Here is a 72,089-nt window from a genome sequence, read left to right on the forward strand (position 1 = left end):
ATCGCTAGCGATGTCGCTAGTGAAAGCACCCGCCCCCGTCGGTTGTGAGTCAAGGGCAAATCGTTGCCCGTGGCGCACATTGCTAGGACCCATCACACATACTTACCTGCCTAACGACGTTGAATTCCGTGACCCCCAACGACATCTCGTTAGCGATGTCGTTGCGTGTAAAGCCCCCTTTTGCCATCGATCCTCCACTCTGGCTGTTACAGAGGAGGTAGGTTTGATGGACACTACTACAAAAGTGACAAAGAATGATACAAGGATAGGCTAGATCCACCAGAATGGGAGATAGTCTTGAGGTGGCTTTACACGCAATGGCATTGCTAACGAGATGTTGTTGGGGGTCACGGAATTTGTGACACACATCCGGCCTCGTTAGCGACGCCGTTGCGTGTGACACATATGAGCGACCGCTAACGATCAAAATTACTCACCTAATCGTTGATCGTTGATACGTCGTTCTATTCTCAAATATCGTTGATGTTGCTGGACGCAGGTTGTTCGTCGTTCCTGAGGCAGCACACATCACTATGTGTGACACCGCAGGAACGAGGAACAACATCGTACCTGCGGCCGCCGGCAATGATGAAGGAGGGAGGTTTGCAAGATATTCCGGCCGCTCATCTCCGTCCTTCTGCTTCTATTGGGCGGCCGCTTAGTGACGCCTCTGTGACGCCGAACGATCCTCCCCCTTAGAAAGAAGGCTGTTCTCCGGCCACAGCGATGTTGCTAGGCAGGTAAATATGTGTGACGGGTCCTAGCGATGCTGTGCGCCACGGGCAGCCATTTGCCCGTGACGCACAACTGACGGGGGCGGGTGCTTTCACCAGCGATATCGCTAGCGATGTCACAGCGTGTAAAGTGGCCATTAGTCATTGATCCTCTGGTTCAGAGAGAAGAGGCCAAATGGCTGGACCCCCCTCTATGACAGGCAAGGGATGCATAATGACTTTGACCGTGAAAAAGGTTGCAATGTCAAATATGTGTAATGCAGTGAATTAGGGCCAAACTATGATCCCTAAAGCACCGGTAGCGTAACAAACAATTTACAAGAAATCTGACTGGGTAGCCCGCTGTAGCCCCAGCCTATGAGGCACAATTGTATATATATACTGGGGTTGTCTTATTAGGATTGTCTGCTCCAGTTGATATTTTGCAATATATTTTTTCCCAATACGATAATTTTATTACTGATTATTATCCATTATCTAATTTTATTTCCAGTGAACACAGTTTTCGAGAGAGATGTGGGGCCAACGTTGAACATTTGCGATCTCATGGAAATTGTTAAAAGCGCTTCGAGTGTGGAGTTCCAGAGTCCGCGCTATGAAACAGACGACATGGAAAGCTTGAAGCATTCTCTGGAGGAATTACTGGCCAATTACCTAAATGGTCGGCAGTCACGACAAGCCCAAGTGGGTTACAACATTAACTCTTTTGGGTTACGATTTGGTAAACGCGGATCAGACTTAAATCTAAACTAAGTTTAGAATATGTTTGATGGAGACCGGCAACTTTAATATCCTGATAAAGTGCTGCATTAAGACTTTTGCTAGAGGCTGGAGACAGGCACAGCAGCGCCCAATGAAACCAATCTGAACGTTTACTAGTAATTTGCATTGAATGCCATTTCCAATTCTGTACAATCAGCATATTTCATAGTCCAATGCATGTTATTTGTTAATGTTTGTTACCTACTAGAATTAATATTACCTTAAGGTGAAAGTTGACTTTATCAAGCCTAATAGTGGTAGCCTTCCTTAGTAATAAACTGTTATTTATATAAAATGCAAATATCACTCTTTCCATTTTTTGAATGCGTGCATAGATGACGGTTCAATTCCAGCATTAGAGTTTATTTAGAGTTGAGCAGAAAGATTTGCAGCAACCAAGTGTCACAGTTGACAGACAGTCCTGTGGTGTCGGGCTGTAGAAGGTCGCAGTGTTTGGCTACACAATCTGCTCCCTGACATTCTATTTTTCCTATGTATCTTCTCTGCTTGGGGTTAGGCTTTGTGCGCACGTGTGCGTTTTACATGCAGTTACGCTGCGTTCTGCACCACAGCGTAACTGCATGTGTCCTGCGTCCCCTGCACAATCTATGGAGATTGTGCAGGGGCCGTGCGCACGTGGCATGTTAGAACGCAGCGTTTCAGCTGCTTGCCGAATCGCTGCGTTCTAAGAAGTGACATGTCACTTCTTACATGCGTTCTGCATGCTGTCTATAGGGAGAGGCAGCATGCAGAGTGCACGAATCTGCCGGTACCATGCGCTTCAGAACGCAGCTTTTCAGCTGCGCTCTGAAGCGCACATTTTCGGTGCGGTGCTGAGCGCACACGTGCGCACATAGCCTCGATCCATTTCCTTTTAGGACCCTGCAGATATCCTTATCTTTCAGCTGTTAATCATCATCACTTCCTCTTGTGTCCTTAAATACCCATAATTCCCCTTGGTGTTTGCTGATGATAGAGTTATATTCCTATATAAGCCATGGATGCAAGCAGTCAGCTTGCAGTCATCTAGAGAATTAGTGTTGTTTGTTGCTGTTCCTCTCCCTGAGTCTTCTTGGAGATAAGTTATTAATTTACGTCCCCTTGTTTATCCACCTTATGTTTTCTTTATAGCTTAATGGGGTTGATTAACCCCTTAACGATCGCGGGCCGTAAAATTACGTCCTTGCGGTCATAATGTTACTGCCCGTGGTCTGCCGGCAGCATCATGCTGCGATCGGCACACATCTCAGCTGATTTTCACAGCTGAGATGTGTGCCTGCTAGGCACGAGCAGAATCGTTATCTGCTCGTGCCGTTTAACCCCTTATATGGCGCTGTCAATATGTGACAGCGCCATTATAAGCGCAATCGCGGTAAACATTTCCTTACCGCCCGATACCGGAAGTCACGTGATGCGATCACGTGACTCCCGATAGTTGTCATGGTAGCACAGGGTCATGTGATGACTCCTGTACTACACCTGACTTGCTTTCACTTTCGCTGTGCCAGCGGCACAGCAAAAGAGAAAGAGAGCGTATCTGCTGTTTACAGCCTTGTAGCTGTGATCAGCAGATACTGCAGAGCGATCGGAATGCTGATCGCAATCGCCCCCTAGGGGGACTAGTAAAATTAAAAAAAAAAGTTAAATATAAGTTTTAAAAAATTTTAAAAAAACAAAAAAACCTAAAAGTTCAAATCACCCCCCATTCGCCCCATTGAAAATTAAAGGGTTAAAAAAATAAAAAATATACACACATTTGGTATCGCCGCGTTCAGAAACGCCCGATCTATCAAAATATAAAATCAATTAATCTGATCAGTATACGGCGTAGCGGCAAAAAAATTCCAAACGCCAAAACGATGTTTTTTTGTCGCCACAACTTTTGCGCAAAATGCATTAAGAGGCGATCACGGAATATGGCGTAAAACGTGTGCCACTTTTTTCGGACAAACTTCCGATTTTTTTTTAACCCCTTATATAAAAGTAAACCTATACATGTTTGGTGTCTACGAACTCGCACTGACCTGAGGCATCACATAGATACATCAGCATCTCACCCACACATCAGTTTTACCATATAGTGAACACAGTGAATAAAATATCTCAAAAACCATAGTGCTATCGCACTTTTTTTTGCAATTTTTCAGCATTTGGAATTTTTTTGCCGTTTTCTAGTACACTATATGGTAAAACGATGGTTTCATTTAAAAGTACAGCTCGTTCCGCAAAAAATGAGCCCTCACATGACCATATTGACTGAAAAATAAAAAAAGTTACGTCTCAGAAAAAGAATGGCGAAAAAAAAAACGGAAAGCGAAAAATCGGCCGATCGTGAAGGGGTTAAGTGCTCATCCCATCCGTTCCTTACACAGGGCTCAATTCAGGGTCAGCCAGGGCCAGGTACCTTGCATAGGTGCAGAACCTATCTAGGGTGGTCAGGGGAGCCAGAGGCCAGCAAAAGGTTTGGTCAGTCACTATCTCCCTATTCCCTAGACACAAGGTTTCTAATCCCTTTCCTTAATTCTGAACATGTATTACTTCCCATACCTAGCATGGCACCAAGTTGATAGTCCATGACCATTGGAACAGAGAGCTGCAGCATCCCCGAAGTCTCTTCTGATTAGTCTGCCCCTATGATGTCATCCATGCTTTGTGGAAGGTAATGGCATCCCTGGGAATATTAATCATATTAATCAGAAGATGGGTCCATGTGGGCAATAGGAGTGACTACAGACTACCAACATGGCCACCGGACAAGGATCCAGAGAATCTTTTTGCATAAGTCTATGCAGGGCCGGCTCCAGGTTTTTGTGGGCCCCGGGCGGAAGAGTCCCAGTGGGCCCCATCCACACACAGACACCGATACGAACATGTACATATACATATTTAAAGACAAACTCACAAAAATACATATAAACAGACAAATCTATACAGTCATATACACTTACAGACAGACACACACACACACACACAAGTCTGCTGCATACAGACAGACACACACACACACAAGTCTGCTACATACAGACACACACACAACTCTGCTACATACAAACACACACACACAAGTCTGCTGCATACAGACAGACACACACACACACACACACAAGTCTGCTACATACAGACACACACACAACTCTGCTACATACAGACAAACACACACACACAACTCTGCTACATACAGACAAACACACACACACACACAACTCTGCTACATACAGACACACACAACTCTGCTACATACAGACAAACGCATACAACTCTGCTACATTCAGACAAATGCACACAACTCTGCTACATTCAGACAAATGCACACAACTCTGCTACATTCAGACAAACGCACACAACTCTGCTACATTCAGACAAACGCACACAACTCTGCTACATTCAGACAAACGCACACAACTCTGCTACATTCAGACAAACGCACACAACTCTGCTACATTCAGACAAACGCACACAACTCTGCTACATTCAGACAAACGCACACAACTCTGCTACATACAGACAAACGCACACAACTCTGCTACATACAGACAAACGCACACAACTCTGCTACATACAGACAAACACACACAACTCTGCTACATACAGACAAACACACACAACTCTGCTACATACAGACGAACACATACAACTCTGCTACATACAGACAAACACATACAACTCTGCTACATACAGACAAACACATACAACTCTGCTACATTCAGACAAACACATACAACTCTGCTACATTCAGACAAACACATACAACTCTGCTACATACAGACAAACACACACAACTCTGCTACATACAGACAAACACATACAACTCTGCTACATTCAGACAAACACATACAACTCTGCTACATACAGACAAACACATACAACTCTGCTACATACAGACAAACACATACAACTCTGCTACATACAAACACATACAACTCTGCTACATACAGACAAACACATACAACTCTGCTACATTCAGACAAACACATACAACTCTGCTACATACAGATATGAAATGTCAGGTTTATTTAAAAAAAAAAAAAAGCTGGCAAACACACATAGGTACAATATAAATCAAAATAAAAGGAAAAAAAAACAATGGCAATGCACTTCTGGCCTCCAAGAGTAGCTCTTCTAACCTGGGCTTCTTGTACTCCAATGAACCGGTCCCGGACGGTTTGGACCTGCTTCCGTACTGTACTGCGTCTGCCGTGACTGAGTCGGCCGGTCGTCAGTGACAACAAGGTCCTGAACGAGGCGCTGCCGGTGTGCGTTCCACTGTGGTAGCAGGAAGTGCATCTGTGTGTGTGCTGCTGCTGCTGCTGATGACGACAATCATTCTTTGAAGGCCCGCCCACTGTGCTGTCGTAAGAGGAAACGACGTACGGGGGCGTTCTGACAGCAGCAGGAATGAGACGCACGGCTCCAATACATTCCACTCGTATCAAAGAGGTGAGAGGAGGTGGTCCCATCCCAGCATGCGTTACGCACTAGTAATCAAGTAGGGGAGGAGGGAGGAGAGATGTGCCCCCCCCCCACCCGTCTTGCGTTCCACAGTGGAACGCAAATAGCAGGCAGTACGAAGGCCGACAGGGAAAATGAACGGCGCGACGTACTGCAGGTGTCCTAGATAGCGTGAGTGGGCCCCCCTGTCAGTCCAGGGCCCCGGCACTTGCCCGGGTATGCCGCGTGGTGACGCCGGCCCTGAGTCTATGCACAAAGATCTGCACTGAGTAATAGTGCCCAACCTAAAATGTTTCTGGTGTTTCTGGTGTCTTCTCCACCATCTGGGACTGGAGAGACAATCTGCACCTGCACCTATGATGTATTATTTTATATGAAGAGTAGACGTGCTCCAAGTTCCTCCAATTCTGTACTACATAAGTATTCTTGCCTAGAGGCATTGGATAAAATTCAGGACTTCATGGAGGCCACTATAAAGTTGGAGATGAAAGTGTCGCGGGCGGAGGAGGGGACGCTGCGCTCTCCCACTGCTCGGGTCCGGCTGCTGCTGCCGCTGCTGCTTGGTGGTGGCTCGAGCGGTGTCCCGGATCCCGGGGACTCGAGCGGCGTTCCTCGCCCGTGAGTGAAAAGGGAGATTGATTGGATTGTGGGAATTTGGATATTGTCCGTGACGCCACCAACGGTTGTGGTGATATTGGTGACACCACCGCTGATCTGGACGGGGATCCCGGGAGCGGTGACAGGGAGCAGCTTTGTTGTTAGTTCTCCCCTCCGTGGGTAGGGGGTTGGTTGTCCTGGGGCCCGGTGATGGGGTAGGGATGGATGACAGGCGGGTTACAGGGCCTGGTGAGGTGCAGGGTTGCGGGGGCAGCGCTGTGCCGCACGGCACGGTGGTACTCACTCAGCCAATGATGAGGACACAGTTCTCGGTAAAACACACGGCTGGATGGACGGGTCCCACAGACGGCTGTGGTGTTGTTTCTCCCGGCAGGTTGATGGTGACTGCCTTTCCCTGCACCTATGTACTGTAAACGGTTGCAATGGGTTCCCACCGGTAACCCGCTCCCCAGCTTGGATATGGGCTGGAGGAGCCCCTTTTGCCCGCAGGCTCTGGCCCTGGGAAATTTAGCCTTGGCGGTGACTGTGTTTCCCTCTCTCGGTTGGACTGTTGCCTTCTGTCGGGACTTGGCTGCTGGGAAACCCAGGAGGTTCCCTTCGCTAACGAATTTGGCAAAATCACGGCGACTCCTAGCCTTGCCGGGGTCCGTAAGCCCCTGCCAAATGGTGCTGGCTTATCTTTGCGTACCGGTCCGGTACCGCCGGGCCACCGCCCGTCCACGGTCTTTACGGTAAGCTTCAATAGGCCACTCCTGCAGACGGTCACCACCGTCTGCCAACCTTGCTGATCCGTCCGGGCCACACACCCGGACCAACTTCAGGCTTCTTTACCACACTTTCTTTCCTCTCACTTTCACTTCCCAACTTAATCTGCCTGCCTTTCCGGCCTCCAGGACTGTGAACTCCTCGGTGGGTGGGGCCAACCGCCTGGCCCACCCCCTGGTGTGGACATCAGCCCCTGGAGGAGGCAACAAGGGTTTTGTGTCTGACTTTGGTGTGCCTAACTGGGAGTGTGGGGTGTGTGGGTGTTGTTCTCTGTGGCCCCTGGCTTGTGCAGGGCGCCACAAAAGGTTTACAGGTGGGTAATGTTGATCTTTAAGGACTCCAAGTACCAATGAACTAAGTTCTTACAGATGTCCTAGTTGGGTCTATGAATCCTTAGCATGAAATTACTGCTGAAATATACATTTATTGAGTAAAGCCTGCAATATCTGGAGAAGCTTTTGAAGAAAAGCTATGATTAATGAGGGGTGGTCAAAGCACATAAAGGGCCCCAACCAGGCAGCATTCAGCTTCAACTCATATCCCTGCGCTCACCCAATGACACTGTGAGACCACAGCACCCAAGCAACCGCAAGTAACAACACCCCACCAACGTTGATGTATACCAAAAGAGAAAATATGGGATGGCTGAGCTGCTGGTGAAGAATTCACAATAATACGATGAATAGAAATGGTTCGAACAGACCTCTTCCTCAGGAAAATCAGAATATAGATTTAGACATAAGTCTCTATCCGCATCTACATTGGGGTTTCACTGAGGAAGAGGTCCATTCGACCTAGAAACACTTGGTAATAAATAGGGATGATCGAATATCACAAATATTCGTCAATATTCGGCTTCGCGAATAACCGACGAATAGTTTGCCGCTATGCGCAATGTAAGTCTTTGAGAAGTACGAATAGTTGCTAATCGGCAACTATTTTGGTTTCCCATAGACTTATATTGCGCATCGAATATTGGCAAATCGTTGAATAGCGGCGACCTATTCAGCGAATATGGGCATTGCCGAATATTTGCGGTATTCGATCATCCCTAGTAATAAACTGAAGCGTACTTCCTTCCTGTGAATTCATGTGATTCCTGTAAATTCTTCACCAGCCGTTAAGCACACCCGCATTTCCCGTTTTGGTGTACGAAAAGCTTGCGATTCTAACTTATAGGTCAGAAGTGGTTATTAATGAGGTACTAAACTTTCATTTTTCAATACTAATCACTAATAAAGTGATTTTGCAAAGTTCAAAACTTTCCATAATTGACTATTTTGTGTATAAAATAAAAAAAAAATAAATGTATTTACTTTTTAAGCTGCTGATCCAAATCAAATTGTGATGGTTAGCAGTCCCTTCCAACAAAGGGGACCTATAGTGAGATGAGTGGGGATTCTTTGGTTATATAGGGGACCTAAGACTTCAATGGTGAAGCAAAATCCCAGTTTGTATGTATGTAATATTGTCACGATGTGACTGTAGGAAAGCAAGAAACAGAGGCTCCTATGCTATCACTCACACTAGGGGTCTATAGACTATCCCTAAGCTCTGGGTGACCCCTAATAGTGAAGATGCCTGAGTCCCATGCCTGGCTAAGCTCCTGACCAGAAGTAATCTGATTCCCTTCACCCCCAAAGGAAGGGGCTGAAGTAAGATGGACAGACAGAAGAAAGCTAAAACTCTGTCACACTTCAAACTCACAGGAACAAACAATGAGAGACTCTGGAAAAAAGCAAGAGCAAGAAGGTAGCAACAAAACGACAACAGGAGTTCACTTCACAACCGCACACAACAATTATGTAGGCAGCCATTTTTCGACTATGATCACTACATTGATCTGTGACAGTGCTGCAGTATATCCAACTTGTGTGAAAAATTTAGCACAATTCAATGCTTTAGACCCATTGTAGCCATGTATGTGTTGGATTTTATGTTCCAAATATAAAATTTTACATAGTCTAAAGTCAATTTAAATTTCTCTTTATTTTCATTTTTTTCTGATCTTCAATTTGGACTGAAATCGAAATATTGTAACAATATCTATGTGAACATTAAGAGTTCGGGAATGTTGTTGGTCGTTAGGTCTGTGTGGACTCCTCTGAGACGAGCAAAGGCAAATGGTCTAGGGCTCCGATTTCTGCAAACAAAAGAAAGCATGTAGAAATAACATATTGTTGAGTAATAGAGCAGGAACGATGAAAAACAACTAGTGTGTCGAAACCAGGTGATTCTTTGATGACATTTTTCTTATTACCTTTGAGATGTAGATATGTAAGAAACTCAAGGACAGTCTGAACGGTGCTATCATCCAATGAATGCTGCGGTGTGCCTGTACAAAAATAGGACACATACACAATATCATACAAAGACTGTGCACATTCCAGATATAGTCACCTACACAACATAAAGTAACTGGCACAAGAAGCAGAACTATACTAAGATAGATAGATAGAGGATAGATAGATAGAGGGATAGATATGTCGCTGGCGGAGGAGGGGACGCTGCGCTCACCCACTGCTCGGGTCCGGCTGCTGCTGCTCGGTGGCTCGAGCGGTGGGCCGGATCCCGGGGACTTGAGTGGCGCTCCACGCCCGTGAGTGAAAGGGGGTGGTTTGGGTTTGGGGATATTGTCCGTGACGCCACCCACGGTTGTGGTGAGGTTGTGACACCACCGCTGCTCTGGACGGGGATCCCGGGAGCGATGACAGGGAGCAGCTTGGATGTTGGTTCTCCCCTCCGTGGGTAGGGGGGTTGGTTGTCCCGGGGCCCCGGTGAGGGGTAGGGATGGATGGCAGGCGGGTTACGGGGCCTTATGAGGTGCAGGGTCGCGGGGGCAGCGCTGTGCCGCACGGCACGGTGGTACTCACTCAGCCAATGATGAATGCAAAGTCTCCGGTAAAACAAACGGCTGGATGGACGGGTCCCACAGACGGCTGCGGTAGCTCTCCCGGTAGGTTGATGGTGACTGCCTTTCCCTGCACCTGTGTTGTGTTTACGGTTCCAATGGCTTCCCACCGGTAACCCGCTCCCCAGCTTGGATGGATGCTGAGAAAGCCCCTTTTGCCCGCAGGCTCTGGCCCTGGGAACTGTAGCCTTGGCGGTGACTGTGTTTCCCTCTACGGTGTGAGCTGTTGCCTTCAATCGGGTCTTGACTGCTGGGAAACCCTGGAGGTTCCCTTCGCTAACGGATTTGACCAGTTTTACGGCGACTCCTAGCCTGGTCGGGGTCCGTAAGCCCTGCCGAATGGTGCTGGTTTCTCTTTGCTCCCCGATCCGGTACCGTCGGGCCACCGCCCGTCCCCGGTCCTTACGGTTCACTCCAATCAGCCTCTCCTGCAGACGGTCACCACCGTCTGCCAACCTTGCTGTTCCGTCCGGGCCACACACCCGGACACCTTCAGTCTCTTCTCCTACCACTCCACTCTCTCCAACTCCAAACTAATCTCCTTTCCTTTTCCCGCCTCCAGGACTGTGAACTCCTCGGTGGGCGGGGCCAACCGCCTGGCCCACCCCCTGGTGTGGACATCAGCCCCTGGAGGGAGGCAACAAAGATTTGTGTTTGACTTCGGTGTGCCTAGCCGGGGTGTGGGGTGTGTTGTTGTAGTACCTGTGACGTCCTGGCTTGTCCAAGGGGCCACAGATAGATAGAGGGATAGATAGATGGATGGATAGATAGATAGATAGATAGATAGATAGATAGATAGATAGATAGATAGAGGGATAGATAGATAGAGGGATAGATAGAGGGATAGATAGATAGAGGGATAAATAGATAGATAGATAGATAGAGGGATAGATAGAGGATAGATATATAGATAGATAGAGGGATAGATAGATAGATAGGGGGATAGATGGATAGATGGATAGATAGATAGATAGATAGAGGGATAGACAGATAGATAGAGGAATAGATAGATAGAGGGATAGATAGATAGAGGGATAGATAGATAGATCGATAGATAGATAGAGGGATAGATAGATAGATAGATAGATAGATAGATAGATAGATAGATAGATAGAGTAAATTGATAGATTAGATAGATAGAGGGATAGATAGATAGATAGAGGGATAGATAGATAGATAGATAGAGGGATAGATAGATAGATAGAGGGATAGATAGATAGAGTAAATTGATAGATTAAATAGATAGATAGATAGATGGATAGATAGATAGATAGATAGATAGATAGATAGAGGGATAGATAGATAGATAGATAGATGGATAGATAGATAGATAGATAGATAGAGGGATAGATAGATAGATAGATAGATGGACAGATAGATAGATAGATAGAGTAACTGGATAGATTAGATAGATGATGGATAGACAAGTATGAATTAAATGATAGGTGCTAGTTCTTAACCAAAAATCCAATTATAGGTATGTGTATATATATATATATATATATATATATATACACATATACATAGCAAAGCACAGGCAGCACTCCAAAAATCAGAAAAGGAATGGACCTTTATTCAGTCCATGTGTGGCAACGTTTTGTTTGTAACCCATGCTGTGCCTTGAGGAAGTTAGTTAACAAGCGACGAAACTTTGCCACTTCATATGGACTGAATAAAGATCCATTCTTTTTCCAATTTCTGGAGTGCTGCCTATTCTTTGCTATCGATGTATTGATAGATATGAGATGGTAGATTTGGATAGGCAAGTATGAAATGATAGATTCTGGTTTATCGGCAATTCTTTTACCTTCCAGGATTCCGGTGGTGGCTTTTGATTAACTGGACCGGTGTGATGTAATTATTGCACCGTGATGGAAAGTAAATTAAGAGATTTGTGGACCTACTGTCCAGTGGCCGGATACCATCGACCTGGCCGCTGGATCCGAGTCCCGTAAATTGATCCAAATTAAAGGGAACCTGTCACCAGATTTGTCCCCTATAGGCTGAGGCCACCACCAGTAAGCTCTTATATACAGCATTCTAGAATACTGTAAATAAGAGCCCAGGCCTCTCTGTAGAACGTAAAAAACACTAATATTATACTCACCTAGGGGGTGGTCTGGTCTGATCTGATGGGTGTCGCTGCTCTCCACTCCTCTCTGTGCCAATCACCGTCCTCCTTCTACCCAGCTCAGTATCCATGACATGTCCTAAGTCATCCATACAGAGGCCTCCTGCACAGGGGCACTTCGATCTGCCCTGCTCAGGGCAGATCAAAGTATTGTAGTGAGCATGCGTTGGCGGTGTTTAATCTTTCATTGCACCTGCATACTATAGTACTTTGATCTGCCCTGAGCAGCGCAAATCAAAGTACGCCAGAGCAGGACCACAATGCCGGCCTGTGTGCATGACATAGGACACGTCATTCATACGGAGTTGGGTATTAGGAGGATTGTGAACCCGCAAAGACAAGGCACCGGACTGAAGAGCAGCGACACCCATCGGACCGGACTGCACCTTATGTGAGTATAATAAAAGTGATTTTTATGTTATACAGAGCGGCCTGGGCTCTTATATACAGTATTCTGGAATGCTGTATATAAGGGCTCACTGGTGGTGGCCGCAGCTTATAGGGAGTAAATCTGGTGACAGGTTCCCTTTAAATTGCATGCTATTGAGCTATTGAGGTTTTCGGTTGCATATTTAGCACTCAACTATCTTTACATAAGGCCAAAAACACTAAAATCTAAGTGTTCCTGTCCGTTAATCCAGAGCCTAATGGCTAACACTCTATTGCTAGCTATAACACAGCTGTATATATCACTGTCGCTGCTCATCTGCACCACATGGCTCTTACCAAATATATCTCTTCCAGACTTGAACAGCTCGTCCGCTATTTCCCTTTTTCCGGTCATTCCACCTTTGTCATTCAGCGTTCGATGAGCATCTGAACACCCAAAACACAATCGGTAATTGATTAAGCAGGGGTTGTCTAGTAGAGGACAACCCCTTAAATTTAGTGGGTTCTTTCAGTTATTGAATCTCAAGTGTTTCATTTGTTTTCTGCTTATATTTTTCAGAGTGTAATTTCTGTGTTCTCATACAGTAAAGCTAAAAAGATCATTACAAATAGTAAAATACTTACGAGGCCCAAGCAGGTAACCAGCACTGTTCAGAGTCCATCCTCTCTTATCTTTTGGCTATAAATATGAAAAAAAGCTATTAAACATAGGAAAAACAAGAGAAAATTCTTTAAAATACTTAAGGAACTTCTCAGTTCTTCTGACTTGTCTGATTCCGTAAATTCTCATGAAATAACAATGTCGGAACATAAAAACTCGACATTGTGATATTTCTCTATTATTCCCCATGGAAATGTTTATGCAAACTGACAACTGGGCGTTACCATTTTCTTCGACATTAGAGGTGTGTCACAGATTAAAAATATCAGCACTGATTGGACAGGGTCAAACTGTGTAGAGAAACGCCCAATCCAGTTGTTGACATATCCATACATTTCGGGTGTTACAACAGGAGACTTGTAAGAAACAAAGCTTCAGAATTGTCAAGAGAGGATGATACGTCTTATTCAACTTAGAAGAAATGACCATTGACGTGAGATACTTTAGCTAGATATTTCTCAGGGAGTTCTCAAAAAATCTTAAAGAGGTTGTCCACTACTTTTCTATTGATGAACTATCCTTACGATAGTCATCAATGTCTGATCGACCAGGATCTAAAACCCGGCACCTCGCCCATTAGCTGCTCTTGATGCCGGAAGCCGGAAATGCTTAGTTTTGGAGCTGCCCCATCTTCAGATAGCGGCTGTGGCCGGGTACTGCACATCCGGTAAATTGAATGAGAGGTGGATGTGCAGTACCCGGCCACGGCCGCTATCAGTTGACGAGGCAACTGAGCATTTCCGACTGCCTGCTGCCACCGCCAGCACCATGGACAGCTGAACGGTAGGGATCGGGGGGTCAGACCCCGGCCAATCAGACATTGATGGCCTATCCTAAGGATAGGCCATCAATGTAAAAGTAGTGCATAACCTCTTTAAGTACACTGAGACTCTAGGATCCTCATCGACAATATATCATACGGAGAAAGTTTCAGTAGACTGAATTTCACTCTGTCAAATCCTGCTGTTCACCCCCAAATTAGTAGTACCAGGGTGTTTTGTTGTCTCTTATCTATCCTACCTTTAATGGGAAGGTGCCAACACGAGTGGTGGCTATAATGCTGCCAAAAATTCCAGCATACAGTACTGACCGATACGAGTAATCACTGGGTCTTTGGTATCCTAATTTAGCCACCAGTTGAAAAATTGACATACTTAAAGGGGTCGTCCACTATTAGACAACCTCTTATTTGAGGGCTCAAGGAGGTGAAAAAAATTGCTACTCACAGAAGAGGTGATAAATGAGACAGAAAAAATGAAGAAAAAAAGATGCAAATTATTGTGTGCCTATGCTCAAAAAAATGTGTAAAAGTTGAAAATAAGGTGGAAGCGTTGGTGTGGTCTTCACGGTTAAGGTTGATTGATTAAGTTGATAGCTTGAAAATTGTGCTCACAACTTGATGCATTAGTCTTAGTAAATACAAACCATGGTGGACTTTATTGGACAACGTTCCATGGCACGTACCATGGACGCAGAGGCTTTATTCCACCACCGGGATAGGACTAGTGGCTCCTTTGTGGGTTGAAGTGTCCCACCTTTTTGGGTTGAAGGGTTTTGTTACATAACTCATCATCGGTGAGGGAACTTCAGTTTGAGTCTTTCTATGGGGTCCCCTTTGCCTATAATAGGTCTTATAGCAATGGTCTTGTCTTTTCTAACAAAGATCACATTGAGTAGTTTCTGTTTTCTTACCATTATACTGTAGCCAAAGCATTGAGCTGCGAAGCCACAGAGAAGAAAAGAAACACACAGCAGTGCCTGAGAAGTACGCATCTAAAAGGTGGAAAAATAAAAAGTTTCTGAAGGTTTACCAATACAAACATAGGCAAATATTCTTAGAATTATGACCAACGTTTGGTGTCTTAGAAAGAATTCCAAAATCCATACATGTGATACAGAAACAGCCCCATTCATATAAGTGGAAGTAATTGTGAGTTGAAACAATGTGCATCAAATGATGGTAAATACTGTATATCAAGACTGTAAGCCAATTGTTTGTATCTACAAGCTTGAAAGATAAATCCATTAGATGGATTGGAAAAGATATAGGTTAAACAGAGAGCAAAAAAGATAATTATGAACATGAACTTTTCCCAAAACTAGAGACCATCCGGTATGGCCATTAGGTGGCCATACGCACTAGATGCAGCACAGCATTTAGGTGACCATACACACTAGATGGAATTAGGTGGATTGTTGATCAACCGCTGAATGAACAATCGATCTCTTAGATACAGTCCTAAAAAATTTTGGCCATTACAATTGTTCCAACTAGTCATAAATTGCGCAATGACACCAACCAAAAGTTGATCAATCACTCAAAAAAACCCACCCTAGAGATTGTCCAGTACAACCTTAAGGTGGCCATCCAAACTAAGAAGAAGTAGGTTGACCGTTGAATGAATGATGGACTGGAAAATATTGGTATACATTTTTGGCAAAATTGGCCTTTACAGTAATGCAAACTGATCATAAATGGTCAATAACTCCGATAAAATGTTGAGTGCTTACTCTGGGAACAATGTAGTACTAGTCACTAAATGATTAACATTTTAGCCTTTACAGTTGTTCAAACTGGTCATAAATGGTCAATAACTCTGCTGAAATGTTGAGTGCTTACTCTGGGAATAATGTAGTCACTAGATGATTAAAATTTTGAAAACATCTAACTTCTTTCCAGACAATGGCAATCTGTCACCAGCCAAGTAAAAATATTAATCTTTGATAAATGTCACCAGATGAATGACGGTTTTGGCTGAAATTGTCAGCTTTAATTAAGTTTAGACCACCTAGAAGTTGAATGAAAAAGTTGACTTAAACCAAAATAATCATTCATCTTGTGAAGTTTAACAATGAATATCTGGCTAATGACAGACCATCATGATCAGAAAAGAAGTTGACAACAGTCATTAGTCCACAAAAGATGTTTCTGTAAAAAACATATTCCCAAAAAGATCTTCCTGATATGGTGTTCCCATAAAAAAATCTTTGTCCTTCGATTGATGTAAGAGAACAAGAATAGCAAGTTCACACCACCGCAACTGCTGGTATGGACTAAAACATGGTTCACACGTTGATCAATAGTTCAATGTTTGCTCAACCTCCAATCTACGTCTCTGTAACGTTTATAGCTACCTTAAAGAGGACCAACCACCAGGATTTTCATATATAAACTAAAGCCAGTGCTATACTGGCACTATCATGCTGATTCTATACATACCTTTAGTTGTGAGATCGGATGTATACTTTCTGAAATATAGGCAAGTAAAGTTTGTGAAATGCACTGTTATTTGATTGATAGGTGCAACAGAATATCTAATAGGTGGGTCAGGTTTTGCTAGTTATTGTCTCCCCTCTCAGCCTGTCCTTCCTTCCCTGTCTCTGTTACTACAGGGGAGAAGAAGGAAGGAAGGAAGGTCAGGCAGCAGACAGGGGCGGGAATAACTATCAAAACCCAACCCACATATTAGATATTCTGTAGCTGCTATCAATCAAATAACAGTGCATTTTAAAAACTGTATTTGCCTGTATTTCAGAAAGTATACATCTGATCTCACAACTAAAGGTATGTATAGAATCAGCATGATAGCCTCAGTATAGCACTGGCTTTAGCTTATATATGAAAATCCTGGTGGTTGGTGCTCTTTAAGCACAAGGTTGAACATAAAGGATGATTTCCATTGAGATGATGCTTCATCAAGGGACATTTAATAGCTCAAAACTATCATATATTCATCATAATTTGGGGAGATTTCAGTTAAAACATCTTTCATAACCAAAGTATCTAAATCATGACTTTCACTAAGAATTCAAAAACATAAACAGAAAAATAAAAAATGTTTAGCATAAATAACAACCTAAACAGTTATAAAAAATATTGTGGGTGAGATTACAAAAAAAAAAGCCAATATTGAATATATTTGGAATATGGAAGAAGAAATGGGAATCATGTGTGTAAGAAGTCATAATGATAGTTGGAAACCTCTTATTGTTGACTATAGGCCCTAATATAAAAAAATCCAATGGGACCGCAAACTGTTACAGGCTATTAGAAGGATCCAATCAGAAATGATTACACACCTCCCAAACAATTACTATGATTTAGATGATAAGCCAATGGATTCCTTTTCTGACCCAAAGCTCTGCTCGAGCTGTGCTGTACCTGAAAGTGGATTGGAGAGTGACGATGCACTTACAGCTTCTCAGTCTCACCCTTTATTTCCTACCTACTAGTACTCTGCTCTGCCCTGGCTGATTGACAGGTTGCTTGCTGTGATAGGTGGTCACTAATCTGTCAATCAATCGGGGCAGAAAAAAGTGCTACTAGGTATAAAGAAAAGGGTGAGACTCAGAAGCTGTAAGTGCATCTTCACTCTCCAATGCACTTCAAAACACAACTTACAGATATGATTTCTTGCTGCTGGAGCAGTGCTTTGGGGGGCTACATAGGGATCTACTGGCTTTTTTTTTTCAGTCAATCGGCATCCATCAATAGTGCAACACAGAGGTTATAGAAGACACACTCTGCAAAATTCTAAAGGGGTTGTCCATTACTAGGACATGTTTTTCACTGGTAAAATAAAAAAGCCTATACTCACCTCTGCGGCCGGTGCGGTTCCAGCCATGTCGGGGCTCACGTGATGTTGTGACGTTTCCCGAGCCCTGCATCCAATCAGCGCTCCCCGCTCCCCACCTTCAGACACAGGTGCAATCAACAGGAAGTGAGTGGCAACTGCAGCGCTCGCTTCCTGTTAATGAAGTCATTTCTCTGAAAGTGAAGAGACAGAAGCTGTCGCTGATTGGATGCGAGGCTCACATGATGTCACAACATCACATGACCCTTGGCACCGCTGGAACTGCACCGGCCCAGAGGTGAGTATAGACATTTATTTTACCTGGGGAAAAAGTGGAATCAAAAGGGGTTGTCCTAGTAGTGGACAACCCCTTTAAATGAAACCCAATAGCAAAAAGGATTTTTCTTACCGCAATCATAAGAACTTAGTCCTATTCTATTTGAATTTTGAGGATCAGAATAGGATATACTCAATGGGTCTCTGTGCCGTCCAATAAAAAAAACAGTACACAGAAATTTCCGATGGAGTGTGCAGTGAATATTTTCTACGTTGGTGTGTGAATGCATCCTGGGTTACAAATGTTCTCAATAAAGAGGTTCTGCAGCAGCTGTACCATGCATTATTCATTTCTGTGTTCCTCCTGCCTGCAGCAGATGGATTGTAATATATTACTCCAATACTACAGGACATCATAATGCTCCATCGCTGCTTTAAGGGCGCGAGGGCGTTTTCGATCAATGGTTCCCTCAAAAAAGAGGTTGTGCAGCAGCTGCACTGCATTATACAATTCTCTCTACCGGCTGCTAACTGCCTAGAAATATCTTTCTAGAGGATCTTTCCTATCAATCTTTCATGAGTGGATGAGTATCTCCGAAAAAAGATGTTCTGCAGCAACCAATGTTTTATAATGAATAATATACTCCCAGGTGTTGGGGCATTCTGGGCTTTGTAGTCTTCTAACATACCCCGTTCATTAATAAAAAGAATAATGTGTAAATCTGAGAAAAGCTGTAGTTCTTACCTTTCGCTTTAAAATTGTTGCAGATATCAAAGGAGAAGAAGATATTCTCTTTTCGGAAGGGATTTTTTAGTTTTTTTTTATACTATTGGCCGAGGCGGTGGCTGGAATCTTGCAAGCCCGATGTTACTCAGCCACCCGCTGACTGTAGTAAAATCCTGGCTATTTTGTGGGTATTTATGCAGGGAGGATAATTTTTGATCATTATCGAGGAGGGAGGGAAGGAGGGGATAAAGAAAAAAAAAAAACGAGAAATACGCAAAAAGGTTTCTGATTAGGTGACTGCCATTATTTGCCTTTTCAACAGGAAAATTAGTTTGATAGCCGTAATTGCCTATAATTGACTTCCGTCTTATGTCGATAGATTTCAGTCAAGGGTGCATTCTCGGGGGCTTGTCTTCTCCTGCCTGCACCAAGGACCCTTATTTTCATGAGTTTACTCTTTCCAATTCAGCAGGACTTTTTTTTTTACGAGTTAATATCTTAATGGTTCTCCTCTTGTTAGATCTCCGTAGACAAAGTCAACGAGGATGGAAAAGAATATTCCGATTCTGTTTTCTACTTTTTCTTCCAGTGAACGTAAAATGATTTTACTATTACGGTGCTATTATTTACTTATCCCCAATGATCTGCCACCAGCAAGGAAAATTATTCACCCCATCACCCATTGCAAAAGAGATTCCTTCTCAACATTTACAAACTTTCTGCCATTTGTAATAAAACAATCAAACAATAGCTCAAAAAAGGGATAGTGTCTTCTCCAAATTCAGCACAAAATGTCTGACTTTTGAAGAAGTGAGAAGTTGGAACCTTAAATGCTCCCTCTCATCAAAAGAGTCTGTTGTATGTTACTTTAAGGGGTATTTTCATGCTTGGAAGTTATCCGCTATCCACTGATTAAAGGGAACCTGTTACCTACTCATCTCTGGGGCATTCCGATATGTTCCGGTCTGATGGGCATTGCTGCTCTTGGGTCCACCAAAGACCAGCTCAAAATGTAGCGCAGAGAGGAAGATCATCCACCGCTAAATTCACATGGGACTCTTCAGAGACCTGGTTTTTGGGATTTGTGGGTCACAACAGTCAGGAGACCAGAGATCACCTACTCACATGTGGGGTGATCCAATACGATTTGGTCAGATGTGCGTTGCATCTCTTGGGTCCACCGAAGACCAGTTCAAAATGTAGCAGGAGAGAGCAAGATCAGCCACCGCTCCATTCACATGGAACTCTTCAGAAATCTGGTTTTTGGAATTGGTGGAGGTCTCAACAGTCAGACCCCAGCGATCACCTACTCACCTGTGGAGCAGTCTGATATGTTTCAGTCAGATTGGTGTTGCTGCTCTAAGGTTCACTGAAGATCAGCTCTTAATGGAGCGGCAGAGAGCAAGATCAGCCACTCCTTCATTCACATGCGACTCTTCAGATACCGGGTTTTTGGGATTGGTGGAGGTCCAAACAGTCAGACCCCCAGCAATCACCTACTCAGCTGTGGGACGGTCTGATACGTTTTGGTCACATGGGCGTTACTGCTGTCGGGTCCAGTGCTTACTCTATCCTCTTTCTTGTTTCGTGTGAATGATGCATCCTACATCATCCACACAGTTCCTTCCATTACGCTACTACACACGCGCACTTTGCTCTCTCCTGCTGAGGGCAGAGCAAAGCACTGCAATGCGCAGGCGTGGGCGTTCTTTGACATTTTACCGCTCCTGCACATGTGCCTTTCCTCTCCCCTGCTTGGGGCAGAGCAGAGTACTGTAATGCGCAGGCACAGATGTTCTTTGACCTTTCCCCACTCCTACACATCACAGTACTTTGCTCTGTTCTTAACAAGGTAGAGCAAAGTGCGCGTGTGCAGAAGCGCAATGAAGGGTACTATGTGGATGACGTAGGACACATCATCCGGATGAAACAAGAGGGAGGACAGCGATCACAAGAATAGTGGAGGCCCATCGGACTGGAACGTATCTTCCCCTCTATTTTACCTGCACGCTATATGGAATGAAAGCACTTTCTGGATCTTGGATGGTGTATGCCGTGGTTTTCTACTTTATGTACTTCTGTTCTGGATATCTCCTCTCCTCGCCCACGTGCTCCCATCACCATTTCTTCTAAAAGGAGGACTGAGGCTGTTCCATGGTTTTCGGTGTAAGGTATTGCACGGTTCAGTGCGGAACCGCTTCTGTTTATTACATTCATCAAAGAAATCACTACAGCTCAACAGTAGTTTTGAGGGAACCTGAACTGTAAAGTTCGGGTTTGTACCGAACACCAAGTATCTAGGGCTGGGGCTTGAACCCAAACACAGACTTATCATGGAAGTCTGTGGTCGAGTTCAGAGTTTGCGTGTTGTTCGGATGCTGCATAAAGTTTGTAGAAAGGCTGCAGTGCGGCCAATCAACAAGCTTTTTGTCATGAGGAAGATGCCTGTACACTGCTGGGAACAAAATAAATAAAAAATTAACAAAAATGACTTGGGATCCCCCCTATTTTTTATATCCAGTTAGGTTAAAGCAGACAGCTGGTGGCTGTTATTATCAGGCTGGGAAGGCCCATGATTATTGTTCCCTTCTCAGTTTAAAAATAGCAGCTTGTGGCTGCCCCAGAAATGGCATGTCGCATTAGATGCCCCAATTCTGGCGCCTCCTCTGGCTCTTCCTCATTGGATTGCCTGGTGGGTGGCAATTGGGGTAATACTTTTGGTCTCAGCTGTGAATTGACAACTGGCACCAAGCCCAGGGGTTGGTAATGGGGAGGCATCTGTCAGGTACCCCCATTACTAACCCGTAAAGTAAAAAAAACACACCCACACAGGAAAAAATAGTTTATTTGGAAAAAGACTACCCCACACTCCCTCATTCACTAATTTATTAATTTAAAGAAATACTCTAATTTTCAATGTAATCCAATGGTATAATGTCCCATGATGTCCATGGAATACTATGGAGTCTTGTTCTCAGAAAGAGGCTCCATAGATCACTCTTGGTTAGCAGCAGGCACGGAATTTCTCATGGTCTTGGGAAATTTTGTTCCTGCCACTGACCAAGAGTGATCTATGGAGTCTCGTTCTAAGAACAAGGCTCCATAGTATTCGATTGTTGTTATGGGACATTAAACCATTGGCTTATGTCCAAACTTTGAGATTTTTTTTTAAATTAATAAATTGGTGAATGAGGGAGTATGGGGGAGTCTTTGTCACAAGAGTATCATGGCCTTTTGTGATCTCAGGGGGAACTGGGATCAGAAGGTCACATCGTATAGTTGATCGCAGATCCTCTTTAGTGCCAGCTCTTCATTTTCCTGAGCTGGAGCTTATTTAATTCTATCTGGTGCTAAAGGCATTAAGGTTCCTTTCTATCCTGCTGTGATTTAACAGGTAGTTGTAATCTCAACTGCAGCCACACCCTTCTACTCCTCCCTTTGTCAGCTATAGTTTATATTATACTGTACACTCTGAAGGAGTCTGTCTCTGGAAGAGCTTAGGTGTTTGTTTCTGTTGCAGCTGAGACGTTTCCTGCTGGAGAAGCTGTGGAGTGCTATTTGTTGTGTCATTCCCTTCCTGTTTGTCTTAGCTCCATCATGTTATCTTATTGCAGTGTTGATATTAACATCTCGCTGGCCTTCACACTTGGCAGGGTGAGTTCAGGGCCAGTGAGGACCTAGGCACATGATTGTGCATGTGGAGAAGGATCCATCTAGGGACATTAGGGAGTGCAGGGATCAGCCTCAGGTGAGTGTTAGTAGGTGACCCCACTCCCCTCTTCCTAGCACCAGAGCCTTCTGTTGTATTGCTTCCCTGGTTTTCCCCCTGTGTTGCTCTGCTCATCCGATGTCCTCTAGCACTCAGTGTGACATTTACAGTCACATTATTGCAGTCTTTTTCAAATAAACTATTTTTTCTTGTGTGGGTGTTTTTTTTTTACTTTACACTGGGGGTTAGTAATGGGGGTGTCTGATAGAAGCCTCTCCATCACTAACCCCTGGGTTTGATGCCAGCTGTCAATTCCCAGCTAACATCAAATCCCAAAATATTATACAGATTGCCATCACACCAGGGCAATCGAGATGAGCCAGGCAAAGTACCAGAATTAGTGTATCTAATGGAAGTGCCATTTCCGAGGAAGCTGTGGGCGCTATCTTTAGGCTGGGAAGGGCTAAATAACCATGGGCCTTCCCAGCTTCAAAATACAAGCCCCCAGCTGTCTGATTTACCTTGACTGGGTATCAAAAATATGATGGACCACACACTGTTTTTTTAAATTATTTATTTATTTCCTATGCAGATTTGTTTGCAGGACACTTGTCCTGCTCTTACCCCCGTTTTGCATTAATTTGCAGCCCCCTAGCCCTTACTAAGACCATGTTACAGCACCTAGGTTCAGGCACCATTTACTTCTATGGTGACAACTCTGAGTACGGCACCAAACTTTTAACTAAAGCTCAGCCAAACCCGAAAATCCATGAGTCTGCTCATCACTAGTCAACAGTACTTGAGTCTTCCCATTCACTATGAATCATTTTGGGGGAGGATCTCCCTAATTGATTACATACAATCCATCCTGATTAGTCAAACTACTAAATTACTATAATTTTACTGCAGTTCAATAGGACTGTGGCTGTTATCGTTTCTCAAGAACTTAATTATAAGACGTGCATTGCATGAGGTCTATAATTAATGCGCTACCTTTATCTCGAAATCCAACTGAGTGTTATAATCGAGGGCTATTGAACAATGTTAATGGGGTCGACCAAATTATATAATTGCATGGGGACAATCTCAATATATATATAGAAAGAGAAAATTAGCATCAACAGTGGTTGTCTTCTGTTGCTTATTTGGGCCCATTATTCTGCCAGTGCCTGAGCCTAATGCATTTATGCAGACTATGGTGCTGTTCACATGTTCATCTTTTATCGAGGACTATGTGCTAGCAAAAAAATCATTGAGGACATAAAAAAACGATGCTCAGGGGTGCCAAGACCAGAGACTCCATAAAGAAGCTGTACCAAAGTCTGAGGATGATACCGGAATGTATGAGGTCCACAGCCATCTTTATTCTCCAGTGAAGTATCAACAAGTACCAATAGTCTTTTGATGTGGGAGATGTGGCATTCCAAAGGGGCAGTTCTAAAAACTTTGGCAGAACTGCTCCTCCATTAGTAAATTTGAGACAGGCGTCTGGCCTCAGTAAGAGATTAGGCGTCTGGCCTCATTAAGAGATTTTAGAACTGGGGATACCCAAAAGGGGTCGTTGAACAAGCCTACATACAGGCTAGGGCTGAATGTAGGTCCAGTCTTCTTACCCCCAAGCCGAAAGTGGGCCATGACCCGATTACACGCCTTGTGGGTACGTTTGACAATCAAATGGGGAAAGTGATGGAAATCCTTAACAAATACTGGGGTATTCTCAGAGCTGACCCTGTGGTCTCAGAACTTATTCCCCAAAAACCCTTGGTGACATTTAGGAGAGGGAAGTCATTCAGGAACCGTGTGGTGCATAGTCACTACACGGTACCCAAGAGGGACGTTACCTGGCTAGACAGAAGGGATGTTGGCACTTTTAGGTGCGGCAAGTGCAAATTTTGTGGTTGGGTGGCACCATCGAAGACCTTCACAAGCAGTGCAACTAATAGGACGTTCCATAATAGACATTTTTCCAACTGTAGGACCACAGGGGTGGTTTTTGTGTGCACATGCCAATGACCCCAGGATTACGTAGGAAAAATGTAGTACACTGTCGGAAGTCTCTGTTTTTTCACACATAAGACAAAAAGCGAGGTCTGAATGAGACCTGATTCTGCCAAAAAAATGTAATGCCCCGTCAATTCTTGGAAATTCATTATTGGATACTGATCTGACTTACAAATGATACAGAACTCCTACAGAACTCCTCTCCTGTTAAGGTCCCCTTTTGTAGGCATTTGTTAACAGATACTTCATAAGCTTTTTAATAACTTTTTTAGTTGTCTGCTAAACAAATGCCATTGTGGGCAACAGGGGTTAGAAGAATAGACTTCTGTAGTTGGCAGACTTTAGGTCCAATGTTGGTCCACCTGTCGAAATAGTAAGGCATCTTCCCCATGTTTGCATTGCAATGGGTTGATGTGGTGACAAATGTAGCTCTTTGTCATGCAATGACTACCGGGGTTCCACCAGGTATAAGGGAACTCCCAGTGAGCAACGCAACATACTGGGTATACTGGGAACATGAAACAATGATGGGGCACTATCGCTTGGAAGGGAGGAGTGGGGTCACTTCCTAACCCTCACCTGAGGCTGATCCTTGCATTCCCTAATGTCCCTATGTGGGTCTTTCCCACCGTACGCCGATCATGTGCCTAGGCCCTTGCTGACCCTAAACTCACCCTGGCTAGTTAAGGCCAGCGAGAATCTAGTCTTGCTACTAAAATAAGACAACATGAGGTAGGAAAGACAAACTGGTGGGGAAAGATACAACATAGAGTACTATCTTCCTTCAACAGTAACAACACCACAGCTCTTGTCAAAGAGACAAGTTTCTTCAACATGTACAGCTAAGGTATAATCTATAGTCAGTATAGGAAGGAGTAAGGAGTGGATACTCATAGCAGAAGGGAGTGGCTGCAGCTGAGATTACAACTACCTGTTAGGTCACTGCAGGATGGAAAGGAACCTTAACCCCTTCAGTACTGGATGGAATTAAATATGCTCCAACTCAAGGTAAATGACGAGCAGGCACCAAAGTGGATCTCTGATCCACAATACGCTGTAAACTTCTGATCCCAGATTGCCCGATATCATATCAGGCCATGACAAACTCTTGACACTTAAGGCCCATTTATACACAACAATATCGCTAACGATATGTCGTCGGGTCACGGAATTCGTGACGCACATCCGGCTTTGTTAGGGACATCGTTTCGTGTAACAGCTCCGACTGAGTGTTAACAATCAAATATACTCACCTTATCGTTGAGCGTTGACACGTCGTTCATTTTCAAAATCTCGTTGGTCGTTGTGGACGTAGGTTGTTCGTCGTTCCTGAGGCAACACACATCGCTTCATGTGACACCCCGGGAACGACGAACAACAGCTTACCTGCGTCCTCCAGCAACGAGGTGAGCGTGTCAGTAATGTGGGTGTTCTCCGCCCCTCCGCTTCTATTGGTCGGCCGCTGTGTGACATCGTTGTGACGGCGCACAAACCTCTCCCTTAACAAAGAGGTTGTTTGCTGCCCACAGCGACATTGCTAGGAAGGTAAGTATGTGTGACGGGTGTTAGCCATATTGTGCGCCACGGGCAGAGATTTGCCTGTGACGCACAAACGACGGGGGCGGGTACGCTCGCTAGCGATATCACTAGCAATATCGTAGTGTGTAAATCCCGCTTAACACTCTCTCTGTCTTACCAACTAGATGCCAAGCTCCCTATTGACTGCAGCATCTAAACGGTTTATTGGCCAGAATCATTAGACTTATCTGATTTTAGCTATTACATTGGAAGCCTGGATATTAATCACCCTTTGTCTCCATAGTTCAACATGCGAATGCTGCTTGTAAGCCTCTACGATCAATGTGAAATACTAGTATATCATAGTGCCTCAAGGAATAAAAGAAAGGCAAAACATTCTGTGTGAACCCAACCTACTAATAAAATATGGTATCTCATCTCAAATTGTTGGATACGTCATCAGCTCAAATCAGCTTTTAACATTTGCATCTATAATCCAGAATCAAGCGGTATCATTTCAGTAAAAACAAACCTTAATTCCATAGAAAAGAGGCAAAATGGACTAAAATACTAAAATAACTAAGACACTATTCAGATGGATATTTATAGACACCTCACTAGTTTGAAAAGTTGAGTTTGAGGCAACTTTCTGGTAACGTCTTTAACGTTCCTAAACCCTGACATTGTGAATAGAGGGATGGCCTACAAACGTGTGCAATAAAGTAAGGAAACAAAGAACAAAATAGCTATTGGAGTTGTCAAAATGGAAAATTTGGAACATTCATCAAAGAATAATAAAATTCTTCAAAAGTCATTAAAAGATGAAGAAAGTAGATGATGGACCGTTAGAGAATTATGGAAATTATTCAACAATTTTTTGTTTTCAGTATTTCAAATTTAAGGGCAAGTTGGTAGAAGATTAGTCCATGATGGTCAATTGTTCCAGAGACCATCTTTTATTGGAGCCCATTGCAGGGAGTAACAAGGAGAACCACAGAATGAATTAATTGGGTCTATTCTTCACTAAGATCTTTTATCGTAATGGTGCTCCTTCAGTAAGTGGCCACTCTGTTCAATTAAAGGCATCTTGCAGGCTTAGAAAAAGGAACAAACACAGATTAAGGACGTAATTATCCAGGTAATTTCCCCAATAGCCAGTAATGATGATTAACAAAGTAGAGAAATCTGTAGAATAACATGTAAGGACAGCAAATCCTACATTAACTGTTACGAAACATACTTCAATTGAAGGTTACAGCGTACAAGCTATATAAGTGTATAAAGTATGATGTAAACGATAGAAGAAGACACACTCCAAGTAACTCAAAGTAGACATACACTACTGTACAAACGTTTTAGGGAGGTATGAAAAAAGTAGCTGGAAAGTAAGAAAGTTTTCAAAAAGTTTTCAAAAATTGAAGTGCTAATGGTTTATTTTTTTATCAATCAACAAAATGCAAAGTCAATGAACAAAAGAAAAATCAAAACTAAATAAATATTTGGTGTGACTTTCAAACCAGAACCAATTCTTCTTGGTATACTCACATACAGTTTGTGAAGGAACTTGGCAGGAAGATTGTTCCAAACATCTTGAAGAACCAACCCCACATCTTCTATTTATGAGGTTTGTACAAATTCTTCTGTCTCTTTGCATAATCCTAGACAAAAAAAAGAAAAAAAGGGAGCCAGCACGATCTGAAATTGGCATGAATCATATAAAAGGTGCAAATTCACAGATTTATTCCAACTGTACTACAATAAAAAATGAGATTTTTAGCAAATAATTGATCAATTCTTTGAGCCACCCCTGCCAACGTCACAGCAAATCTCAATAGGGGGTTCTACACTATATTATTTATTTCATGTGCCATGCGGCCTCCTAGATAAAGTTAAAAGCAGAACCATAATGGAGCACACATACCTGTAACCTGTATATAGCCGCTTCCATGTTGCAAAAGAGGCAATTATGGATAGAGACCAGCCCAGGTCCCAGCATGTGGAGCAAGCTCTACACATACCAGGACTATATCAGAACTGACCCTCACAGTGCCAGACAGTAACCATTGATAAAGGCGGACCAGATTCAAGTATGGTGCTTAATTAGCAATGCCTGTGGAAAGGGGTGAGGCAACTGAATGTGAACAGCTACCAACAGGAGGAATATATTGCAAACCAAGATCAGGCGTGCATAGCATGGTGATGACCAGCCACCAGACATTTGTAGCATAACTACAACCAAACAGAGAGAGAGGGGAGCCAGCACGATCTGAAATTGGCATGCATCATATAAAAGGTTCAAATTCACAGATTTATTCCAACTGTACTACAATAAAAAATGAGATTTTCAGCAAATAATTGATCAATTCTTTGAGCCACCCCTGCCAACGTCACGGCAAATCTCAATAGGGGGTCCTACACTATATTATGTATTTCATGTGCCATGCGGCCTCCTAGATGAAGTTAAAAGCAGAACCATAATGGAGCACACATACCTGTAACCTGTATATAGCCGCTTCTATGTTTCAAAAGAGGCCAGCCCAGGTCCCAGCATGTGGAGCAAGCTCTAAACATACCAGGACTATATCAGAACTGACCATCCCAGTGCCAGACAGCAACCATTGATAAAGGCGGACCAGATCCAAGTATGGTGCTTAATTAGCATTGCCTGTGGAAAGGGGTGAGGTAACTGAATGTGAACAGCTACCAACAGGAGGAATACATTGCAAAACAAAATCAGGCGTGCATGGTATGGTGATGGTCAGTCACCAGAAATTGTAGCATTAATCCTAGACAGACTGGATGATGTGAGATCAAGGCTTTGTGGGGGCCAGATCATCCCTTCCAGGGCTTCGTGGGGATCGGATCATTTCTTCCAGGTCTTTCAGGAGAATTAACCATGATGTATCTTTTACCTTCTGCACCGTTTCCTTGACAAACAACTGTGTCTACAGTCCAAAATTATTCATGCTTCATCAAAAAGGCACATCAAGAAACCCCAGTCTGCTTAGAAATCTTTTCCTGGGAGAAACCTTACTAATGCAGTATAACTACCTTGTGTCTTGCTGCTATGATTAGTCTTCCCATAGTGTATGACCTGTGACATGGAACTGTCTTCCACAGCCTCACCTTTGTAGCAGAATTTGACTGTTCCTAACCCAGTGTAAAGACTCAAACACAGCTGTTTCTGTTTCAGTCAATGACTCTTTCAATCTACATAGGAATATAATGATTATTACCCGTTGGGTATAATTGGCTATTCATACACCTGACTATAATCCTTTAACATTCCAGACTGTGTGTACAGGTGTACCTAGAAGAACTGATGGCTTTTTGAAATCAAAGTGGGCACCCCAAATATTGATGAAATTTACATTTATCTTTTGTTCCTACACTTTGCATTTAGTTAACTGATATAACTAAGCTCTTAACACTTTAATTTTTTTAAACCATTCCTACTTTACAGTATTTTTTTTTCACACCTGCCTAGTCCTAATTATTATTTTTGGGATGTGAAGTGGATCCAATAAATTAAACACTAACCAAAAGATCCTGGAATTTATTCTAAGTAATGATGCATGTGCACTGATGGTATTTTAGGTTACGTTTAGATGTGCAATCGACTAAGTAATGATGCATGTGTGCCGCCCCCGCGTCAGCAGCCGGGCTGCTCGGATCCGGATCCGCGGTGGCTCGATGGACGTCCGGACCAGGGGGGGTCGTGCGGTTACTCGAATTAAAGAGGGTATATGTACAGGGGACGGTGTGGAAAGTTCGTGACGCCACCCATGGTGTGTGGTAAGGGTAAAGTACCACCGCTGTGGCTGGGAGTACCCAGTGGCGATGGTGTGAGCAGCCAGGTGTTTAACCCATCCACGGGTAGGGGGGATGCCCCGGGACTCGGTGATGGTGTCCGGGAGCTGCCGTCGGGCCGGTAATGGTTAATTGCGTACTCACTCAGTCCAATAACGCTGACGCTGACAACCGTGGTAAATCAAAGTTCTTGATGTCACTGCAGCAGGGAGGGAGCACGCCTGGATCCCGTGCCCGTTGGTGTTGCTTGCTAGCCTGTGACCTTGACTTTGGCACCTCTTTCTGTAGTTGGTCCCTTTCAGCTTAAAACTAAACGGGTCCCGCTCACCCGTATGGCTAACGGAGTGAACTTGCTCTCAGGGTTCCCGCTTGGGATTTTCTGGACTAGGCAGTGGGAAAGTCCTATCTCCCTTGTTGCGCTAGTACCCCGATTTTGTAGCGGGTGGAGAACAGTACTTGAAGGCTCCGTCCTCGTCGGGTGAATTACCAGAACTCTTGAAGCTACTTCCTGGCCTGGGGTCTACGTGCCCTGTCGTGGCCTGGCCCCTGCCCGGTGATGGCACAAGGTCACGACAGTCCTCCTCGACAGTCTGTGCCCCTTGTCACAATCCCCTGCGACCAGGGTCCAGCTCCTACCAGGCCAGACAAACGTCTGCCACCTAGTAAACGAGGAACCCAGTTCCTGACCTCTCCACTTGAGAGTAACTCCACACTGACTTGTGACCTCTCCTCTTGAGAGTCACTCCACACTAACTGTCTCCTGACACTTCTGACCTCCCCCTAACCAACCCCCCAAGTGGCCAGCCCTATTCCCTTCAGGCTGTCCACTGGTGTGTCTGGTGGGTGTGATGCAGAGTGTTCCTAGGGTATTGATTAGCTTGTTCTTAGCAACACCAAAGGTCAGGGACCTGTAATCAAGGAGGAGATGGATACCATGCCGAAGGGCAGATTGCACAAAATCCTGTGATGATTTGATAGGCCAGGGCATCACACATGCGTACTGATGGTCTTTTAGATTATGCTTAGATGTGAAATGGACTCTAAGTAATGACGCATGTGTACTGATGGTATTTTAGGTTATGCTTAAATGTGAAACTGACTCTAAGTATCGACGCATGCGCACTGTATTTCAGGTTATCAACGTCTAATCGCTTGCGCAAGCGCAAGATCTTATAGGTTTCGTGGTTTTAGACATGCAAAGTCTATATGAAGAACGCACCGATGATTTCTGGAAGCGTTTGGTTACTGGTGGATGAAATATCATGGTTTAGTGGGTGTTGATCCCACAAATGGGAATAGTTACAGTATATTGGAGATGGAATTGTGGATTGCCCAATGGGGTATTTCGTTTGTGATTCCTGACCTAGTATAGGTGCTTGGAGTGGATTCACTATTGGATGACTTTAGTATTACATCATCAACATACTTTTTAAAAGGGGTGGTATTAGTTTTTTTCGGCTTATTGTAGCCTTATTTCCCTGATGAAGCCACACATAGTGAAACATGTTGGGAAGGCTATGAGCTGATTGTTTTTAGGATCAGCATTAGGGCAAGACAATTTAAAGAGAACCTGTCACCAGTTTTGGGGCCTATAAGCTGCGGCCACCACCAGTGGGCTCTTATATACAGCATTCTAATATGCTGTATATAAGCGCCCAGGCCGCTGTGTAGAACGTAAAAATCACTTTATAACACTTACTGTTAGGGCCAGGTGGACGGGCAGACCCAGGAGGTGGATCCACTGGGCTGAACACCTCACCGAGGGCAAGGTGCCCGGTAGCCGGAGCACTAGCAGGACAGTCCGTTTAGAGGAGTGGAGTAAAGAAGTCCCTGGGACCACGGGGTCTCTGATGGTAGTCCGGGTGACGGAGCTCAGGTTCGGAGGCCGAGATGTCGTCAGGCAGAGTCCGGAACCAATGGAGCGAGAAGACGGGTCACCACAGGGATCGGAGATGGCAGGAGCTGACGGGATGGCAGGCCGTCACCGTTCGGGGTTCGGGTATCGTCAGGACCGGTTGGCGAGGCAGGATCGGCTCTACGAGAGAGATAGGTGAGTATATCACAGACACAAGGAGACCTGACTCCTAGCTTAGAAAACACGAAGAACAGGCCCCGCCCACTTGGAAAGGATCCCCCTATATACCCAGTACCTGATCCTTCAATATCCTGTTGGAGGACACTGGCCCTTTAAGAAAGGGTCAATGACCGCGTGCGCGCCCTAATGCGCATGCGCGAGGCCCGGGTGCCAGAAGCCAGGGCAGGGAGCGGTGAACAGGAGGCAGGGGAGCCGGCCTGGAGCAGAGCTGCCGACGGGCGCCGGGAGCGGGGACCGAGCCGCCTGGGGAGCGCAGGTGATGGGGGCTGGAGGCTGTGGAGCGGGGGACGCCTGATAGAGGAGCCGGGGAGTGAGGCAGGGAAGCCGGGGAGCGTGGCAGGTGAGCCGGGGAGCGAGGCAGGGGAGCCGGGAAGCAAGGCAGGGGAGCCGGGAAGCAAGGCAGGGGACCCGGGGAGCGTGACAGTACCCCCCCCCCACGCCCCCCTCCCCGCAACCGGGACAGGAAGGCACGTATCAGAGGAGTACCCACATTCTCCCGGGGTTCCCAGGACCTATCCTCAGGACCATACCCTGCCCAGTCCACCAGGAAGAACTGTCGGCCTCGTACAGTTTTCATGGCCACGATATCCCTTACTGCATAGATGTCATCATCAGCAATAGGAGGAGGAGCAGAACTGGCAGCAGCGGAGAAGGGACCAAGGACAACCGGCTTGAGCAGGGAGACGTGGAAGGAGTTGGGTATTCTCATCGTGGCCGGGAGCTGCAGCTTGTAGGAGACCTCATTTATTTTGCTGAGGACTTTAAACGGCCCGATGTAGCGAGGACCCAGCTTGTATGATGGTAGCTTCAATCGGACGTACTTGGAAGCAAGCCAGACCAGATCTCCTGGAGAGAAACACGGGGGATCCAGATGCCTCTTGTCTGCGTGTCTCTTCATCCGCAGGGAAGCACGTCCAAGGGACGTCTTGACAGAGTCCCAAATTGTAGAAAAGTCACGGACTACAGCATCAGCAGCAGGGACATCCGAGGAAGAGGATACAGGTAATGGGACGGAAGGCTGAAGACCGTAAACGACATGGAAGGGAGAGCTGGAGGAGGACTCACTGACGTGGTGGTTATGGGAGAATTCAGCCCAAGGAAGAAGCGTGGACCAGTCGTCGTGATGGGCGTTGACGTAGTGACGTAAGAAGGAGGTCAAGATTTGATTGACTCGTTCCACTTGGCCATTCGACTGAGGATGGTAGGCTGAAGAAAAGTCCAGAGTCACTCCCAGATGTTTGCAGAGAGCCCTCCAGAAGCGGGAGGTAAACTGAGTTCCTCTATCGGACACAATGTGTGATGGAAAGCCATGCAACCGGAAGATGTGCTGTATGTAAGCGTCACCGAGTTCCTGGCAGAGGGCAGTCCAGCCATAGGGACGAAATGAGCCATTTTGGAGAACCGATCCACCACGACCCATATGACTGTGTGTCCGGAGGACAGGGGCAAGTCCGTAATAAAGTCCATCGCATGTGTTGCCACGGAACGGAGGGTATAGGCAGAGGCAGAAGACGACCATATGGCAGGTGTTTGGGCGTCTTGTTCCTGGCACAAGAGGAGCAGGCTGAGACAAAAGAAGCGACGTCCGTGCGAAGGGATGGCCACCAGTAGTGACGTACAATTGTACTCCATGTTTTCTTCTGACCAGCATGGCCGGCTATTTTCGAGGCATGGCCCCAGTGCAACACTTTTTTCCTGTCAGTCTCAGAGACATAGGTCTTCCCAGGTGGTATCTGGGCCAGGGTGACAGGAGCCACCGGAATGATCTTACTAGGACAGATGATGGGCTGGGATGTCTCCTCCTCCTGCTCCATGGGCATGAATGACCTGGACAAGGCATCTGCTCTTACATTCTTGTCCGCGGGTCGAAAATGGAGCTGAAAATCGAACCTGGCAAAGAACAAGGACCACCTGGCCTGCCGTGGGTTCAGTCGCTGAGCGGACCGTAGGTATTCCAGGTTCTTGTGGTCCGTGTAAATGATCACGGGGTACACTGCTCCCTCCAGAAGGTAGCGCCATTCCTCCAGAGCCAGTTTGACTGCCAATAGCTCTCGGTCACCGATGGTGTAGTTGCGTTCAGGCGCTGAGAAGCTCTTGGAGAAGAAACCGCAAGTAACCATCTTCCCGGAGGAGGACTTCTGCATGAGCACTGCTCCGGCTCCCGAGGAGGAGGCATCCACCTCCAAGGTAAACTGTCGGTTTAACTCAGGACGGTGGAGCACAGGGGAAGAAGCAAATGCCTGTTTCAGGGAGCCAAATGCGGCGTCGGCCGCAGGTGACCAGTCCTTTGGATTAGCCCCCTTCTTGGTCAAGGCAGAGAGAGGTGCAGTCAGAGCAGAGAAGTGAGGGATGAACTGACGATAATAGTTTGCGAATCCCAGAAAGCGTTGGATTGCCTTCAGTCCGGAAGGAGGGGGCCAGTTGAGAATGGAAGAGACCTTCTCCGGGTCCATCTGCAGACCGGTATCGGAGATCACGTAACCCAAGAAGGGAAGAGAAGACTGCTCGAATACACACTTCTCGTACTTGGCGTACAGGCGATTCTCTCTCAGTCTTTGTAGTACCAGCTGCACGTTCTCTCTGTGGGTCTGGAGGTCCGGAGAGAAGACCAGGATATCGTCAAGATACACCACCACACAGACGTAGAGAAGGTCCCGGAACACGTCGTTCACCAATTCCTGAAACACTGCTGGTGCGTTACAGAGGCCGAAGGGCATCACACAGTATTCATAGTGCCCATCGCGAGTATTGAATGCGGTCTTCCATTCGTCCCCAGAGCGGATGCGGACCAGGTTGTAGGCACCCCGAAGATCCAACTTGGTAAACACACAAGCTCCTCTAAGCCGATCAAACAATTCGGGGATGAGCGGCAGGGGGTATTTATTTTTCACGGTGATTTGGTTCAATCCCCGGTAGTCAATGCATGGGCGTAGATCGCCCTCTTTCTTCTTAACGAAGAAGAAGCCTGCTCCAGCAGGAGAGGAGGACCTCCGAATGAATCCCCTTGCTAGGTTCTCCGTGATGTAGGCAGACATGGCCCTAGTTTCAGCAGGAGACAACGGATATATCCGTCCTCGAGGTGGTGTAGTTCCCGGGAGTAGGTCGATGGCACAGTCATAAGGACGATGTGGCGGCAGTACCTCTGACTCCTTTTTATCAAAGACGTCCGCGAAGGACCAATAGGCCGAGGGTAGTCCCGGTAGGGACTCCGGAACCGGAGGTCGTCGGATGGGCTGTATAGTCTTCAGACAATTCTCGTGGCAAGAGGAGCCCCATCGGGTGATTTCACCAGTACCCCAGCTGACTGACGGTTCGTGTGTCCGTAACCAGGGGAGTCCCAGCAGGATTTGATGGGACATGTGTGGGAGGACGTATAGAGCGATGTTCTCGGTGTGCAGGGCACCGATACGTAGTTCCACCGGCTTGGTGATCCACGAGATGGTGTCAGAGAGGGGTCTCCCATCTACAGAGGCAATCACGAGGGGTTTGTCGAGTGGAGTAACAGGCACCTGGTACTTGTCCACCGTGGCCTGCTGGATGAAATTGCCTGCTGTCCCGGAATCGAGGTACGCCTCAGCCGTGAATCGCGTCTCTCCCGTTGTCACTTGAACAGTCCACGTAACCGGGTCTGAGAGAGTCCCAGCACCTAGGGTGGCCTCTCCTACCAACCCTAAGCTTTGGAGTTTCCCGGCCTCTCTAAACAGGAGAGTAGAAGGTGTGTGCCCTCTCCGCAGTAGAAGCAGAGGCCCTTGGCGAGCCGTTCTGCTCGGCGTTGTTCGGACTGCCGCAAACGGTCAATCTGCATGGGCTCGTGGACAGAGACACCAGACGACGCTGACTGAAGTACGGCGGGCTTCTGCGGAGGAGAGGAATGCCGTATCGGACGTCTCTCACGGGACACCTCTTTGGATCGTTCCTGGAATCTGAGGTCCACGCGGGTGGCTAGTGCGATCAGGGCATCCAGGGTGGAAGGAACATCGCGGCCTGCCAGCTCGTCCTTAATACGGCTGGAGAGTCCTTCCCAGAAGGCGGCGGTGAGGGCTTCATTGTTCCACCCCAATTCTGAGGCCAAAGTGCGGAAGCGGATGGCATACTGCCCTACCGTCGTAGTCCCCTGACGTAGCCTGAGGAGTGATGAGGCGGATGCAGCGGCACGTCCAGGTTCGTCAAAGGTGTTTCTGAATGCCTGCAGGAAGTCCTGGATGTTGGTAGTCACAGGGTCCTCCTTTTCCCACAAGGGGTTCATCCAGGCCAGTGCCTCCCCCTCTAGATGTGACATCACAAACGCCACCTTGGCTTGGTCGGAGGCAAACAAGTGCGGAAGCAGCTTGAAATGAAGGGAGCACTGGTTTAGGAATCCCCTGCAGGTCTTGGGATCTCCGGCGTACCGGGGTGGTGAAGCCAAACGAAGTCCGGAAGCATCCGAGGAGGCTGCCACGGGAGCTGTGGCCGTGGATTGTACAGTGGAAACCTGAGATGCCAAGGATGTGGCCGTCGCTTGTAGCGTGTTCAGGCGGGTATCCACAGAAGACATGAAGTTCAGCATGCGGGTCTGGGTCTCGCGCTGGCGTGTGAGTTCCTGCTGCAAGGCCGCTAGTGCTTCGGCGGGATCCAGGGCCTGTTCTTACTGTTAGGGCCAGGTGGACGGGCAGACCCAGGAGGTGGATCCACTGGGCTGAACACCTCACTGAGGGCAAGGTGCCCGGTAGCCGGAGCACTAGCAGGACAGTCCGTTTAGAGGAGTGGAGTAAAGAAGTCCCTGGGACCACGGGGTCTCTGATGGTAGTCCGGGTGACGGAGCTCAGGTTCGGAGGCCGAGATGTCGTCAGGCAGAGTCCGGAACCAATGGAGCGAGAAGACGGGTCACCACAGGGATCGGAGATGGCAGGAGCTGACGGGATGGCAGGCCGTCACCGTTCGGGGTTCGGGTATCGTCAGGATCGGTTGGCGAGGCAGGATCGGCTCTACGAGAGAGATAGGTGAGTATATCACAGACACAAGGAGACCTGACTCCTAGCTTAGAAAACACGAAGAACAGCAGGCGCACTGTGATCTGCCCTGAGCAGAGCTGATCAAAGTATTGTAGTGCACCTCTCCGCGGGACTGGCGAGTGTGTCTGACGTAGGACGCATCATGCACACAGGCTTCAGAAGGAGAATGAAGATGGACGAAAGAGGAGGCGCCGGTACCGGAGGACAAAGACGTCCATATAACCCATCTGCACCGCAGCGACCAGTTTAGGTGAATATTATAAAGTGATTTTTACGTTCTACACAGCAGACTGGGCTCTCATATACAGCATGTTAGAATGCTGTATATAAGAGCTCACTGGTGGTGGCCGCAGCTTATAGGCCCCAAATCTGCTGACAGGTTCCCTTTAAAAGGATTAATATAGGTGATACCCAAAGAGATAATGTGAATACTGTCTCCTTATTGCTGTAGTTTTAATGTGAAGTGTTAGACATCACAAATGATAGAATTTAAGAAAGTTAATAAATTATGTTAAGTTTTAAAGGGTTTTGCGTTAGGGTACCTCTAGTTGCCTATGGGAAATAATGTTTAATGTAAATTGGATCCAGGATCACAAAAAAAAAAAAACAGTACAGAAAATTCTCTGTGAACGTACTTTAAGGAAAGAGGAGGCTTCCTTAAAGCTCTGGATCTCCATCCATTAGCTGCAACAGGACAAAATATTATTGGAATCTTGGTTTCTAGGACTTTCATTTATCTTAAGGACAAACCTGCTGATGGACTTATTTGTTCCTTGGCTAAATAACCTTCCTGCCTAGTGCTACCCAAAGAAAATATCTAGACCTGAGATGACAATAGAATATAATAACACTGAATGGTTTTAAGGCTAATGAATGACTCCTTGGTCTGAATGCATTCCGAAGTGCACCTTCTATACGTCACCTTCTAAGCATCATCGCCTACGTTCAGAGGCCAAGTACACTGACTTCTCTAGTAGCTAAAAAGATAATCTGAAATGTCAATGAATTCAGAAATGTCATGTACTAAGTGGATATTGAATGTGTACGTCCAAATACTTCTTATATTCTTCTGTGCAACTCCATCCATGGAGAATCAAGTCGAATTTCCATAGATTTGCGGTTTTATAATAATTCGGAAAGTTTGAGATTTGAATGGCAAAATAAATAAATAAATAATAACCTTTCCAAACGTCTTTTTACACGGTAGTGCAGGCATCATCATAACGCCCTGGAGCTATGACATCCTACAGGTTGTCATACCTTGCACAGTGGTGGTCAGAACTTGGTCATCTGAGTCACTGTCTAAGGCTCTGTGCGCACTGGGAAATGGAATTTTCTTGAGAAAATTCCGCATCCTCTCAAAGATTACCGCACCCGCGGTAAAAAAACCGCGGGAAACCGCACCCGAAAACCGCATGCGGTTTGCCGCGGCTTTACCGCGGTATTATTCGCGGTATTGCCGCGGTTTTGCCGCGTGCGGGTTGGGATGTGCTTTATTGCATTCAATGCAATAAAGCACATTGAAGAAAAAAAAAAAAAAAAATACATTTAATTCTGATAGTAGATAGACAGAAGAATAGATAGAGGGATAGATAGATAGACAGACAGATAGAGGGATAGATAGAGGGATAGATAGAGGACAGATCGCTGCATTTCCCACGGTCGGCAGTGAGTTCACATTACCGGCCGTGGGAAATGACCGATAATTACCTCTGCTGTCTGCTGCATTCAGCCTGTCTGTGACAGTCGCGGCTGGATGGAAGCAGTGCAGGACGCCGGAGCCGGAGCTGTGGATGTCGGAGCGGTGGATTACGCCGGAGCTTTGGTGCGGGAGGGGTTAATAAAATGGTGAACGAGGCTTGTTTGTTTTATTTAAAATAAAGGATTTTTCGGTGTCTGTGTTTTTTTCACTTTACTTACGGGTTGATCATGTCAGCTGTCACATAGACGCTGCCATGATCAAGCCTGGGGTTAATGGCGGTGGTCCCCCACCATCATTAACCCCTTGTATTACCTTGCCACCACTGCTACACGGTGGCAAGAAGAGCCGAGGACACGCCGGCAGTGCCGCATATTGCATGCGACAGTGCCGGGGCAGCTGCGGCTGATATTCTCGGCTGGCGGAGGGGGAGTGAGGCGGGGGACATTACCCCTGCCCCTCTCCCTCCCCAGCCTGAGAATACCGGGCCGCCGCTGTGTGCTTACCTCGGCTGGACGGTAAATATGCAGCGGAGCCCACGCTCTTTGTTTTCTATATTTCCGTTTGATTTCTATGTGTGTTCTATGTCTGTGATGTGTTCTATGTCTGTGATGTGTGTGTTTACTCTGCACGACTTCCTGTTCCTGTAATGACATCACTTCCCTGCAAAACCGCAAGCAAGTGATGCACATTACCGGAGGTAAACCGCAAAATACCGCAGGGAATAACGCAGGAAAACGCAGTGAACCGCACAGAATTTGCTGCCTGCGTTATTCCCTGCGGGATTTCATGATTAACATTGAGTCAATGGAGTGAAATCCCGCAGCGATGTGCGGAAAAGAAGTGACATGCACTTGTTTTTGCTGCGGGATTCCCGCAGCAAAACATGCAGCTGTCAAATTCCGCCCAGTGCGCACAGGATTTTTTTTCTCCATAGGATTTGCTGGTGATTCACTGCAGAGATGTTATGAACATTTTCTGCAGCGAAACATGCAGCAAATCCGCGGCAAAATCCGCAAAAAATCCGGTAAGTGCGCACATAGCCTAAGGGCGGCTTTGCATGTTGCAACATCGCACGTTCGATGTCGGTGGGGTCAAATCGAAAGTGACGCACATCCGGCGTCGGGGACTATCGCGTGCGACATCGCAGCATCGGCTTGCGATGTCGCAACGTGCAAAGCCCGCCTAAGGCTATGTGCCCACAGGACTCTGTATCTGCGGATTTTTCTGCATCAAAATCCGCAGCTTTCCCCCGAAATCTGCACCTTTTCATAGGTGCGGATTTTGTGCGGATTTGACGCGGATTTTGCGATTTTTTGTTAATTCAATTGAATAGGCAAAATCCGCACGAAAATCCGCAACAATAATTGACATGCTGCAGATTTTTCCGCAAGAAAATCCGCACGATTTCCGCTGCGGAAAAATCCGCAGCGTGGGCACAGCATTCCCCAAATGCCATAGAAATGGCTGGGGAGTAGCTGTGCTGCAGATTTCTGGAAAATCCGCGGCTTTTCTGCGAGAAATCCGCGGCAAAATCTGCGCATTTTCCGCAGCGTGGGCACATAGCCTAAGTCTCTATAGAGTGTAATCTCTTAAGATCAGTTGGATCCTTTCTCTTCTTTAGAATGTACTAGCTGTACTACCCGGCTTCGCCAGGGTTAATAACTGCTGGTAACAAAATAGAATGTATTAACAAAAATGTATTCTGCACACAAAATCCACAAAACAAATAGAAATGTAATTATAATGTCTGTCTCCCCCTCTGTATATATCTCTCTGTCTCTCTCTCTCTATCTCTTTGTCTGTCTGTCTCTTTCTCCGTCTGTCTCAATCTTTTTCCCTGTCTGTCTATTTCTTTCCCTGTCTGTCTCTTTCCCTGTCTGTCTCTTTCCCTGTCTGTCTCTTTCCCTGTCTGTCTCTTTCCCTGTCTGTCTCTTTCCCTGTCTGTCTCTTTCCCTGTCTGTCTCTTTCCCTGTCTGTCTCTTTACCTGTCTTTGTCTGTCTCTTACCCTGTCTGTCTTTTTCCCTCTCTTTCCCTGTCTGTCTCTTTCCGTGTCTGTCTCTGTTTCTTTGTCTGTGTCTGTCTCTTAACCTGTCTCTCTCTTTCCCTCTCTTTCTCTGTCTGTCTCTTTCCCTGTCAGTTGGTCTCTTTGTGTCTGTCTCTTACCCTGTCTATGTCTGTTTCTTACCCTGTCTGTGTCTGCCTCTTTCCCTGTCTGTGTCTGCCTCTTTCCCTGGCTGCATTGTGACACGCCAACATTCCATATAAGGGTGTGGCTGCGCATTCTTCTGAAGTTCTGGCTGCACTGTGGCTTCCAGCTCCATTCGCTTTAATGGAGGCAGGTTTTTTGGGGAATAACTGTAAAGCGCGGGGTTAAAATTTCCCCTCAAAACATAGCCTATGATGCTCTCGGGATCCAGAAGTGTGAGTGTGCATAATTTTGTGGCTGTAGCTGCGACGGTGCAGATGCCAATCCCGGACATACACACACACACACACACACACATACACATACACACACACACACACATAAATACACACATTCAGCTTTATATATTAGATAAACATATGATCAGCATGGTCCGCGCTCTTTCTGTTGTAGAATGTAAGCTCTTGTGATCAGAAGATCTCTCTCTTTTAGAGTGTAAGTTCTTATGATCAGCAGGGTCCTCTCTCTCTCTTCTGTAGAGTGTAAGCTCTTGTGGTCAGTGGGGTCCTCTCTCTCTTCTGTAGAGTATTAGCTCTTGTGGTCTGCGGGGTCCTTTCTCTCCTGTAGAGTGTAAGCTCTTATGTTTAGTGGGGTCCCCTCTCTCTCTTGTAGAGTGTACGCTCTTGTGGTCAGTGAAGTTCTTTCTCTCCTGTAGAGTGTAAGCTATTGTGGTCAGTGGGGTCCTCTCTCTCTCCTTTAGAGTGTAAGCTCTTATGGTCAGTGGGGTCCTCTCTATCCTGTAGAGTGTAAGCTCTTGTGCCCAGCGGGATCCCCTCTGTTATGCATGTACTAATGCTCATGTGGAACTAAGGTCTATCTCCAGAACAACTTCACCTAACCCACCTGGTTCCTTTACAACAGGGGTGGGGAACCTTTTTTCTGTCGGGGGCCATTTGGAAATTTCTACCAACCTTCGGGGGCCGCACAAAATTATCAATGTTTAAATGACCCTGCTATATTGGGTGAAGCAATTAATTAACTGGGGGCATGGGGCTGGGGGCACAGGCACCACACGCGGGGCTGGGGGCACAGACACCACACGCGGGGCTGGGGGCACAGACACCACTGTGGGGAGGCACAGACACCACTGTGGGGAGGCACAGACACCACTGTGGGGAGGCACAGACATCACTGTGGGGAAGGCACAGACATCACTGGGGGGAAGGCACAGACATCACTGGGGGGGAGGCACAGACATCACTGTGGGGAGGCACAGACATCACTGTGGGGAGGCACAGACATCACTGGGGGGAAGGCACAGACATCACTGGGGGGAGGCACAGACATCACTGGGGGGGAGGCACAGACATCACTGTGGGGAGGCACAGACATCACTGTGGGGAGGCACAGACATCACTGTGGGGAGGCACAGACATCACTGTGGGGAGGCACAGACATCACTGTGGGGAGGCACAGACATCACTGTGGGGAGGCACAGACATCACTGTGGGGAGGCACAGACATCACTGTGGGGAAGGCACAGACATCACTGTGGGGAAGGCACAGACATCACTGTGGGGAAGGCACAGACATCACTGTGGGGAGGCACAGACATCACTGTGGGGAGGCACAGACATCACTGGGGGGGAGGCACAGACATCACTGGGGGGGAGGCACAGACATCACTGGGGGGGAGGCACAGACATCACTGGGGGGGAGGCACAGACATCACTGGGGGGGAGGCACAGACATCACTGGGGGGAGGCACAGACATCACTGTGGGGAAGGCACAGACATCACTGGGGGGAGGCACAGACATCACTGGGGGGAGGCACAGACATCACTGGGGGGAGGCACAGACATCACTGGGGGGGAGGCACAGACATCACTGGGGGGGAGGCACAGACATCACTGGGGGGGAGGCACAGACATCACTGGGGGGGAGGCACAGACATCACTGGGGGGAGGCACAGACATCACTGGGGGGAGGCACAGACATCACTGGGGGGAGGCACAGACATCACTGGGGGGAGGCACAGACATCACTGGGGGGAGGCACAGACATCACTGGGGGGAGGCACAGACATCACTGGGGGGAGGCACAGACATCACTGGGGGGAGGCACAGACATCACTGGGGGGAGGCACAGACATCACTGTGGGGAGGCACAGACATCACTGAGGGGAGGCACAGACATCACTGAGGGGAGGCACAGACATCACTGAGGGGAGGCACAGACATCACTGGGGGGGAGGCACAGACATCACTGGGGGGGGCTGCACAGACATCACTGGGGGGGGCTGCACAGACATCACTGGGGGGGGCTGCACACACGACTGGGGGGGCTGCACACACGACTGGGGGGGCTGTACACACGACTGGGGGGGCTGTACACACGACTGGGGGGGCTGTACACACGACTGGGGGGGCTGTACACACGACTGGGGGGGCTGCACACAGGACTGGGGGGCCTTACACAGGACTGGGGGGGTGCACACAGGACTGGGGGGGTGCACACAGGACTGGGGGGTGCACACAGGACTGGGGGGTGCACACAGGACTGGGGGGGTGCACACAGGACTGGGGGGGTGCACACAGGACTGGGGGGGGTGCACACAGGACTGGGGGGGTGCACACAGGACTGGGGGGGTGCACACAGGACTGGGGGGGTGCACACAGGACTGGGGGGGTGCACACAGGACTGGGGGGGTGCACACAGGACTGGGGGGGTGCACACAGGACTGAGGGGGTGCACACAGGACTGAGGGGGTGCACACAGGACTGAGGAGGTGCACACAGGACTGAGGGGGTGCACACAGGACTGGGTAATGGGCTGCACATAGGATTGTGTGGGGGTGCACACAGGACATTGGGGGGCTGCACACAGGACTGGGGGACGGGTGCACACAGGACTGGGGGGGCTGCACACAGGACTGGGGGGGCTGCACACAGGACTGGGGGGGCTGCACACAGGACTGGGGGGGGCTGCACACAGGACTGGGGGGGGCTGCACACAGGACTGGGGGGGTGCACACAGGACTGGGGGGGTGCACACAGGACTGGGGGGGTGCACACAGGACTGGGGGGGTGCACACAGGACTGAGGGGGTGCACACAGGACTGAGGGGGTGCACACAGGACTGGGGGGGTGCACACAGGACTGGGGGGTGCACACAGGACTGGGTGATGGGCTGCACATAGGATTGTGTGGGGGTGCACACAGGACATTGGGGGGCTGCACACAGGACTGGGGGAGGGGTGCACACAGGATTGGGGGGGTGCAAACAGGACTACTGGGTGATGGGCTGCACACAGGACATTGGGGAGGCTGCACACAGGACTGGGGGAGGGGTGCACACAGGACATTGGGGGCCACACTGCGCTGAGAGTTTCATGCAACTCTGGGGGAGAGGGTTTACAGAACTGGTGTGGGGAGGCACAAAGCATTGGGCAGGGCACATAGCAGCAGAGGGTCGGCGCTGGACTCACAGCAGCATTGCACTCACATCACCGGAGTGCAGGAGCCGGACACACTGCATCAGAAGGAGAAGGCAGGCACTGATCTCCGGAGGGCAGACACACAAGGCTGGAAGCTGAGGCTGCTGTAGACCCGCCCACAATTGGCACTGGCCGACGGAAGAACACATTGCAGCACAAACAGCAATGTGTGGATTTAAAGGGCCGGCGGCAGCAAGACCGCGGTGACAGCACCAGCACTGCTTCCCCCGGGAATCTGCCCGGGGGCCACATAAAAGGTCATGGCGGGCCGCATGCGGCCCGCGGGCCGGAGGTTCCCCACCCCTGCTTTACAAACTTCCAAGTTGGGCAGTCCCTAGAGGCCACTGTGCAGACTAGGAAAACCTTAACTGAGAGGCTAGGAGACCACAACTCTGACTGTTCTCCCTAATTGGCTGTCAAGTAGTTCACTTACCTGCTTAGGATTCGAGGGAAGACCTATTAGGTCTCAAACTGCCTGGCAATAACACTTGGCATTAGGCTGGAACTCAAGGTCCGATTCAAAATATCACCAGCAGGAAAGACAAGTCAGGGGGGAGGTTTAAATTGGTGCAGCCTGAAGGTGTCAGATCAGACTAAATGAAAGAAAGAAAACACCTGTTGATAGAAAAAGAATGAAAAACAGACAAAAGATGATTATTATCTGACAGAAACTGAACCAGGGTGTGGTTCAGTAGAGAAGGAAGCTGATCATAGAATATTGCGGGATCAAACCCCGAGGTATGACACCCCCGCTCTCTCTCTTCTTTAGAGTATAAAAACTTATGATCAGCAAGGTCCTCTCTCTATTTCTCCTGTAGAGTGTAAGCTCTTACGGTCAGTAGGGTCCTCGCTCTCTCTCTTCTTTAGAGTGTAAAAACGTATGATCAGCAAGGTCCTCCCTCTATTTCTCCTGTAGAGTGTAAGCTCTTACGGTCAGTAGGGTCCTTTATCTATTTGTACTGTAGAGTGTAATCTCTTATGGTCAGCGGAGTCTTCTCTCTCTTCTGTAGAGTATAAGCTCCTATGGTCAGTGGGGTCCTTTTCCAATTGTCCTTGTTTTCTTATAAACCAATGTATATGAGCTTATATTTTGATATTAACTAGTAGCACTAGATGATTCTGCAGTGTTAGGGTCCTGTAGAAGGTAATATGGGGTAATTAGTGGCAAGAAGTGAGTCAGACTGTGGCCAGCGTTTCCAACCGTCCAGAAATTCCTTGACAGTCATCAAAAATACCAAGCCATATAGGACAACACAAAGTATATAATATATATATATATATATATATATATATATATATATATTATACTGTATATAATGTATATATATATATATATATATGTATATATTTTATATATATATATATATATATATATATATTATATATATATATAATATATATATAAATATATATATATATATATATATATATATATATATATATATACCTCGGTAGAGTCACTGAAACCCAACAGTAATCAAAAGGAACTACTAGCTGCCACCACCAATAGCTTTACAGGCCAATTGGACAACCATTTCACATGACATATGGATTCAGGGGTGTGGTTTATAGAGCAAAAGGAACAAAGCTATTAAATTTTATATACCGTATTTTTCATTTTATAAGATGCACCCCAAATTAGAGGAGGAAAATAGGAAAAAATAATTTTTAATGTTAAAATGAGGGTCCATCTTATAATCCTAGTGTATCTTAATCCTAATGCTAACCAGGGGGAGCGGCAGTGGTGGAGCGGCTCAGGAAGGTAACAAGAGGCAGGGTCAGTGATGCTGTGGGCTCAGAGGAAGGATGGGGTGTTGTGGCTCAGGAGGGTCTGCGATACTGCGGTCTTGGGGGTGTCGTGGCAGCAGGCACCATTGATTGGCCAGTGGGCTGCGGGAGTGTCGCGGAGGTGGTGGCAGGTGCCACTGATCTGCCGGTGGGCTGCGGGGATGTAACTGCAGTGGAGCTTCTCAGGAGGGTCACAGGACAGGGTGTCTTGGCGGTGGGTGCCATTGATCTGACTGCGGGCTCTGTTGAATCGCACGAGGTTGATGGACTTCAAGAAAATGGTAGCAGAGGCGGCGCATGCGCAGATTGGACTCCGTGGCCATTTTCTTGAAGTCCATCAAAGTCCATCGCATCAATCTGCGCATGCGCTGCCTCCACGGCCATTTTCTTCACGTCCATCACGTCAACTGCCAGCAATTCAGTGGAGCCTGCAGCCAGAACAATGCACCCGCTGCTTAAGCCTGCTTTACACTTTACGATCCAGCATACGATATCGTATGCAATCGTAACCGCCCCCATCATATGTGCGGCACGTTCAATTTGTTGAATGTGCCGCACATACGAGTAACCCCCCGTCACATGTACTTACCTGTCCATACGACCTCGATGTGGGCGGCGAACGTCCACTTCCTGGAGTGGGAGGGACATTCGGCGACACAGCGACGTCACGCGGCAGCCGGCCAATAGAAGCGGAGGGGCGGAGCTAAGCGGGACGTAAACATCCCACTCACCTCCTTCCTTCCGCATTACCGGCCAGGAGCCGCAGGACGCAGGTAAGATCTGTTCATCGTTCCCGGTGTGTCACACACTGCGATGTGTGCTACCCCGGGTACGATGAACAATCTGACGTTCAATTCATGAGGAATGAACGACGTGCGTGCGATGAACGTTTTTCCGTTCAATCGCAATCGCACGTAGCTGTTACACACTTCAATGTACCTTACGATGCGGGCTTTAGACACCCTGTAAAGCGGGCTTTAGACACCCTGTCCTGTGACCGTCCTGAGCTGCTCCCCGACTCCTCCGAGCCCTCAGTATTGCCGACCCTGCCTCCTATGAACTCGCTCCACCATCGCCACCCTGGTAAGCCATATCCGGATTGTAAGATGCACCCGCATTTTACCCCCAGTTTTGGGGGAAAATTAGTGTGTCTTATAAACCGGAAAATATGGTATTTAATCCAAAAGTAGGCAGTGTTTATAAAAATATACAAACAATGTTACAAAGGGGAATAAACAATAACAATGCATGATATATAATTACGTAAATTAAAGAGATAAACAAAAAAAAAATACTAAACCTGATGTCACTGGAATGGCTTCAAATTTATGGAGGGAAGGACTCCAATGGAACGTGGAACAATCCTACACGGCAATTTACCTTGCTGGCATTGAACAAAGTCAATTTAAACTTATGTGTTTATTAATGAACCATCACTCCCACATACCTGCCCTTGGTGACCTCATGTGGGGGATGTTTGTGTGATGTGCTCAGCCCTTCAGAATTTTATGAGATTCCCACTTTTATAATATCTCCGTGCCCGGAGGTCTCAGGCAGGAGATATTACTATCAACTTTCCTATCATGATTTTATCTGTTCATAGAGAAGAAACATGGCATAGATATTGTCCTTTATCCATTTGATAGGACCCTGGACATCATCCAGCGACGTCAAAAAATGTTTTGCGTTCACCACTTTGTTATGAATTGAAAAATATGACTTTCCTATCTAGATTGCAAGCTCTCTTTCCTCCTCAGTTATTATTAGTTTCTCCTTTTTGTTCACTCTGGAGGGTGGATATGTCCCCTATCCAAAGGTGAAAGTGATGTCTAATGGATTTTATAATTTCTGTATGAGAGATCCAACCTTAAAAATGCCATTGCGATCTTCCATTTGGGATGACATATTTATCATTAGAATGCGATTTTGTCTAGTGGTAAATCACACACCCGGCACTAACAGGTCTTTTCTCATGGAAACTATGTTCTTTTTCATTAAATAAAGATGGTATCTTAGAAAGAAATATGGAGCATTCACTGGTGTTATTTGCCATTTACATGCAATTTTTGATAATCTTTTTGCTCTAGTTGTAATTTGCATTTTTCGATCTCTCTTCTCAGCTATAATTTAAAGAAAATTTGCAGTTTTAGTTATTTCCTAAATTCTTATTTCAATGTCAGAAGATAAAATTTGGGTGAGTTCATCAGCTCTGACCAACACCAGTTAGATAAAAATGAGGACCCAGACTGAGACAGGGCTCAGATTGGGACCCAATTATTTTTATTATAGTGATTTATTGATCGGAACATTGTATCAATGATACCTTATGGTGCAGGCACAACATGTCATTAAATGGATTGGCCATATAATTTACCCGCATGACCACCTCCATAGCTGTCTGCTCTTGATCGCATGTGTGCTATCATGGGTGTGTCACAGGTGACAGACAGTCATGTGGTTTCTGGCAATAGAAGATCACAGCGTTTGGCTGCGCATAATGCTACCTGACTTTCCATTGTGCCTGCTGTTAGTATTCATTGTATTAGGTAGCATCCTGCTGGATTCATCTCTTCTCCTTAAAGACCCAGCGAAGCCCTCCTTCCATCCAGCTGCTGATTATCAGTATTATTCATGTGTTTAAATACTCCCATATTCCCTAGACTGGTGCTAGTGATATTATTCAGTTCATGCAAGCTCTGGTTGCAAGCCGTTGGCTTGTTGTTGCTGAAACTTTGCTGAACTTCTACCTGAGTCGTCTGTGGATAAGTAGTTCATGCATTTTTCCACTGTGTATCCTCCTTGTCACGATTCCTCTTTGCAGAGCATCTTGCCTTTACAGATGCTCTGCTGCACTTTCCTGTGTTACTAAACTAGCAGTTTGATTGACAGCACAAGATTCCACGTTGGTGTTGATTACTCATGAGTCCCACCTTCGTGGTAATTGCTCAGGCTTCTTTACTGAGCATGCTTGCCCGGGACCCTGCCAGTTGAGTTTTCTGGTTCTGCAGTTGTGTTGTTGGCTTGTGTCTCTGATAGTGTTAAGATCTTTGCTGTCTGACCCCGGTGTGTTTTTTGACTTCTCTCTGCCTGTCCCCTGTTCCTGTCATGACCTCCTGCCTTTTTGACCTTTGACCGTTACCTGAACACGTCTCTGCTTCTCCCCTCAATCTCCCCTGCTCTCCTGGATTTTTGACCCTCGGATATTGACTTGACTTCACCCCTGTTTTCTCCATGTGCTCATACGCGTCCTCCCATTACCAGACCCTGGCTTTCCTGACTACTCCTCCATCCATACTTCCCGTAAGTAGTGGCTAGCATCCCACTCCTTGTGTTTTCTCTAGTTTAGTGGGGTTGACGAACAGCTTTGTGTTGAAAATCAACTATCTGGGTTGAAAACCTCCATGTCTGGGCAACTAGACTAAAAACCTTACTTGAAATGCCACTATCTGGACTAACCTCCATGTTTGGGCAGTTAGATTCCAGCTATAAAGGTGAGTGAACACAGCCTGGTCATAGAGCGGAGTGCACAATTAGAAAGAGATACACTAAACATATACATAAAAGACTTAAGGTACTTTCACACTTGCGTTTTTTTCCTTCCGTCACAATCCGCCCTTTTGGAAAACAGCGGAATCCGTTAACGGATTCCGCTGTTTCCCATCGACTTGTATGGATGACGGATTGTGCCAAAAGGACCTGCGTTGTTTCCACTGGGCGACGCTCCGTTGCTTCCGCCCAGCGGGAGGAACGCAGCATGTAACGTTTTTTTGAGCAACAGAATCCTCAGGATTTCACTGCGCATGCTCTCTCTGGCTCCCTGCACCCGTAACCAAGATAAATATCGGGTAACCAAGCAAAGTGCTTTGCCTAGTTATACCCGATATCTACCCTGGGCACGTGTGCAGGGAGCCCGACACTTCCCCGCTTGGCTCCGCCCCCTCCCGCACTCCACACCGCATGTACACACACACACCCACACATTCACCTGTCCTCAGCGCCATGGCCCCGCTCGGCTCCACCCCGCACTCCGCCCCCGCACACATTCTCAGCGGCCGAGCGATCAGCTGATCACCCGACGGCCGGCTACTGGGAGCGATCAGCTGATCACCCGGCAGACGGCTACTGGGAGCGATCAGCTGATCACCCGGCGGACGGCTACTGGGAGCGATCAGCTGATCACCCGGCGGCCGGCTACTTGGAGCGATCAGCTGATCACCCAACAGCCAGCTACTGGGAGCGATCAGCTGATAACCCGACGGCCAGCTACTGGGAGTGATCAGCTGATCACCCGGCGGCCGGCTACTGGGAGCGATCAGCTGATCACCCGGCGACCGGCTGCTGTGAGCGATCAGATCAAAAAAGAAAACAAAACGGATTACGTTGTTTTGCAGCATCTGATGCATCCGTTGTGCTTCTATATGCAACACATCCGTTGCATCCGTCACACAATGCAATGCAACGGATACCATTCAACGCAAGTGTGAAACTAGCCTTACCTGCACATCCAGCAGGTGTGAACAGGTGCTAGCTGAAAACACAGTGGCATTTTAATTTAGGTTTTTAGTCTAGCTGCCCAGACATGGAGGTTTTCAACCCAGATAGTGGCATGTCAGGTTAGGATCCCAGTATTCAGAGATTACCTTGCTGTGGTTATTGGGCTCACATGCATTGGCCACTACATAAGCTAAATATCTCTTTTTCTTCCTCAAATATTCCTATAGCAGTAATGCAATACCAGAGTTCCCTTATTCATTGTTAGCACTTCAGTGTGCAGTTGTATATGTTTTGTAGTTATAATGTGTTTTCAGCTAACACCTGTTCACACCTGTTGGAAGTGCAGGTCAGTTTTTTTGTACATTTATAGTGGCTAGAATTTCAGCCAAGTGTCCAAATGGCGTTGATCATATGATCTATTGAATGCTTACATGGTAAATTGCTCTTGAGCGCATGCGCAAATGTTGCGGGCAGGGGACAAACCACGGCAGGGCGGGCTGCTCGAGACGCTTGGATCTGGGGTCGTTGCTGTGGCTCGAGTGGCAACCGGACCCGGGCGCGTGCAGCTGTCCATCGCCCACAAGTGAAAAGGGGGGTTAAGTCTGTATGGGGGAGGTTGTGTCAGTGACGCCACCCGTGGGTCGCGGTGATGGTTGGTGACACCGCCACTGCCTTGGTATGGGGTGCCCGGGGCTGAAGGAGCGGGGTAGCAGTATGGTATCTCCTCCACGGTTAGGGGAGGTGTTGTCCCGGGGCCCAGGTGTCGGTGAGATAGAGTGATGGGGCACAGTCTGTGGGGATGGATCAGATGATACCGGTGTACTCACTGTTTTGAATAAAGTCACAGAGTCCAGAAAGTAAACCAACTGTCGGTAACTGGTAGCCTCCGGAGGGGTGTGCTCGGGTCCCGCACACCGGTAGACAGAACAGGGGCCCTTCCTCCTGCACTTTAGTTTGGTGTCTTGTGTGTTGACTAGTCCGCATGAAACGGGGAAAGTCCACTCCCGATGTCTTTGCTGTGGGAGCTGTGGGATCTTAGCAGGGACTTGCAAATGCCCTATCCCCCTCGTTGGACTTCCGTCTCGCTCTGTCTGGGCTACTAGTGGGACAAGACTTGGAATCTTGTCCCCTGCTGGTTAATTGGAAAGGTGCTTGCAGCTGTCCTTGTCGCGGGCGGAGGGCCGCGCTCGCTACGCTCGGGTCCGCGGCTGCTGCTGCTGCTCGGTGGCTCGAGCTGTGGGCCGGACCCGGGGACTCGAGCAGCGCTCCTCGCCCACGAGTGAAAATGGGGTGGTTTGTTTGGGGAGATAGTCCGTGACGCCACCCACGGGTCGTGGTGATAAAGGGCACCACCGCTGCTGGTGACGGGGATCCCGGGAGCGATGGTAGGGAGCAGCTAGGATGTTGTCCCCTCCGTGGATAGGGGTTGGTGATCCCAGGGCCCGGTGGCGGTACGGGGAGGCAGGATGACTGGAGTGCAGGGTTGCAGGGGCAGCGCGGTGCGGTGCCGGATCGCACTGTGGTACTCACTCAGGCACAAATTCACAGAGTCTCTGGTAAACCAAACGGCTGGATGGACGGGTCCCGCAGCCGGCTGCAGTGTCTTTGCTCTCCCCGGACAGGTGATGGTGGCTGTCTTTCCCTGCACCTGTGTAGAATGAATTGACTCCCATGGTTTCCCAACGATAGTCCGCTCCCCGGCGTGTATGTACCAGAGGAGCCCGTTTTGCCCCCAGGTGCTGGCCCTTGGATCTCTAGCCTATGGCAGTGGCTGTGTATCCTCACGGTGTGGACTGTTGCCTTCTGTCGGGTCTTGGGTGTTAGGAAACCCCTGGGGTTCCGGTCACTCTCGGATTTGACCGTTGTCGGCGGCTCCAAGCCTAGTCGGGGTCCGATGGCCCTGCCTTTGTGCTTGAGGCAAATCTGCTCCCCAACTCGGTACTGGCGGGCCACCGCCCGTTCCCGGTCCTACGGTTTTGCTGACTTGCACCACCTCCTGTAGACGGCCACCACCGTCTGCTGACCTTGCTGACACTGCCTGGGCTCCTACCCAGACACTAGCAGTTTCTCACTCCACTTCCACTGAACTCCAAACTTAACTAACTGCTTTTTCCCGCCTCCAGGCCTGTGAACTCCTTGGTGGGTGGGGGCAACCGCCTGGCTCTGCCCCACCTGGTGTGGACATCAGACCCTGGAGGGAGGCAACAAGGGTTTTGTTTGACTGATGTAGACTATCCAGGGGAGGGGGTTTGTGTGATGTTATGTTTGTGACTACCTGGCTAGTCCAGGGTGCCACATCCTTGCCCTAGGGTCCAGGTACCCCGACTGTGCACGGCCTCCAGACCGGACTCCCGCTGTCGGCATCGACGGGCTAGAACCCTGCCCTGGTCCACTTAAGGTCTCCCGCGACCAGATCTCTGTCGCCTGTGGCCCTGCTCTGCCATCTGCCACCTAGTCAGCTCAAGTAGTCCAGTAGTCCGGGAGCTACAACCCCCGACTACCACTTCACTCCTCTCACTTCCACTGTCTAGACTCTTCTGTCTGTCTCTGTCTCTCTCACAGACTGACTCTTCCCCTCCCCTGACACCTCAGAACCTCTAGGTGGGCGTCACCATCTGCCTGACCCCGCCCACTGGTGTGTCCCTATTGTCCTGGGAGGGGTGACTAGGGTTTTGTGGCTGGTGTTTGTACCTGTGTGTGGTTGTGTTGGAAGGCCAAAGAGGAGAGAATCCTGCATCTGGAAGATGGATGCAGTTTCCTTTGACAACCTGATTTTGTCAGGGCGTCACACAAATACTTAGCTTGTTGCACTGCATTTTTAAGATGCCTTTTTAACCTCAATTCGATTTGTAAACAGTGGACGCCGGGTGGTAGCTCCGCCCGCAGATGATGCTCAATGCAGGAGAACACAGTGAACGCTGTGGTCTGCGGGCCTTAAAGGGCCGGCAGCCACAGTTTCCAGTGCCAAGGACTGCGGTCCCCGGAACTCGGCCCGGGGGCAGCAGAACTGACGAAGCCGAGTGGGCCCCCCCAGCTCTCCAGGGCCCCGGCATTTGCCCGGGTATGCCCCGTGCTGACGCCGGCCCTGCCTCTTTGCATTGGATAAGACTTGTAAACAGTGGACAGTAGATGTGGCATTCTGGATGGTGTTGGTCATTTCATTTACTCAGTTGACTGCTGCCATGGCTATTTGCTCTTGAGCACATGCACAAATAATTAACTTGCTGAGCTGAATTTTTAAGTCCCTCCATCGCCCCTACTGTAGATCAGATTTTTAGACAGTGGCTGTAATCCCATCCATATCTGAATGGTATTGGCTACATAATTTACCCAGTTGACAATCTTCATGGCTGTCTCCTCCTGGGTGCGTGGCTACTTTCTTTTTTTCTTTTTTTATTATAGCATTGCAAGTTTATCACAGTAAGCCCATTAAGGTATCTATGGACTGTAGATTTCCTTTCGCTTCATTACCCCCCTGAGGAAGTGTGATGCCCTGGCAAAACCAGGTTGTCACAGAGACTGCACAAATCTTCCAGGTGCAGGACTCCATCCTCCTTGGCATATTATTATTCTTATTTATTATTATAGTGCCATTTATTCCATGGCGCTTTACAAGTGAAAGAGGGTATACATACAACAATCATTAACAGTACAAAACAGACTGGTATAGGAGGAGAAAGGACCCTGCCCGCGAGGGCTCACAGTCTACAGGGAATGGGTGATGGTATAATAGGTGAGGACAGAGCTGGTTGCACAGTGGTGTACTGGACTGAGGGCTATTGTAGGTTGTAGGCTTGTTGGAAGAGATGGGTCTTGAGGTTCCTCTTGAAGCTTTCCACGGTAGTGGAGAGTCTGATGTGCTGAGGTAGAGCGTTCCAGAGTATGGGGGAGGCACGGGAGAAATCTTGTACGCGATTGTGGGAAGAGGAGATAAGAGAGGAGTAGAGAAGGAGATCTTGTGAGGATCTGAGGTTGCGTGCAGGTCGGTACTAGGAGACTAGGTCACAGATGTAAGGAGGAGACAGGTTGTGGATAGCTTTGTATGTCATGGTTAATGTTTTGAACTGGAGTCGTTGGGCGATGGGAAGCCAGTGAAGGGATTGGCAGAATGGCGACGCTGGGGAATAGCGAGGGGAGAGGTGGATTAAGCGGGCTGCAGAGTTTAGGATAGATTGGAGGGGTGCAAGAGTGTTGGAAGGGAGGCCAGAGAGCAGGAGGTTGCAGTAGTCAAGGCGGGAGATGATGAGGGCATGCACTAATGTTTTTGCTGATTCTTGGTTAAGGAAAGCACAGATCCGGGAGATATTTTTGAGTTGTAGTCTGCATGAGGTGAAGAGGGTTTGGATGTGTGGCTTGAAGGATAGAGCAAAGTCGAGGGTTACTCCAAGGCAACGAGCTTGTGAGACTGGGGAGAGTGAGCAACCATCAAGTTCGAAGGAAAGGCTTGTTGGAGGAGATGAGTGAGGAGGAGGAAAGACAAGGAACTCTGTTTTGTCCATGTTAAATTTTAGGAATCGTGCAGAGAAGAAGAATGAAATAGCAGACAGACATTGTGGGATTCTGGTTAGTAGAGAGGTAATGTCAGGTCCAGAGATGTAGATCTGTGTGTCATCGGCATAGAGATCTATTGAAAGTCATCCCTCGAGACAAGCTAACACATCTGGAATATGGGATTCAGTTTTGGGCTCCACATTTTAAAAAGGACATTCAGAAGTTAGAGTCAGTTCAAAGGCAGGCAACTAGACTACTACAAGGACTGGAAGGCCTCCCATATGACGACAGGTTGAAAAAGTTAGATATGTTTAGCTTAGAAAAAAGACGTCTCAGAGGAGATCTCATTTATATGTATAAATACATGTGTGGTCAATATAAAGGACTGGCACATGACTTATTTCTTCCGAAGACAATACTAAGGACCAGGGGGCATTCACTGCGAGTGGAAGAAAAGCGATTCCGACAGCTAAATAGGAAAGGGTTCTTTACAGTTAGAGCAGTCAGACTGTGGAATGCCCTACCACAAGAGGTAGTAATGGCAGATACTATAACAGCTTTCAAAAAAGGGCTGGATGATTTCCTCAGTACACACAACATTGTTGGTTATAAATGACTTTGTGACCAAATGTAGAACTGGTCGAGGAAGGTTGAACTAGATGGACTTAGGTCTTTTTCAACCTTAGTAACTATGTAACTATACTGAAAGCCGTGGGACTCTATGAGCTGTCCCAGGCCGAAGGTGTAGATGGAGAACAGCAGGGGTCCAAGTACTGAGCCTTGGGGGACACCGACAGATAGGGGGCGAGATGAGGAAGAGGTGTGAGAATGGGAGAGGCTGAAAGTTCGGTCGGTTAGGTATGAGGAGATCCAAGATAGGGCCAAGTCTGTGATGCCCAGAGATGAGAGAATCTGTAGTAGGAGGGAATGGTCTACTGTGTCGAAGGCAGAGCACAGGTCCAGGAGGAGGAGGATAGAGTAGTGTTGCTTGGCTTTGGCGGTTAGTAGATCATTGGTGACTTTGGTTAGGGCAGTTTCAGTAGAGTGATGTGGTTGGAAGCCAGATTGTAGCTGGTCAAAGAGGAAGCAGGAGGAGAGGTATGAGGACAATTCAAGATAGACATGCTGTTCCAGTAGTTTTGACCTTTGGGTTTTCTAGGATTCCTTAAGCTTAGTCCAGTAGTCCACTAGTTTTGAGGCATAGGGGAGAAGGGATATGGTGCGATAGTTTGACACAGAGGATGGGTCAAGGGAGGGCTTTTTGAGGATGGATGTAATGGAGGCATGTTTAAGGCATGAGGGGAATACACCACTTGTTAGTGATAGGCTGAAGAGATGGGTTAGGGCTGGGATGAGGACTGCGGTGATGTTGGGGATGAGGTGCGATGAGAGCGGGTCCAGTGCACAGGTGGTTAGATGTGATCTTGAGAGTAAAGTGCAAAGATTGTTTTCTGTCATGGTGGAGAAGCTGGATTTGGAGGAAGAGGGCTGAGTAGCTATGATGAGGGGCCATGGTGATTGTGGGCCAAAGCTTGCTCTGATGTTGTCAATCTTCTGCTTGAAGAAAGAGGCAAAGTCTTCAGCTGAGATGAGAGGAGAGGGAGGTGGTGCTGGAGGACAGAGGAGAGAATTGAAAGTGTTGAATAGCTGTTTAGGGTTGTGAGAGAGAGAGGATATGAGGGATGAGAAGTAGGTTTGTTTTGCAGCAGTGAGTGTGGACTTGAAGGTTGTGAGGGACTCTTTATATGCACTGAAGTGCTCAGTGTAATGAGACTTCTTCCATCTGTGCTCAGCAATTCTGGAAGCCTGTCTCAGTTGTTTAGTCTGACTGGTGTGCCAGGGTTGCCTGTTGATTGTGCGAGTTTTGTTGTGTGTGAGGGGGGCAGCTGATTCGAGAGCTGCAGAGATTGTAGTGTTGTATAAAGTTGCAGCAGCATCTGCATCGTGTAAAAATGCGATGTCTGTGAGAAGGGACTGAGAAAGTGCGTGTAAATCAAGGTGTTTGATATTTCTGCGAGGGTGTGAAAGTTTGTGGAGGGGGGGTTGCATACTTGGAGAAGAGAGGGAAGAGAATGTGAGTAGGTTGTGGTCAGACAGGGGGAGAGGTGAGTTATAGAGGTTAGAACAGGGAACAGAGGCAGGTGAAGATGAGGTCCAGCGTGTGGCCATCTTTGTGAGTAGCTGCAGAAGACCATTGGGTGAGGCCGAAGGAGGAAGTGAGTGTTAGAAGTTTGGAGACAGATGAGTGGGAAGTGTCAATGGGGATGTTGAAATCACCCATGATGATGGTGGGGATGTCGGTGGAAAGGAAGTGTAGTAGCCAGGTGGTGAAATGGTCAAAAAAGGCAGTGGCTGGCCCTGGAGGGTGGTAAATGACAGCCAGTTGAAGGTTGGAGGGGGCGAAGATGCGTACGGAGTGCACCTCAAAAGAGGGAAGAGTAACAGAGGGTGGTAGTGGAATTGGTGTAAAGGAGCATTGGTCGGACAGGAGCAAACCAACTCCTCCATCATGCTTGTGTACCGCCCCGCGGGCTCGGCTGCGACCGCCAAGCCGCTCGGATCCATGCTCGTACTGCGGGTGGTGGCTCGAGCCTCTAACGGACCTGGGGTCACGTCGCTCTGCAAGGCAGTTGGCGCTACACGCGGGGATTTGGGTGTTTGATTTGGAATGACAGTTCGTGACGCCACCCACGGGTTGTGGTGATTGTGGACACCACCACTTCGGTGAAGGTGCGGGGATCCCGGGAGCAGTGTAATGGCGCAGCTAGGTGTTGACCCCTCCGTGGGTAGGGGTTGTTGGTCCTGGGACCCGGTAGGAGAAGGCCGGGGTGTAGGGTGAAGTGTCGCGGTGCGGTGCCTGATGGCACTGGTGTACTCACTCTGACACAAGACAGTAGAGTCGCTGGTAAACTAAACGGGGGGATGAACGGGGCCCGCAGCCGGCTGCAGCTTCTTCCAGACTAGGTTGGTGGTCTCCACCTTTCTCCTGCACCTCTGTGTAAATGTTTTGACTCCTGTGCCTAGACACCTGTAGTCCGCTCCCCGACTGGTATATGCCGGAGGAGCCCGTTTGCCCTCAAATGTTGGCCCTTTGGGTCTCTATGCCTTGGTGGTGGCGTTGCCCGGTATGGTTGGGCTGTTGTTTTCTAAAGGGACTTGTGTGGGGTAGGTCCTTAAGTCCAGCCCGCAATCAGTTGATTCGACTCGGCCCTGTCGATTCAGGGCTTTGTGCTGGGTCTGAGTACCCTGCCTGGTGCTCCAGTATCCAGTTGGCTCCCCGGTTCGGTGTCGGCGGGCCACTACCCTTTCCCGGTCCCTTACGGTTTCACCGGTCATATTTCCGGTCTCCTGTAGGCGGCCACCACCGTCTGCCTCCTTGCCAATGGTAATAATAAGGAATAACATTTGGAACACAATTCTAAGTCTGAACTGGGTGCAAAAACCTAAAAAAAACATCACTATGGGGAGATAAGGTATGCACACCAGTGACTATGTAAGGGGAATACATGGAATAGCAGAAACTGCTGTGTGAATACTGACTTGAAAAATCCAATAGCTATATGTAAGAGTGAAAATGTGAAAAATGGAAACTGCATTACTGCCATGAACATATGAATCAAGAGAAATTTAGCTACTGAATTGATCAATGCAATAGAGCCCCAACACTACGCCAAAGTATTTCTCTACGTTGGGGTCCCTAGCTTGTGTGTGTCCTCTCATGCAGTTAAAAAACTTACCGTGTATGGGAAGCTGAGACCCAGGCTACTTATGCGTATGATATGGATTGGCAATAGGTGTGGTTGGGGAGGGTTCACAAACGAAAAACTACTAACAATAAGGAATAACGTTTGGAACACCATTCTAAGTCTGAACTGGGTGCAAAAACCTAAAAAAAAACATCACTATGGGGAGATAAGGTATGCACACCAGTAACTATGTAAGGGGAATACATGGAATAGCAGAAACTGCTGTGTGAATACTGACTTGAAAAATCCAATAGCTATATGTAAGAGTGAAAATGTGAAAAATGGAATCTGCATTACTGCCATGAACATATGAATCAAGAGAAATTTAGCTACTGAATTGATCAATGCAATAGAGCCCCAACACTACGCCAAAGTATTTCTCTACGTTGGGGTCCCTAGCTTGTGTGTGTCCTCTCATGCAGTTAAAAAACTTACCGTGTATGGGAAGCTGAGACCCAGGCTACTTAGAATGGTGTTCCAAACGTTATTCCTTATTGTTAGTAGTTTTTCGTTTGTGAACCCTCCCCAACCACACCTATTGCCAATCCATATCATACGCATAAGTAGCCTGGGTCTCAGCTTCCCATACACGGTAAGTTTTTTAACTGCATGAGAGGACACACACAAGCTAGGGACCCCAACGTAGAGAAATACTTTGGCGTAGTGTTGGGGCTCTATTGCATTGATCAATTCAGTAGCTAAATTTCTCTTGATTCATATGTTCATGGCAGTAATGCAGATTCCATTTTTCACATTTTCACTCTTACATATAGCTATTGGATTTTTCAAGTCAGTATTCACACAGCAGTTTCTGCTATTCCATGTATTCCCCTTACATAGTCACTGGTGTGCATACCTTATCTCCCCATAGTCCTTGCCAATGGTGACTGGGGCTCCGACCCAGTCACCAGCTAGTCTCTTATCAGGGCACGGACACAGAACTGCCCGTGACCTTGACTGCTCTTCACTTGCACTAGAACTCGACTCAGACTGAGCCTGAACTAGACTAACTGTTTTTCCCGCCTCCAGGCCTGTGAACTCCTCAGTGGGCGGAGCCAACTGCCTGGCTCCGCTCCTCCCTGGTGTGGACATCAAACCTGGAGGGTGGTGACAAGGGTTTTAAGTTGGCTGGTGTTACTTAACCGGAAAGGGGGTGTGGTGTTGTTGTGTGTCTATCTGGGACGACCTGGATAGTCCAGGGCGTCACATTCCCCCTTGGTTTAATGCAGATCGTCCGCGGGCTGCCCGTCCATCACCGGTTTATTTTTGTTGTAAAACTGCAAAAAGATAATAAACACATGTACATTTATAATAACATATTTACATTTTCACGAATATTTGGTTTTTCTTTCTTCCCTTACGGGAGGCACATTACTTTCAACGTTGCAAACATTTTTAACAACAACGGGTCCATGTCCTTCCGCTTTCCCACCCAAGCAACCTAGCCTTAATGCTGCCCCTAAGAAGTGGGCAGCACCCCTTTTCCCCAGTCCGGAATCAGGAACTTGGCCAGGCCACCCAAGCGAGAACGGGTACGGTGCTTCGCACCCGGCAGTCACTCAGAGGCCCCACGTCCAGGGGACCCCTGACCCGGAGGATGGTCACCGGTTTCTGTGGTGACCGGAACCCAGCCTGCTCTGCTGCGGGTCCTCCCTCCAACCAGACTCTCCGGAGACCAGCAGTTGTGGAAAGGGCAATAAGGGCACTATTTACAAGGCCAAAAGTTATTGGGTGGCTTGCTAGTTCTCAGCCGTGTTCATGATTACTCATGTCAACAAAAAGGGGCAACAAAAGTCCCAACAGGGATGGGCGCTTCAGTAGCCGGTCCGCTACCATTAACAACATAGGTCCCAATGGGGACTGTCTTTGTGGCAACGGGGATCCGCTACCTCACTCCTCGGCACTTTCATCCTCCACTGCGTACTCTGCTTCCACGGTGACTCCGGGGCTGTACGGTGAGGGAGGGGTCTGGGAGCGCTCCGGGCCTTCATGCCGTGCCCTTCTCTGCACACTCAGGGCGAACCAGCCCCTCTCTCCACAGTGGCGGGTGTACGTGACCAACTCTCCGGGGATCAGGTCACGGTCCGGGTGGCCCATAGGCAGGTGGGGGTACACGTCCCGACGGGACACAAACACCTCCTTCTCCAAGCCGGGCTCAAACAGGAACCCCCACCCCTTGTCGGGGTCAAAGCACCGGACCTGGCCCTCATACCTCGGGCCTCGCACAAGGAAGGTGGCACGCCTCAGGTTCTCCTTCTCCTTAATCGTGCGGGCCAGGACTTCGGCCCTCCTCTTCTCCTGGGCCTCAATTTCCCGGCCCAGCTGGATCTGCTGCCGCTCCCAATACGGGGCGTCTACGTGCCCCTCGAGCGCGTGGGTCGGGCCCAGCCGGAGCTCCCACGTGCCAACTACGATTGGCACCTTCTTTTGGGAACCCCGCTGTGTCGTGGCCTGAGGTGCTGCCCTGCAGCAACAACCCTGCACCGCCTCAGCCGAGGCCTGGGTGTGGGAAGCGGCCAGCTTTACCTGCCGGGCGGGCCTCTGGATATCCGGCACCTCCGTCTTGGCCGGGCGGACTGCCGGTGCCGGGACCTCCTCGAGTGCGGTCGCTTCCGGGAACAGTGGGGCCTCCTCGGGAGTGGGCTTCCTCCGGGAACCCTCCTTCCACAGAAGCGGGACGGGTGCGGGCCGTGCATACGGTCGCCCGTGGGCTGCTTCTACGGGCGGGTCCTTCTGGGCAACTGGGACGGGCTCCGCCGCCGGTGTCGGGGGTGGCAGACCAAGCGGGGGAGCAGCAGTGAGCGATACGGGCAACGGAGGGGGCGACAGGAGAATTGGGGGCAGACCGGGTCCCTCAGCCACAGTGGCCAGTCCCTCAAGGAAATAGGGGCGTGGGTCGCTCGCCCTCTCCTCCAAATTCACCCCCATCTCGTGTGCCCGCACGGCCACGGCTATCTCTCCCATCTCGGCCGCCCATTGCTCCATCAGGTACCTCACCTGGACTTGCAGCCGGCAGCACATGAGAGTCGTCCGGGCTTTCACCCACGCCGATGTTCCGGGTGCGGGCTCCGGGAATTAGGGCCTCTCGGACGGGGCAGACATGTTGTATGCTCGGGTTCCAGGAACAAGATGGGTAGCAGAGTCCTAGCGTCCCTGCCTTTTATCTCCTCAGTCACATGAGGGAAAATCTTCACTCACCCCCCCTTGGTATTTTCCGAGCACTCTCTTTTCTCTTTGCTCCGCTCCACTCTCGGGGGGCGGGGCTTCGTCTTCGCGCCCTTTCTGTTCAGGGAAGACGGCTCAGGCGGGAACTCTTCGCGCCCAAGATGGCGGATTCTCCAATTTTTCAGCGGGACGCTGCTGACGGGGACTTCAAGGCGCACTACCACAGGTAAGTGGACGGTTCGAATCCTGTTCATGACGCCAGAAGAGTCAATGTGTACCACCCCGCGGGCTCGGCTGAGACCGCCGAGCCGCTCGGATCCGTGCTCTTACTGCGGGTGGTGGCTCGTGCTTCTCACGGACCTGGGGGTCATGTCGCTCTGCAAGGGAGTTGGCGCTACACGCGGGATCCCGGGAGCGGTGTAATGGCGCAGCTAGGTGTTGACCCCTCCGTGGGTAGGGGTTGTTAGTCCCGGGGCCCGGTAGGAGAGGGCCGGGGTGCTGGGTGAAATGTCACAGTGTGGTGCCTGATGGCACTGGTGTTTTGGTTTTCTGCACTGGTGTACTCACTCTGACACAAGACACTGGAGTCACTGGTAAACCAAACGGAGTGATGAACGGGGCCCGCAGCCGGCTGCAGCTTCTTCCAGACTAGGTTGGTGGTCTCCACCTTTCTCCTGCACCTCTGTGTAAATGTTTTGACTCCTGTGCCTAGACACTGGTAGTCCGCTCCCCGACTGGTATATGCCGGAGGAGCCCATTTGCCCTCAGACGCTGGCCCTTTGGGTCTCTATGCCTTGGCAGTGGCGTTATCCGGTATGGTTGGGCTGTTGTCTTCGAAAGGGACTTGTGTGGGGTAGGTCCTTAAGTCCAGCCCGCAATCAGTTGATTTGACTCGGCCCTATCAATTCAGGGATTTGTGCTGGGTCTGAGTACCCTGCCTGGTGCTCCGGTATACAGTTGGCTCCCCGGTTCGGTGCCGGCGGGCCACTACCCTTTCCCGGTCCCTTACGGTTCCACCGGTCGTATTCCCGGTCTCCTGCAGGCGGCCACCACCGTCTGCCTCCTTGCCAATGGTGACTGGGGCTCCGACCCAGTCACCAGCTAGTCTCTTATCAGGGCACAGACACAGAACTGCCCGTGACCTTGACTGCTCTTCACTTGCACTAGAACTCGACTCAGACTGAGCCTGAACTAAACTGTTTTTCCCGCCTCCAGGCCTGTGAACTCCTCGATGGACGGAGCCAACCGCCTGGCTCCACCCCCCCTGGTGTGGACATCAAACCTGAAGGGTGGTGACAAGGGTTTTAGGTTGGCTGGTGTTACCTAACCGGAAAGGGGGTGTGGTGTTGTTGTGTGTCTATCTGGGACGACCTGAATAGTCCAGGGCGTCACACTTGTTACTGGGGCAGGGGGTGTGAGAGAGTTGGAGACCGCCATAAGAAAGTGCAGCAGGAGAGGCTGTGTCAGAGGGGGTGAGCCAGGTTTCTGTGATGGCGAGAAAGGAAAGTTTATTAGTGACGAAAAGATCATGAATGTAATGAAGTTTGTTGCAGACGGGGCGAGCGTTCCATAGAGCTCCTGTTAGTGGGACTGGGGGAGCGGGGGCTGGGTGGATGGGTATGAGGTTTGAGAGGTTGCGGAAATTTGTGATAGGTTGTGGATGAGGGTTTGAAGTGACAATAGGGATGTGGTGAGGAGGACCAGGATTAGGAGAGATATCTCCAGCAGTGAGGAGAAGCAGTGAGAGTGTTAGTAGGTGGGACCAAACCCACCAAACCCAACCCACACCCAGGTACACAACATCAGCCAGCAAAGCCTAGTCACCCCTATGACAATAGGGACACACCAGTGGGCGGGGCCAAGCGGATGGTGACGCCCACCTAGGGGTCCTGAGGTGTTCTGGGAGGGAACAAGTCAGTTGAAGTCAGTAGTGGAGTCAAGCTTAGGAGGAGAAAGTGAGAGGAGTGTGAAGTGACAGGGTAGTCAGGGGTTGGAGCCTCTCGACTACCGGACTACTGACTCGGTGGCAGTCGGCAGACAGAGCCACAGGCAATGGAGATCTGGTCGCAGGAGACTTTAAGTGAACCGGGGCAGGGTTGTAGCCCGCCAGTGCCGACAGCAAGAATCCAGTCCGGAGGCCGTGCACAGTCAGGGTGCCTGGACCCTAGGGCGAAGACAGCTTCAAGCCCCTTGTCAATTAGCCAGCCGGGGACAAGTCTCCACGTCTTGTCCCACCAGTAAGCCCAGAGAGCGAGACGGAAGCCCAACAAGGGGGATAGTGCTCCGCAATTGCCTGCTAAAATCCCACGGGTCAGTTCTTGTGGGCCACAGCTCCCAACACACAGAATCACCAGGAGTGGACTTCCCCGATTCAAGCGGAGTAGTCAAACTGAAGACACAAACACTAAGTGCAGGAGGAAGGGACCCCTGTTTGCTGTACCAGGGTGTGGGACCCGAATACACCCGCCGGAGGTCACCGGTCACTGGCAATTTGGTTTACCATTGGACTCTGTGTGAATTTCTCTGGAACTGTGAGTACACCAATACCACACGGTCTAGCCCTGCAGAACACGCTCCGAAGCACCCTTTTCCGTACACCTAGGCCCCAGGACAACACCTCCCCTACCTGTGGAGGGATACCATCCTGCTGCCCCGCTCCATCAGCCCCGGGTGTCCCATACCAAGGCAGCGGCAGTGTCACCAACCATCACCGCAACCCACGGGTGGCGTCACTGACAAACTTTTTCTATTGCTTTATCCCTGTAATCTCCACTGAAGTATTCTTATTTGAGCACTATGCACTTTACTTTGATATCTGCTATTGGAGCCTTCATTATGGAAATGTACTTGTCACGCTCCCGGTCCGACCGTGCCGCCCACCACCCGTAGCTCCAACCCCTGGGGTCCCCGCTCCCCGCTGAGCCCGCTCTCCTGCTACCTTGTCCATACTTGTTCCCCATCAGTTCCAGCCTTGCGCCGCACACTCACTGCAGCCACCTGCGCTCCAGCATCCTGCCTCTCCTCCTGTGGTCTCAGCTCTGACTTCCAGGTTGCGGTCCTCACACATGCACACTAGGGGGCGCGCACGTGCGCTCACCTAGACTTAAAGGGCCAACACAGCTGTCCAGGATATGACTACTAATTAACCTTGGGTATTTAAGACTTCCTATTCCCCATGGCCAGTGCTTGTTCAACGCGTCCCTGTAGCTTGTCTCTTGTACCAGTTGGTCAGGTCCCTCTATGCCTGTGCTTTGTGTAACTCTGTCTCTGCTTGCAGATCCTGAGTACCGTTCTGAACACACACTTCAGCCTGATCCCGTTAACCTGCACCAGTCTCCGCTCCTGGACCTCAGCCTGATCCTGTTAACCTGCACCAGTCTCCACTTCTGGACTTCAGCCTGATCCCGTTAACCTGCACCAGTCTCCGCTTCTGGACTTCAGCCTGATCCCGTTAACCTGCACCAGTCTCCGCTTCTGGACTTCAGCCTGATCCCGTTAACCTGCACCAGTCTCCGCTCCTGGACCTCAGCCTGATCCCGTTAACCTGCACCAGTCTCCGCTTCTGGACGTCAGCCTGATCCCGTTAACCTGCACCAGTCTCCACTTCTGGACTTCAGCCTAATCCCTGTGACCTGCACCAGTCTTCGGTTCTGGACTTCTGCCTGATCCCGTTAACCTGTACCTGGTTCAGATCGGATCCTGTATCCATAAGACTCTATCAGGTGACTCCAAGCATTTAGGCTATCTGTGGTTACGCCCAACAGTTCCTGTATAGGGGTTCGCTCGAGGCGGCGTCGCAGGGGAATCCGGTGCACGGTCCAGTGGGTCCACTCCCAGGACTATCCTTACAGCACTGCACTTTATTTTTCTAGAACATTATCATCTATTGCTATTTATGAATATGTAAATACACTTTATTTATGGATATTTATAATATTTAATTTGCTTATAGTTGTCCCGCTGGTATTTACCCCCTCGTCTCTTGCCTTTGAGGAATAACACTATCTTTTTAAGCATCTTTTGTTTTTATTATTTATTATACTTTAAAAAGTACAGTAATATTCATATATTTAAATATTTTTCTAATTAAAGACATATTTTTAACATTTTATCATATGTTGTTTTGACTCTTGTGGGCAATTTAATGTCTGTTATTTGTTAGGAGAGCCTTTTTAAATGTTCATAGTGTTCTTTGAGCATCTTATAAGGGCATCTTTATGATTAAGTAATATAACATTTGGGTTTAGTTTTGCACACATTTCCCCAGCGTACAGTTTTATTACAGATTTGGGTCTTCTTCATGTTACTGGTTTATTTTTGTTAATCATTTTTGTATTTCAGGCTCCTCATAACTAATTGATATTTTCATTAAGAAAATATAATCAAGAGTGCTATTTTAAGTCACAATTATAACTTCTCATTTTTCGACACATATTCTATGATACAAATGGAAAAACACAATTGAAATGTCACGCTAGATATGGGGAAGTACCAAACGAGCTGCGAAAGATAAGGGAAGGGGACCCCTGCGTCTAGGGAAGGGGAGATGGTGACCACTGGCCAAAGCTATCACTGTTCCCTGGGGTCCCTCAGCAGCTTTAATAGGTACCTACGGTATATACCGACCCAGAAACTTGACCCTAGGTATCCCTAGTGCTGGGCCCTAAATATGGAACAGGTGGGATGAGCTCTTCATCAACCCCACTAACCACTACAGATGACACAAGAAGGACACACAGGGGGAAAATGCATGAACTACTTATCTATAGACAGCTCAGGTAGGAGCTCAGCAAAGCTTCATCAGCAATACTACAAATGAGAGCAAGCCACCTGCTTGCAACCAGAGCTAGAATGAAGTGAATAATATCACCAGCACCAGTCCGAGGAAGGAAGGAGTATTTAAGCACCAAGAGAATACTGATGATCAGCAGCTGGGTGAAAGCAAAATTCTGCTGGGTCTAAAAGGGAGAGAGATGATAATCCAGCAGTAAAGTTACCTATTACAATGAATACTGACAGCAGGAACAATAGAAAGTCGGGGATCATTTTGAGTAGCCAAATGTTGTGACCTCCTATTAGCAGAAACCACGTGACTGTCTGCTGTCACTTGTGACATGAAGGTTGCAACTTGCAGATTGAGGTGTTTCAGGTTGCCGAATAGCATTTTTGAGTAATCTTTTAATCTAAACCATACAGCTTTAAGCAATCCATGTTGTCACCTTGCCTCTATATTTACGTCATCTTTCTGTGATTAAATATGAAAGTTCTTATGAAGTTCTTTGTCTATTAACAAATCAATGCTTTATATTAGTAGCACATTGATGGAAAAACTACTCCTCTACTCCAGAAGCCCCATATTGTTTCTGTTGCAGATTTTTTAATAGTTTTTGATTCCTAAAGGGAACCTGTGAGGTGGAATATGAACCCAGAGCCACGAGCAGTTCTGGGTGTATATTGCTAATCCCTGCCTAACCCTCCCTGTATACACTAGCGTAGATAAAGGGATAGATATATCTCCACGACTAGTCCACCCTCTTAGCATGTTAGTACACCGACAGGGGCGTACTAACATGCTATTCAATGCAGCATCACCAGCGGTGCAGTGCATACCTGTGCCCGCGCTTCTGAATGCTGTGCACTTCCGGTCATGCGCACTAGACCTCTCTGAAGTCGGGATGCGTACATCTGGCTTCATACTGCGCATAATCGGAAGTGCCCGGCATCCAGAAGCTGGTCCATATAACAGCTTCCACAACCTATATTACAGATCTTTCTGTATCAGCAGGATTAAAGGGTGCTTTACACGCTGCGACATCGCTAGCGATAGCTAGCGATGTCGTGCGCGATAGCACCCGCCCCCGTCGCTCGTGCGACATTTGTTGCTCGCTGCCGTAGCGAACATTATCGCTACGGCAGCTTCTCACGCACATACCTTGCCAGAGACGTCGCTATGACCGCCGAACAATCCCTCCTTCAAGGTGGAGGTGCGTTCGGCATCATAGCGACGTCACAGCGGCGTAACTAAGTGGCCCGGCCAATAGAAGCGGAGGGGCGGAGATGAGCGGGACGTAACATCCCACCCACCTCCTTCCTTCCGCATTGCCGGTGGACGCAGGTAAGATGTTCATCGTTCCTGCGGTGTCACACATAGCGATGTGTGCTGCCGCAGGAACGAGGAACAACATCGTACCTGTGGCAGCAGCGATATTAAGGAAAGGAGCGACGTGTCAACGATCACCACTTTTGAACGATTTTGCAATCGTTGATCGTCGCTCCTTGGTGTTACACGCTGCGATGTCGCTACCGGCGCCAAATGTGCGTCACTAACGACGTGACCCCGACGATATATCGGTAGCGATGCCGCAGCGTGTAAAGCGCCCTTAACTCTCCCTCATCCAAGCTCTGAGGTGATCCTAGCATCAGGCATCTATAACTGTCTGGGCTTTGAGCAGTTTGCGGGTTTTCTGGATCTTGCTATGTTCCGGGTCTACCTTGACTTAGGATAAATGGCAGACTGGATTTTATTCCTTTTCACAGAGAATTTCCTTTCCTTACCAGACACAGTCACTAGAGGATAGATGTGACTAAAAATAGGCCCAACAACTCCCTGGTTCATACACCTCTCCCACCAAACTCAGTCCTCACCTCCTAAGTCCTAAGCCACAGACATCTTTCTTATTTTTATGCCAGAAAAGGACCTGTAAATTTCCCTACTGCTGCTTCACTTCCTTTTAACATATAAAACAAAGGTAGTTTTGGCAAAGGCCGAAAGAGGTCAGTGTAGGATTAGAAATGCCGCAACTCTCAGAGCAAGGCTTCAGAAGGCACAGATAATGTTCAACATTATAGAGAAACACATGGCACATCAGAGGACATTCTAGTAGTGTCTACTCTGGGTCACTAAATACCCCCTTAGTTTGAACAAAGCCATCCACGGCATTTGCCACAATATATATCTATTGATGTACAGGTCAAATAAGTCTTATAAGTGCTCTTACTATAGTTGTGTGGCGCCCTGGACAAGCCTGGACATCACAGGTACTGCAACAACACACCCCACACCCCGGCTAGGCACATCCAGGTCAAACACAAATCCTTGTTGCCTCCCTCCAGGGGCTGATGTCCACACCAGGGGGTGGGCCAGGCGGTTGACCCCGCCCACCGAGGAGTTCACAGTCCTGGAGGCGGGAAAAGGAAGAGCGTTTAGTTTAGAGAGAGAGGAGATCAGATCAGTTTTGAGAGGAGTTGAAGTGAGGAGTGAAGTGGTAGTAGAGGAGACTGACCGTGTCCGGGTGCGTGGCCCGGGCACAAACAGCAAGGTTGGCAGACGGTGGTGACCGTCTGCAGGAGAGGCTGATTGACGTGAACCCTAAGGACCGGGGACGGGCGGTGGCACGCCGGTACCGGATCGGGGAGCGAAGAGAAGCCAGCACCATTCGGCAGGGCTTACAGACCCCGACCAGGCTAGGAGTCACCGTAAAACCGGTCAAATCCGTTAGCGAAGGGAACCTCCGGGGTTTCACAGCAGTCAAGACCCGATTGAAGGCAACAGCTCAAACCGTGAAGGGAAACACAGTCACCGCCAAGGCTACAGTTCCCAGGGCCAGAGCCTGCGGGCAAAATGGGCTCCCTCAGCCTCCATCCAAGCTGGGGAGCGGGTTACCGGTGGGAAGCCATTGGAACCGTGAACACAACACAGGTGCAGGGAAAGGCAGTCACCACCAACCTACCGGGAGAGCTACTGTGGTGCCCTGGACAAGCCAGGTCGTCACAAAACTACACCAACACACCCCACACCCCGGTTAGGCACACCAAAGCCAAACACAAAACCCTTGTTGCCTTCCTCCAGGGGCTGATGTCCACACCAGGGGGTGGGCCAGGCGGTTGGTCCCGCCCACCAAGGAGTTCACAGTCCTGGAGGCGGGAAAAGGAAGGCAGATAGAGTTTGAAGTGGTAGTAGAGCAGACTGAAGGCGGTCCGGGTGTGTGGCCCGGATGGAACAGCAAGGTTGGCAGACGGTGGTGACCGTCTGCAGGAGAGGCTAATTGGAGCAAACCGTATGGACCGTGGACAGGCGGTGGCCCGGCGGTACCGGATCGGAGAGTAAAGAGAAGCCAGCACCATCCGGCAGGGCTTACGGACCCCGACAAGGCTAGGAGTCGCCGTTAAATTTGTCAAATCCGTTAGCGAAGGGAACCTCCGGGGTTTCCCAGCAGTCAAGACCCGATTGAAGGCAACCGCTCAAACCATAAAGGGAAACACAGTCACCGCCAAGGCTACAGTTCCCAGGGCCAGAGCCTGCGGGCAAAAGGGGCTTCCTCAGCCTCCATCCAAGCTGGGGAGCGGGTTACCGGTGGGAAGCCATTGGAACCGTAACACAACACAGGTGCAGGGAAAGGCAGTCACCATCAACCTGCCGGGAGGAGAAACACCGCAGCCGTCTGTGGGACCCGTCCATCCAGCCGTTGTTTTACCGGAGCCTTTGTATTCGTCATTGGCTGAGTGAGTACCACCGTGCCGTGTGGCACAGCGCTGCCCCCGCGACCCTGCACCTCACCAGGCCCCGTAACCCGCCTGCCATACATCCCTATGTCCCTCACCGGGCCCCGGGACAACCAATCCCCCTACCCAAGGAGGGGAAGAACAACATCCAAGCTGCTCCCTGTCATCGCTCCCGGGATCCCCGTCCAGAGCAGCGGTGGTGTCACAACATCACCACAACCGTGGGTGGCGTCACGGACAATAAATCCCCAATACATTTCCCATTTTCACTCACGGGCGAGGAGCGCCGCTCGAGTCCCCGGGATCCGGCCCACCGCTCGAGCCACCGACCGATCAGCAGCAGCAGCCGGACCCGAGCAGTGGGTGAGCGCAGCGTCCCCTCCCCGCCCGCGACATTTGCAATTCCCATTGGCAAGCTGTAACATCAACGTCCACAATTAACATCTTTGGGGTATCGACTAATTACTAAGCAACTTGTCAGTTGCACCAGGATGCAGTCAGGGCTTAACCCTGTGTCTACAGTAGATCTATGGGGCCCACAAAATATTTCTCCCCAAAGGTAACATTTGAGTCTTTAGCTAAGGCCCAGTCACAGCTTGAATAACATACCTGTAAGTATATTTTGTGGAAACTCCCACGAATATACCAAACACGGGTAGGTGTTAGAGCCATGTGAAACACAATGAACACTAGGCAAGAGATCATAAAATCAGTCCTTTGGTATCAGCTTGGCTCTACAAGGAAAGTTAAAGAGATAGAGATACTGCAATCATAAGCAAATGGAAGGAAAACATTTGCGTGGCACAATAGTGTTGTTAATAGAATCATCCATTTCACGGAGGTAGTCATTCTTCAACGTTTCAAACAACAAACAAATAATTAGAAATGCTTTAGAGTCTCTCAGAAGGTAGAATTCCTGGCTTTTAAATCTTCCTGCTTGCGAATGTGGATGATAGCTTAAAACCACAGTGTAAAACGGGCTTGTGCAAGTGTTTTAGGGTCCCTGGCTGCAGGTCAGGGCACACAGATCATGAACATGGCTGCACTGGCTGTTTTTTCTTTTCTTTTTCCAAGGCCCCTAGACAATATATACAAGTTTTCCGAAAAGAGGAAGGGCCTAAGGAGATCTGTAGTAATCCTCAGTTATTCCTCCAGTTCAATCTAAATATCTGGCAGGTAATTAACCTTGGTTGATTTTTTGGGAATGTCTGACAAGGATGCGTTACTCCATAGAATTAGGGTATAGTTCATTAGAATCTCGATTAAGAATTGGAGATCTTTCCGACCAAAGTTCTTGACTAGGGGTAGAAGGTCCCAGACAGTAGGTGGACATAGTAGAACGGAACCACCAAGACAATGGCTTTATTGATACTTCAAGAGAAGGGCTGACATACAGTCAGGGCCAGAAATATTTGGACGGTGACACAAGTTTTGT

The 72,089-nt window shown here is 48.3% G+C and overlaps 1 protein-coding gene across 2 annotated transcripts; it reads right to left on the reverse strand.

Annotated features, from left to right (window-relative positions):
* Positions 1-9,298: 9,298 nt before the first annotated feature.
* Positions 9,299-27,879, reverse strand: LOC142256333 (galanin peptides-like). Of its 2 annotated transcripts, none has more exons than XM_075327964.1 (6): positions 27,772-27,879; positions 15,114-15,194; positions 13,385-13,439; positions 13,097-13,186; positions 9,589-9,663; positions 9,299-9,471 (listed from the first exon to the last, which is right to left on the reverse strand). In XM_075327964.1, the coding sequence occupies exons 2-6, from the start codon at positions 15,192-15,194 to the stop codon at positions 9,413-9,415; spliced, it is 360 nt and encodes a 119-aa protein (XP_075184079.1). In that variant the 5' UTR covers positions 27,772-27,879; the 3' UTR covers positions 9,299-9,412. The 2 variants fall into 2 exon arrangements, with proteins under 2 accessions (XP_075184079.1, XP_075184078.1); XM_075327963.1 differs by lacking the exon at positions 27,772-27,879 and adding an exon at positions 19,017-19,168.
* Between the last annotated feature and the right edge of the window lie 44,210 nt (positions 27,880-72,089).

Source organism: Anomaloglossus baeobatrachus, chromosome 11 (genome assembly GCF_048569485.1).
Source record: "Anomaloglossus baeobatrachus isolate aAnoBae1 chromosome 11, aAnoBae1.hap1, whole genome shotgun sequence".
Lineage (NCBI taxonomy): Eukaryota > Metazoa > Chordata > Amphibia > Anura > Aromobatidae > Anomaloglossus > Anomaloglossus baeobatrachus.

Coding starts and splice junctions, on each gene's coding strand:
- LOC142256333 (XM_075327964.1), bottom strand. CDS start 15,194: ATGCGTACTTCTCAGGCACTGCTGTGTGTTTCTTTTCTTCTCTGTGGC. Junction 9,664..13,096: donor GTCTGGAAGAGATATATTTG/GTAAGAGCCATG, acceptor ATTTTTGTACAG/GCACACCGCAGCATTCATTG. Junction 9,472..9,588: donor TACATATCTACATCTCAAAG/GTAATAAGAAAA, acceptor TTTTGTTTGCAG/AAATCGGAGCCCTAGACCAT.